The sequence below is a fragment of the Abramis brama genome, assembly GCF_963993115.1.
Source record: "Abramis brama genome assembly, chromosome: 19".
Lineage (NCBI taxonomy): Eukaryota > Metazoa > Chordata > Actinopteri > Cypriniformes > Leuciscidae > Abramis > Abramis brama.
The window spans coordinates 34,646,716-34,706,715 of NC_139981.1; the positions used below are offsets into that span (position 1 = coordinate 34,646,716).

A 60,000-nucleotide genomic window follows, 5' to 3' on the forward strand; every position below is an offset into this window, starting at 1 on the left:
GGTCAAAGTGACCGGCAGAGGTTTCGTTTTCCGGACATTTAGATGATATGCCGGTCAAATATCGCCTCTTAATTAGTCAAGTTGAGGAAAACTGGAGGAAGGCTATGTAACTTAAAAAATGACATAATCAGGCCGAATGCAACATGTTTATTAGCCTAACTTTCAAATAAAAAAACGGAAAAAAACATGAACGTCCGATTGGCGTCAATCAACAGTTTAACAAACCAATCCCCCTTCCCCACATAGAATATCTGAAGCCTATTGTTTTTACTCAAGCGAACTTCCCAGTGTCTCTCCACAACCTGCAATGCGCATAAGCCGCGTAACCTTGTTAGGCGACTTCGCTGCTTCGCCTTGATCCGATTCTGCAGCGAGAACCCCCTCTCTGCAGGAACACTCGAGACCCATTTTCTACTATGGTTTTGTACGTTTCTTCATTCGGATCTATTTGCGATCCATTTCATTCTAAACAAACAACGCAGTTTATATGGTTCGTCCTTGCTTCATTATTCATTAAGATAATAATTAATAAATGCGCGCATAATTATCAGTGAACTTGATAAATGTTGCAGATATGTTTTGCTATGCATGCACAAACTTTAAAAGGCATGCTATGTATGCCTTTCAACTTATGTGTGCAAAATTCTGAATAAAAAGAATGTGCAGCAATTTGTACAAATAGAGAGTCTAGGTCTACTATACGTGTTGTAGCCATTAAATAAGCTCATTTAGTTTAATATTTGTTAAAATATTATAATGTTATTTTTTATTTTATGTTGATTATGAAAAGTGAACCGCACGAGTAGGATAGGATGCGCAATATCGAGAGACATGGAGCGGGTCAGACATGATTTTGACCACTTAATTAAGTTTGGTTTTGTAGAAAGACTTTTTTGAAGTGAATTTCGTTTGGTATAAATTGTATCTTAATTTTAATAATTTTTTTATCAACCAATTGCCTGTATTTAATAAATAAGCAGCAAATATAGCAGACGATAGGCCTAATCATGCAGGCGCCCGCGCGGTCACTTGCATTGCTCGTGAACGGGAGAACATCTCATCCTAATTTAACGAAACTCAGTGTACACTCTCACCTCTGTGGACACCTTCTGGGAGGGGGCTGTACTGTCATATTTCAAGTTTGTTTTTGATCTGTTCAGTTCTTTTCTGTGTTTCTAAGTTAGCTCATTAGTTGTTATTTAGTTATGTCATCCTCTGTCCCCTGCCTGTTTGTTTCTATGGAGATTCTTGTTAATTATCTTGTTGTTTGTCGTAACCTAGTCTTACTTTACTTCATCATAGTTTTACTTTATTACATTTGCTTTATATTTTAATATAAGATAAATAATAAGATGTCTTGTTGTCTTGCTGTAGAGTTTTTAATGCCATTCATTTTTAATGAAAGTTTAAGTGTCACAAACACAGACTCCGTAACCTCCCTCTCCAGCCATCAGAGAGTCAACATTAAGTCAATTTTAATTTGCGCTTTCACAATTCACATTGTCTCAATAAGCTGTGCTATTGAGAATAGAATAGAATAGTTGGGCAACAAAATTCTATACTGATTATACTTACAGAACAATTAGTAAAAGTCTTAGAAACAATGTAAAAGCACAAGATGTAGCATAGGCTTACTTTTTTTAAAATATAAGATAAATAATGTCTTGCTGTATCATTTTAAAATGCCATTCATGTTTTTTTTATGAAAGTTAAAGTCAATTTTATTTAGTGCTTTCACAATTAACATTGGTTCATTTTGCCATGCTATTGAGAATAGAATAGAATAGAATAGAATAGAATAGAATAGAATAGAATAGAATAGAATAGAATAGAATAGAATAGAATAGAATAGAATGGTTGGGTAACAACTTATATACTGATAAAGTTAGTTTTACTGTGCTATTGAGAATAGAATAATTAGGCAACATCAATTTACCTATATTTACCTATATTATTTACCTCTTCACAATTCACATTTCTTCAATAAGCTGTGCAATTGACAATAGAATAGAATAGAATAGAATAGAATAGAATAGAATAGAATAATTGGGGAACATAAAAAGCATGTAAGAGATCAGGCTCTGCTGGACACGTAATCTCAGGACGTGACAGTCCTCTGGTGGCCTGGAAGCTGAACTGCTCTGACCCTTAGGGACGATATTTGTACATATATTCAGCACATGCTTATGCTTGTATGTCCACAGGAGCCCTGTATAATTCATGTAGTAGCATTGATGAAAGATGAATCCAGTGAATACGACAATGAAGGGTTCGTCTATGTTCTTGTCACAGGTATAAAGGATATTTGTGAGAAATACTTGTCATGTGATTGGTGAGAGGACAGAACATGGACCTCTGATGAGCTCCTATGATTATTCCCTTTTTCACATTAATTGTCTGCTATAGTTTCCACCTACATTTTACAATAAAAAGCCATGGTATTGTCAAAGGGTAAAGAGATTAATGTCCTGACATTACTCGCACTCAAAAACAAACGATTAACTCTTTCATGTTGAAAATTATTGGAATTTTTTTTTTTTCGGTTTCTCAGAAAGGTCTGTGCAGAAAGATAGTGAAGTTGAGGCAGAGTAGAATGAAGAAGGGCAAGATCACGATCCAGGTGAGAAAGTGAACAGAGAGCAGGTTTGGACAAAGTGTCTGTCAATGAATATATAAAAAGAAATGTAGTTAACTCTTCCCCTGCCAGCATTTTAAAATAAATGTTTCCAGCCACCACCAGCATTTTTGATCATTTTCACAGAACTTTCATGGCCCCCAGAATATTTTGTTGCATGAATATCTGAACATTCAATATATCAAAAGAAAGAAAGAGCGAAATTCTGTCAATGAGTTAAGATACCTGAAATAGCAGGGACATCTATAATATCTCAAGATATAGTTACCAATGGACCAACAAATATAGTTACCAAATGTCACTTGTGCAAGATGTTTGGAAATGCAGTATATGAAAGGAATTCTCACATTACTGTATACTGAGAAGTTTATTGTGCTGGGAAAACCGTTGTGTTTGCTGATTGTCATGAAGACAGAATAGATTTGCAGCCTTAGAAAAAGACAGACACAGATGAAGTACAGGCAACAGTTTGATTTGGGTGAAAAGATCCAAAAATAACCAAAATCACATCATCATCATCATCACCATCATCGTCATCCCCAGGATAATGGCTCAAATACTCACAGAAGAAAGATTCTGCATACTGCTTTGCATATCTTTGGTAATATGTGAAGCATGATGTATTTGTGAGTAGTGGATTCAAACACTGGAAAAAGGCACTAAACGAGTTTCACATAATACACAAACATGATCACACAAAGATTGAGTTTGTCTCCTGGAAAGGTGAAGGCTAGTGCATTAGAAGCTGACTGAAGCAACAAATCCTGATGAAATTAGACAAACAATGGAGTACATGTGATGTTTTTCGTATGGAATTAAAGAATCTCCCATCATCCCTAATCTCGTTTACACACGGTTTATAGCGCCCCCTGGTGGACAAAAGTTGTGTTACAATCCTGATGTTCTTGAAAGGGATAGTCATTGTAATTCATTGTTGTTCTAATGCTGTGGCTCTCTTTCTTTTTCTGACTTTTTAACTAAGTAGTTACATGTAAATATGTCATATATCATTGTATTTCTCTAAACGTCAGAAACAAACAAAAAACAAAAAACACATACAGGTTAATATTATTTCCTAGACTTCGTTAAAAAAATTAATTGCCAGTGTTTTCACAGCTTTTTATTTATGAACAATTATTACTAATTTTAATATATACTTTTATTAAAAAGTAAAATAATCATCATCATTCCCATGTGTATTATATGTGGCAAATTCAGTGTGTTTGGACCAAATATTTACACCAATGTAGCTGAAATCATTTGTACAGCAATAAGAAAGACAGCAGGGAAGGACAGAGAATGAGAATGAGAGAATTAATGCCATGTAATAAAACATTCTTCATTTCATTCTTACTTCTAAGATCTTAAAAGAATGCGACAAAGGTTTTAGAAGAACCGTATCCATGTCTTGAACGTTGAGGCGACCAAACCAATTCAAAATGTATTAAAATCACAAAATTTTACTTTCGAGCTGAAAATATCATTTATTTGTAAAACTAGTTGCAACTTTCCCACAAGCTACACTCATGATTTAAGCTATTTGCAAATAATATACATATTTTTTGTTGTCTAATATGCCGAAAACACAGAGAAACAAAAAGTTTCTTGTCTCGTTGTTACGGGTGAGGTGGCTGTAATCAAGCGCACGACCAAGGAGATAATATAGGAGACTTTTAATACAAAACCTAAACCAAGAAACATACAACCACATATCACGGATAACTAAAATAATGCAAGACAAGGAACAGGGGCAAAGCTGAGCCGGCAGTTCAGGAGGACCAGGGCGGAATTGGCAGTTCAGGGGCCCAGGGCGGAGCCGGCAGTTCAGGGGGCCCAGGGCGGAGCCGGCAGTTCAGGGGGCCCAGGGCGGAGCCGGCAGTTCAGGGGCCCAGGGCGGAGCCGGCAGTTCAGGGGGCCCAGGGCGGAGCCGGCAGTTCAGGGGCCCAGGGCGGAGCCGGCAGTTCAGGGGGCCCAGGGCGGAGCCGGCAGTTCAGGGGGCCCAGGGCGGAGCCGGCAGTTCAAGGGGTCCAGGGCAGAATTGGCAGTTCAGGGGCCCAGGGCGGAGCCGGCAGTTCAGGGGGCCCAGGGCGGAGCCGGCAGTTCAAGGGGGACCAGGGCGGAGCCGGCAGTTCAAGGGGGACCAGGGCGGCGCCGGAAGTTAAAGGGGGACCAGGGCGGAATTGGCAGTTCAGGGGTCCAGGGCGGAGCCGGCAGTTCAGGGGGCCCAGGGCGGAGCCGGCAGTTCAAGGGGGACCAGGGCGGAGCCGGCAGTTCAAGGGGGACCAGGGCGGAGCCGGCAGTTCAAGGGGGACCAGGGCGGAGCCGGAAGTTAAAGGGGGACCAGGGCGGAGCCGGCAGTTCAAGGGGGACCAGGGCGGTGCCGGCAGTTCAAGAGGGACCATGGCGGAGCCGGCAGTTCAAGGGGGACCAGGGCGGAGCCGGCAGTTCAAGGGGGCAGTTCAAGGGGGACCAGGGCGGAGCCGGCAGTTCAAGGGGGACCATGGCGAAGCCGGCAGTTCAAGGGGGACCAGGGCGGAGCCGGCAGTTCAAGGGGGCAGTTCAAGGGGGACCAGGGCGGAGCCGGCAGTTCAGGGGGGACCAGGGTAGAGTGTCTCAGGGATTGCCTTTGTGGATGGGTAGCCCCCGTCCCAAAATTTGTCTCTGGAGTGAGCTCGGGGACTGAAGGCCTCTCTGGACTCTCCTGGACTTATTAAAGACTTTTATTCAGATTTCTCTTTCTCCGTGCACTCACGTCACATGACAACAACTACAAATGATAATTTCACAAAACAACTTTAAAGCCTGGATCCCACGAATTAAGGACAAAGCTTTCTTCTCTTTAAATATGTTTAATTGTAATGAATTTTTATTTAAGTAATATATTAATTCAATAAGAGACTTAAAGATAAATATCAGTGTCTTATATAAATTAGGTGTTAAATATTTACAAATATTATAGTTCTTAAAGGGATAGTTCACCCAAAAATGAAAATTGTCATCATTTACTCATCATCATGTCATTGCAAACCTGTATGAATTTCTTTCTATTGTGGAACATAAAAGAATATAAATTGAAAAATATCTGTGTTTTTGTTTTGCTTTTTGTCCATACATTAGAAGTCAAGGTTAACCCAAATGGTTTGGTTACAACATTCTTTAAAATATAATCTTTTGTGTTTCACAGAAGTAAGTCATACAGGTTTGGAACGAATTTACTGCATTTACCGTGTACATGATTTTCCTTCAGCAGTATCACTTTGTATTTATTTTATTCATAGATATTTTATTTATTTGATATTGTAAGAGATTTTTATTCAAATAAAAATATTGGGGAATATAAATAAGTTTTATAGAGTTTTTATTTTATTTGATAGTTCCTACATGTTTGGATGACAATAAGAAGAAAAGAAAAAAGAGTCATATGTTTAAAAGTAGGCTACTTAAAATGCTGAATTTATATACATTTAAATGGGAAGTTGAGTATGATACATCTGGATCCGGTTAGTTTGTCATAGGAAGCAGCTGTTATCTTTTGGGAGCTGCTTTCGACACTCCATTCCCTTCTTTCTCAGGCTGACTTACAATCTCTCATTCTCTCTCCTCATGCTTCTTCTTTGCCAGACCATTTGTATAGTTTTATGTGTAGCTGAATGCCTTACTGCACTGAAATGTGTTCTTCTCTACTCTTCATGAAGTTGGCCATTGTTTCTGTTTTCTGAGCACAGATTTGACCTCTTTTCCCAAACATCCCGTAGTGACGCCCCGTCCTTCCCTCCCTCTGTTTTCTTCTCTTTTTTCTTTCTCTTCAGCTCTTGCACAACTTCCTTGTTTTCATCTTGGTGGTTCATTACAGACTCATGCAGGTAATTGACAAACTCTCTCTTTCACTGTTTGATTAGTTGCTTGTTTTTGATACTCACAACATGCTCATGAACTTCAGTTATAGTTTGCTGAAATGTACATTTCTTTGTGAATGAATGTCAAAAATAGGAGACTTGATACAAATTGACTGGCAGACAGAAAAAGAAAAGGCTTTAAGGTTGGTATACAGTCCACGAGGCAGTCCAGTGTAAAGTCTTGAAGTTTGAAGGTTTAAAGCATTAGGATACTTCAGTGCTTGCGCAGCATCAATGACAAGTTGTTATAGTTGCTTCATAATCGGTTGCTAGTGTGTTCAGGGAGGTTGTTAAAACATTGGCAGGCGGTCACTATGCAGACAATACTGTGGTAAGTTACTTTTAAAAGTGATGAGTTATAACATTGCATTACTCCCTAAAGAAACTAATTGTGTTAGTTACTTTTTATTGAAAGTAATGTGTTTTGTTACTTTTGCATTGCTTTTTCTCATCTTGGCAGGACTGGCTAGTATGTTTTTTAATAAAAAATTGATTTGGCAAATGTAAAGTCCCTTTCACACCAGAGGTGAACTGAATAAGGTGAAATGCAAATTCACTTTTGTACAGTAAAGGGCGCCACACAAACAAACCGTTCAGCGGTTCTGCCGTTCTGGACCGCAGAAGAACAGGACGCAGGAGAAGTTCAACACTCTTACTTCAGCAATAAACACAAAAATGTGACGTTTAAAAGTAATTTTTGCTAATTTGTATGGTTGAATTGGATCATCAAAGGTCAGCAGCAGAAACATCGGTTTATAAAGCTAGATTAAATAAACAAAGTACATTTGGGTTATTTAGCATATTTAATTATTGTAGGTTTCCGTAATATTCTGTTTGTATTTCACTGTTTTTATTCATTTTGAGGAATACTGAATCTGTTTTTGTGCAAGTGAGATGAGTAAATGCCTGCGCACAATTAGGGGCCCTATCTTACACCCGGCGCAATGCAGTGCCAAGCACGATGCAAGTGTTTTTTGCTAGTTTCAGTCCGACGCAATTATCATTTTCACGTCCTGCGCCAGGTTGTTTAAATAGCAAATGCATTTGCGCCCATTTGTGCGCCCATGGGCTGCTAGTCTGAGAATGAGTGTGTGTTCTGGCGCATTGTTGGAGCGTTGCTATTTTGAGGCAACAGAAATAGACTGAGCCATTGACCAACTGAACCCTGGTCTAAAGTCAATGGTGCAATATTTTTTTTTTGTTATTTAATTATAATTTAATTATCCACAACGCAGGTACACTCTGCTTATTAAACACACAGGGACGCACAGCAGCACACACACTCTGCTTATTAAACACACAGGGACGCACAGCAGCACACACACTCTGCTTATTAAACACACAGGGACGCACAGCAGCACACACACTCTGCTTATTAAACACACAGGGACGCACAGCAGCACACACACTCTGCTTATTAAACACACAGGGACGCACAGCAGCACACACACTCTGCTTATTAAACACAGGGACGCACAGCAGCACACACACTCTGCTTATTAAACACACAGGGACGCACAGCAGCACACACACTCTGCTTATTAAACACACAGGGACGCACAGCAGCACACACACTCTGCTTATTACACACACAGGGACGCACAGCAGCACACACACTCTGCTTATTAAACACACAGGGACGCACAGCAGCACACACACTCTGCTTATTAAACACACAGGGACGCACAGCAGCACACACACTCTGCTTATTAAACACACAGGGACGCACAGCAGCACACACACTCTGCTTATTAAACACACAGGGACGCACAGCAGCACACACACTCTGCTTATTAAACACACAGGGACGCACAGCAACACACACACTCTGCTTATTACACACACAGGGACGCACAGCAGCACACACACTCTGCTTATTAAACACACAGGGACGCACAGCAGCACACACACTCTGCTTATTACACACACAGGGACGCACAGCAGCACACACACTCTGCTTATTAAACACACAGGGACGCACAGCAGCACACAAACATGCCAAATATTTAAAATAAAAGGATTACAATGTAAAAGATTATTATTGTGTACATAAAGATATGGTGAATCCGGCTTGTCCCGTAGATGTTCTGCTTGCCCACTTTGACCTCGCGCACGAGCAGTTCCGTTTGAACTCTGGAGATGGCTTCGGTCTTTCCACTATCAAATTCCGTCATGTAAATAGTGAATCTGCCATGGTGTGAGCGCAACTGGCATTTAAAGGGAATTGGAGATGAGACTTTGATTGGTTTAACGCACGTAAATCCCCAAACACACCCATTACTCATTAAGAGAATAGGTACAACCCTTTTAGACCATGCGCCTGGCCTTGCCGTCGTTAAACTAGCAAAAGTGGACACGCCCTAAGTGAACTTGCACCATGCGCTTTAGACCATGCGCTTAGATCGTTAATATAGGGCCCTTAGTATAGAAGTAGAACTACCTTCACTTACCCGCACTGGCCCTGCGGTCAATACATGGGAAAACAAAGTAACTTGCATTACTTATTTGAAAATATTTGTGATGGTGGAGGGTCCAGTTGTGGAAAGGCCTTGAGTAAAGCTGTTGTTGTAACTGGTCTGCAGTGATGGTGGAGGGTCCAGTTGTGGAAAGGCCTTGAGTAAAGCTGTTGTTGTAACTGGTCTGCAGTGATGGTGGAGGGTCCAGTTGTGGAAAGGCTTGAGTAAAGCTGTTGTTGTAACTGTGCTGCAGTGATGGTGGAGGGTCCAGTTGTGGAAAGGCCTTGAGTAAAGCTGTTGTTGTAACTGTGTTGCAGTGATGGTGGAGGGTCCAGTTGTGGAAAGGCCTTGAGTAAAGCTGTTGTTGTAACTGTGTTGCAGTGATGGTGGAGGGTCCAGTTGTGGAAAGGCCTTGAGTAAAGCTGTTGTTGTAACTGTGCTGCAGTGATGGTGGAGGGTCCAGTTGTGGAAAGGCCTTGAGTAAAGCTGTTGTTGTAACTGTGCTGCAGTGATGGTGGAGGGTCCAGTTGTGGAAAGGCCTTGAGTAAAGCTGTTGTTGTAACTGTGTTGCAGTGATGGTGGAGGGTCCAGTTGTGGAAAGGCTTGAGTAAAGCTGTTGTTGTAACTGTGCTGCAGTGATGGTGGAGGGTCCAGTTGTGGAAAGGCCTTGAGTAAAGCTGTTGTTGTAACTGTGCTGCAGTGATGGTGGAGGGTCCAGTTGTGGAAAGGCTTGAGTAAAGCTGTTGTTGTAACTGGTCTGCAGTGATGGTGGAGGGTCCAGTTGTGGAAAGGCCTTGAGTAAAGCTGTTGTTGTAACTGGTCTGCAGTGATGGTGGAGGGTCCAGTTGTGGAAAGGCTTGAGTAAAGCTGTTGTTGTAACTGGTCTGCAGTGATGGTGGAGGGTCCAGTTGTGGAAAGGCTTGAGTAAAGCTGTTGTTGTAACTGGTCTGCAGTGATGGTGGAGGGTCCAGTTGTGGAAAGGCCTTGAGTAAAGCTGTTGTTGTAACTGGTCTGCAGTGATGGTGGAGGGTCCAGTTGTGGAAAGGCTTGAGTAAAGCTGTTGTTGTAACTGGTCTGCAGTGATGGTGGAGGGTCCAGTTGTGGAAAGGCCTTGAGTAAAGCTGTGTTGTAACTGTGCTGCAGTGATGGTGGAGGGTCCAGTTGTGGAAAGGCCTTGAGTAAAGCTGTTGTTGTAACTGTGCTGCAGTGATGGTGGAGGGTCCAGTTGTGGAAAGGCTTGAGTATAGCTGTTGTTGTAACTGGTCTGCAGTGATGGTGGAGGGTCCAGTTGTGGAAAGGCCTTGAGTAAAGCTGTTGTTGTAACTGTGCTGCAGTGATGGTGGAGGGTCCAGTTGTGGAAAGGCCTTGAGTAAAGCTGTTGTTGTAACTGTGCTGCAGTGATGGTGGAGGGTCCAGTTGTGGAAAGGCCTTGAGTAAAGCTGTTGTTGTAACTGTGCTGCAGTGATGGTGGAGGGTCCAGTTGTGGAAAGGCTTGAGTATAGCTGTTGTTGTAACTGGTCTGCAGTGATGGTGGAGGGTCCAGTTGTGGAAAGGCCTTGAGTAAAGCTGTTGTTGTAACTGTGCTGCAGTGATGGTGGAGGGTCCAGTTGTGGAAAGGCTTGAGTAAAGCTGTTGTTGTAACTGGTCTGCAGTGATGGTGGAGGGTCCAGTTGTGGAAAGGCCTTGAGTAAAGCTGTTGTTGTAACTGGTCTGCAGTGATGGTGGAGGGTCCAGTTGTGGAAAGGCTTGAGTAAAGCTGTTGTTGTAACTGGTCTGCAGTGATGGTGGAGGGTCCAGTTGTGGAAAGGCCTTGAGTAAAGCTGTGTTGTAACTGTGCTGCAGTGATGGTGGAGGGTCCAGTTGTGGAAAGGCCTTGAGTAAAGCTGTTGTTGTAACTGTGCTGCAGTGATGGTGGAGGGTCCAGTTGTGGAAAGGCCTTGAGTAAAGCTGTTGTTGTAACTGGTCTGCAGTGATGGTGGAGGGTCCAGTTGTGGAAAGGCCTTGAGTAAAGCTGTTGTTGTAACTGGTCTGCAGTGATGGTGGAGGGTCCAGTTGTGGAAAGGCCTTGAGTAAAGCTGTTGTTGTAACTGGTCTGCAGTGATGGTGGAGGGTCCAGTTGTGGAAAGGCCTTGAGTAAAGCTGTTGTTGTAACTGTGCTGCAGTGATGGTGGAGGGTCCAGTTGTGGAAAGGCTTGAGTAAAGCTGTTGTTGTAACTGGTCTGCAGTGATGGTGGAGGGTCCAGTTGTGGAAAGGCCTTGAGTAAAGCTGTTGTTGTAACTGGTCTGCAGTGATGGTGGAGGGTCCAGTTGTGGAAAGGCTTGAGTAAAGCTGTTGTTGTAACTGTGCTGCAGTGATGGTGGAGGGTCCAGTTGTGGAAAGGCTTGAGTAAAGCTGTTGTTGTAACTGGTCTGCAGTGATGGTGGAGGGTCCAGTTGTGGAAAGGCCTTGAGTAAAGCTGTTGTTGTAACTGTGCTGCAGTGATGGTGGAGGGTCCAGTTGTGGAAAGGCCTTGAGTAAAGCTGTTGTTGTAACTGTGCTGCAGTGATGGTGGAGGGTCCAGTTGTGGAAAGGCTTGAGTAAAGCTGTTGTTGTAACTGGTCTGCAGTGATGGTGGAGGGTCCAGTTGTGGAAAGGCCTTGAGTAAAGCTGTTGTTGTAACTGTGCTGCAGTGATGGTGGAGGGTCCAGTTGTGGAAAGGCCTTGAGTAAAGCTGTTGTTGTAACTGTGCTGCAGTGATGGTGGAGGGTCCAGTTGTGGAAAGGCTTGAGTAAAGCTGTTGTTGTAACTGGTCTGCAGTGATGGTGGAGGGTCCAGTTGTGGAAAGGCTTGAGTAAAGCTGTTGTTGTAACTGGTCTGCAGTGATGGTGGAGGGTCCAGTTGTGGAAAGGCCTTGAGTAAAGCTGTTGTTGTAACTGGTCTGCAGTGATGGTGGAGGGTCCAGTTGTGGAAAGGCCTTGAGTAAAGCTGTTGTTGTAACTGTGCTGCAGTGATGGTGGAGGGTCCAGTTGTGGAAAGGCTTGAGTAAAGCTGTTGTTGTAACTGGTCTGCAGTGATGGTGGAGGGTCCAGTTGTGGAAAGGCCTTGAGTAAAGCTGTTGTTGTAACTGGTCTGCAGTGATGGTGGAGGGTCCAGTTGTGGAAAGGCCTTGAGTAAAGCTGTTGTTGTAACTGTGCTGCAGTGATGGTGGAGGGTCCAGTTGTGGAAAGGCTTGAGTAAAGCTGTTGTTGTAACTGGTCTGCAGTGATGGTGGAGGGTCCAGTTGTGGAAAGGCTTGAGTAAAGCTGTTGTTGTAACTGGTCTGCAGTGATGGTGGAGGGTCCAGTTGTGGAAAGGCCTTGAGTAAAGCTGTTGTTGTAACTGGTCTGCAGTGATGGTGGAGGGTCCAGTTGTGGAAAGGCTTGAGTAAAGCTGTTGTTGTAACTGGTCTGCAGTGATGGTGGAGGGTCCAGTTGTGGAAAGGCTTGAGTAAAGCTGTTGTTGTAACTGTGCTGCAGTGATGGTGGAGGGTCCAGTTGTGGAAAGGCTTGAGTAAAGCTGTTGTTGTAACTGTGCTGCAGTGATGGTGGAGGGTCCAGTTGTGGAAAGGCTTGAGTAAAGCTGTTGTTGTAACTATGATGCAGTGATGGTGGAGGGTCCAGTTGTGGAAAGGCTTGAGTAAAGCTGTTGTTGTAACTATGTTGCAGTGATGGTGGAGGGTCCAGTTGTGGAAAGGCCTTGAGTAAAGCTGTTGTTGTAACTGGTCTGCAGTGATGGTGGAGGGTCCAGTTGTGGAAAGGCTTGAGTAAAGCTGTTGTTGTAACTATGATGCAGTGATGGTGGAGGGTCCAGTTGTGGAAAGGCTTGAGTAAAGCTGTTGTTGTAACTATGTTGCAGTGATGGTGGAGGGTCCAGTTGTGGAAAGGCTTGAGTAAAGCTGTTGTTATAACTGTGCTGCAGTGATGGTGGAGGGTCCAGTTGCCGCAGGAGCTCCGGAGCCGATCAGCATGGTGACGGGCGGCAGTAAACCTGTGCACCGCTTCCTCAAAGGACAACCCAAGTGTATCGGAGTGAGACACACAACACCATCCTTTCAGATGAAGAAAACTATTCAAGCACAGATCAATGAGGAATCATCCAAATAAATAAACCAAATTCAAAGGGGAAACAAGATTATTTTGTTTCCTTATTTTAAGCAAATACTCACTAAAATCATGGTTTCACTTTATTTTGATGGTCCCTTTAACACATTCTGTTGACTATAAGTAAAGTTGCACCTACATGTCTACTAACTGTCATTAGAGTGTTAGTAGACTGGGGATTTGTAGAATAAGTTGACATGTAGTTGCAAAGTTACTTATAGTCAGTAGAATGTCTGTAGGAGGAACATCACAATAAAGAGTTAGCAGATATTAAAGGATTAGTTCACTTCAGAATTAAAATCTCCTGATGATTTACTCTCCCCCTCGTCATCCAGGATGTCCATGTATTTCTTACTTCAGTCGAAAACAAATTAAGAAAATGAAATAAATAAAAATGATTAAAAAATTAATAAAATCACTAGCTGTGATGCGCCACACATTACGCAATCAGGTTGAAAGGTCACATGTGACGTAGGAAGAAGTACAGACCTAGTGTTACAAAGTGAATGTGCAAAGACTGAGTCAAACGCCATTTACAAAAAATAAATAAAATAAAAGGTAAAACAACGATGTCGGATGATTTTGCAGTTTTTCGCCCTACCCTACATTTTCCGTCTACGTCAGGTTTCCAACCTGATTATGTAATGTGTGTCGCATCACAGCTAGTGCAAGACCAGCATTCGTGGTTAAAAGTATATAAATGTTTATTTTGTTCTAAAATGTCGGCTGGTTTGTCTAGATAAGACTCTTATTCCTCGGCTGGATCGTGTCGAGACTTTGAAGCTGCACTGAAACTCACATCTGGACCTTCGACCCGTTGGACCCCATTGAAGACACTATATGGAGAAACATCCTGGAATGTTTTCCTCAAAAACCGTCATTTCTTTTCCACTGAAGAAAGAAAGACATGAACATCTTGGATGACGTGGGGGAGAGTAAATTATCAGGAGATATTAATTCTGAAGTGAACTACTCCTTTAAGCAGGTAGTCTACTAATTACTGCAAAGATGCAAAGTTACTTATAATCAACAGAATGTTCAAAGAGGACCATCAAAATAAAGTGTTACCAATTTCACTGATTCTCTAAACATTTTTTATGTAAGTACATAGTAGTTAAAGACACCTAATATAAAGTGTAATCAAACATATTAATTGAACTCACAGCAATACTGTTTTCAGCAATACTGAGTTCAACATATTAATTGAACTCACAGTGCTATTATAATAGCAGCAGGATGTGTGAGTCTTCACAATGGAAACCTGATTATTGGCACTTATAAGGATATCTTCTTCCACAATATATATCTGTTTAAAATTAATATTATCTGATTGCATTACACAAATGTGCAAAAGTAACATAGATTCATAACATTTATTAAACGCAAAACAACACATGAATTAGCAAACATGGCACAAGGTAGCATGACCTTGTCATAACATCTGCATGCAAAACCTTTTTTATTTTCAACTATTTGTCCACTGCTGTTTCCCTCCCATTACTGATGAAGATGAGCAATATTACTGATGAAGATGAGCAATATTACTGATGAAGATGAACAATATTACTGAGAAGCAGTCTTCTGAGAGACGTTTCACATGTGATTGTCCGTTTCCGTGTGTCCGGTGTAAGACTGTGCTGGTGATGATGGCCGTATCCATGATCATGTTTGGAATCACCATGACTATGCAGTCCGATGCGATGACCTCGGCAGACATGTACACCCCCTTCTGGCTCGGGACCCTGGTATGTTCTCTTCTGACTATATTAGCATGCTTTGCCTTGAAAGATCTTTCATTACTTCTAAGAAAACTTCTAAGGCCACAACCAACTACACTAATGAACTACACCTCTACAAAACTGGCCTCATGTTTCAAAACAAGATCATTGGATTGGATCCCCACATTTGAAAATCACTGGTCTACAGATTAAACATGAGATTATTCCACTCATAAAAGTCAAAAATGTTCCAATCGTAATATTACTTTTAGACTGACCAAATGCAGATCTGCTACATCAGGTACAACTTGCATTGAACCACTTTTTTTTTTTTTGTCCTTTAAGTTTAGTTGGCAAGTACCATGCCCTTTTGATTCATTTTAGTTCATTTTACAATTTAACTGAAATGGTATATCATTTCACTTTAGTAAAAAAACATTTCACTCAAATGCAATGTGCAAATGCAAAAACATGTCAGTCATTTAACACAAACGTTAACCAATTTAAAAAAAAAAATCTAAACATTAATTAAAATGGGTATGCATTGTACAAATTCAAATACAAAATGTGTAAACCTGAATATAAAATTATCTACATTTTATGTTACTGTTTTGAATTCATGCTTCATGCACTTTAAGTAATTCGTTCAAATTAAGAGATGAACTGAGTGAATCTGTGTGTATTATAATAGTATTTAGCAATAGTTGAACACTAAATGTCTTACTTTTTTGCAGTTCTTTATCTGTGGCATTTTGTATATACTGAGTGAACGCAACCCCTCCAAAAAGATCGTAAGTGTCCGTTTAACCTTTGTGTTTCACTGTTTGTACTCATGAATAATTTTGAGAATGCTTGGGTCCAAACTACACAATTTTCTCTATTTAAAGTGTAATATTAATATTCTTAAATGTGTTTGATATTTTGTTTACGACACGTTGATGTTTTCTGAACTGATTGCTCTCAGATCACAGCCAGCCTTGCTCTGAGCATCATCTCAACCATTGGAGTGTTCTGTGCTTGTGTGGAGTTCGTCAGAGCCATCGCTGGGATCGATCACATATATTGGAATCATTTGACTAAAAATCAAACAGCGGAGGAGAGCCGATATCTCGAACAACATTATGTGAGGGTCTTTATGGATTTAATACTGCTCTGTCATTAATGAATAACTACACAGGAACAAATGATTAACACCATATTAACATTCTAGTAACTGCGATTAACTAACAAGAAACTCTGATTAAAGAACTTGTAAGTAATAGCACTCAGTTAAAAAAAATCTATTTTTTTCATACCTCCCAGAGGATTACTAAGAAGTACTATGTACAGGTTCATAATTAATGAGAGTAAAGCACAACGTATAATTAATTCTAAAGTAAAGTCATGGTAACCTAAGAATAATTAGTCAAGGATAACCAAATCCTTCAGAAGGAATTACTAATTATTTGGAACACTATTCTAAAGTGAAGATCACGGTAACCCACTATTAATGACTCAAGTATTACCAAATCTGTCAGAAGCCATTACTATCCAAAACTTCACAAAAACCACTTGACTTTTTTTCTAGTGGGATGAAAGTTCAGGCCAGAGTCTGCTGAAGCAGGACGGCAGCTTTGATTGTGGGTTGCCGGTGGGCAGAGTAGAGGAAGATATTTATTATTTACAATTAAGTCCGCCGTCTCTGTTCACCACCTTGCGGCTCTTGGCAAGGCATATGTGGAGGCGAGACAGGCCTGTGTGTCCCTGCACACCATGAAACCCACTAGAGCTGTCACTTTTGTGAAAAAATCCTGTTCGATTTTTGAGACATAAGTGTTCATTGAATCGATTGTAAAATCGATTTTCCATGTCTAAAGACGTTTCCATTTTAAACGCCAAATATAGGCAAATCCACAGACAACTAACAGGCATTAGGACGAACGTAAAGAGGGCGCTTGAGACGCACACAAGTCAGTGTCAATATTCCTGATGATTTATTGGTGTGAAGTTTCGTGCACAATGACAAACAGGAGTGCAACATTTTCAAAAAACAATAAGCCATAACATAAATGAAAAACTTTACTACAGGCTTCAACATGCCTGTGTTTACAATTAGAAATGTCAAACAAATTTTGCCTACGTAGGCGATTGTAGCCCATAGCCCGAATCTGTATCTGTATGCATGAGACTGTCTGAAAACCGGCAGAATTCACAGTTTTGTAGTAAAAAAAGACACAGAAGTATAATCTGCTGTTATGTGTGTGTGTCAGAGCCTGCAGTCGCTGTGTGACGCTCGTTCGCTGCGGCGTATCGTGACGAGCTGGACGCGCTCCGAGAGAAGGCCGTTAAAATCGATTCCCTATTTTCGTTTCCGAAACTTGCGTTGGTTGGTCCGATCGATTGTGCAATCGGTTTTCGAACGTAAAGTGACAGCCCTAAAGCCCACCTCTGCTCTGCAGTGCTGCCGGAGGTTCTGTCGAGACAAACAGGCATGCCGGCGTGTTTCCAGTAAAGATACCTTCAGATTAGGTTATAGGATGGGCATATGTCTGAGGACCCCCTTCTCCTGGCCCCCAAGGTGAGTGGCGTTGGTCAGTGGCTATGAGCGGAGGTTTACGTCTCTCTTTCTCTGATCGGATATCCTGAAATTATCTTTTTCCAAGGTTGAGCTATATTCTCCCCATGTTAGGATTTAAAGTAGAATTGCAGGTATTGTATAGATTCCCTCCACTTAGTTTCCCTCCCCAACTACTGTTCTGTCTTGAAGTAGGGGTGCAAGCTCACCTTTGGATGGGTTCTTCTATAGGTCTCCTCAGTATGATCAGTGTTCAAAAATCGAGTAGAGATAGATTACCTAAGGTGTCCCTCGTTGTTATTGTTGCATTCTATAGTTTAGCCGTTAACAATAGTGGGTCCTGGAGAAGATCCTTTACTCTAGTCAGGGTATGAGCTGCTCTCCCCTAATTATACTAGGGTCTTCAAGTAGAGCAGAATCTTCCCCGTGGTTTCCTTATGGCTTTAAGTTTGGGTGACAAGAGTTTTGGCCAAACTATTATATGCCTTCTCTTGTTTGCCTCCTTCCTCAGAAGCGAACGGTTGTATGCTCCCCCTTGAATGAGTGGTAATACTGAAGATATGTAGTTGGGAATGTTCCCTAAGAGCCCTGTTGAAATACTGGTGAGATATACCGAGCGTAGCTGAGGCTATGTTGGGTATTTTTCCCTTAGAGATCTGCTCCTGGGGTCTAATAAGGCTGAGGTCTGTCCCACAACACTCTCAGAAAAAAAGGTACGAAAGCTGTCACTGGGGCTGTACCTTTTTAAAAGGTACATTTTTGTACCTAAAGGGTGCATATTGGTACCTTAATGGTATATATTAGTACCTAAAAGGAACAAAAGTGTACTTTTTGAAAAGGTACAGCCCCAGTGACAGCTTTCGTACCTTTTTTTCTGAGAGTGAAGGGTGGGAGGGAGGTACTGTATATCAGCTGGGAATTCCCTGACTATAGAGAATAGAAGCTTGGGGATTTTCTCCTAGTATCTGGGGATATTGGCTTAGGAAGTCGTGCCACTATACGAGATACATGGGATGCGCCCATGGGGTTGAAGCGCTTCTGACTCTGGATGAGTATCCGTAGGGTCAATTTATGCTATGGCCACTATGTGTGTGCATCACAGGCACTTCTTCAGCATGGCGTAGTGGGAATTGGTTTCCCATAGCATCAACTCTATGACACACCGTCGAAGTTCCACTTCGAAAGGGAACGTCTCCCTTGGGCTTGCCTGCGAGTCTCCTTTAGACAAAAGAGTTGATGACGTGTAACTAAGCCAGCCTTTTGTACTCGCGGGCTCTCCACATGTGACGTCACGGACTGCATACGCAAACCCAGTGATAGAGGGCTGTATGTTCAACCGCACTCTCACAAATAAAGGTGCTTTAATGGCATCGATGGTCACACTAAGAAGAACTGATCACTGAAACGTTCTTTGTGGACCAAAAATGGTTGTTTTATTGCATTGCTGTGAAAAGCCCCTTTATTTTTAAGAGTGCATTGAGTGAGTATACAGAATGAGGCAGATGTTATTAATTAAGTCCGCCGTCTCCGTCCGCCGAGGTTTTATTCTTCTATTGCATTGCTGTGAAAACTCCCTTTTGCAACCTTTATTTTTAAGAGTTTAATGAATGAGCGATTATGCATGTGCAGTTTTAATAAATTAAAAAAAGTTACTATATGAACAGAAACTCTGGTTTCTTTTTCATGGGTATATGTATTTGGATATGTGTTACATGTTCTATGTGTTCCTCATATGTGATATTTCTGTGCTATGGAAGAAGGAAAAAAGGATGTGTGGAAATGATTATCCCTATGGGACAATAAAGACTCTATCTATTTTCACAGATGGCCGTCGAAAAGATAGAGCAAGTGTTCTTCTGTCACAGCTTGATAGGAGGGAGTCTGCTTATAACCATGACGTTCTTCGCTCGGGCAGCGCTGCGATCCAGCAGGACTCAGGTAATCTCACTCACACTGCCTCGGGTAATCTCACTCACACTGCCTCGGGTAATCTCACTCACACTGCCTCGGGTAATCTCACTCACACTGCCTCGGGTAATCTCACTCACTGCCTCGGGTAATCTCACTCACACTGCCTCGGGTAATCTCACTCACACTGCCTCGGGTAATCTCACTCACTGCCTCGGGTAATCTCACTCACACTGCCTCGGGTAATCTCACTCACTGCCTCGGGTAATCTCACTCACTGCCTCGGGTAATCTCACTCACACTGCCTCGGGTAATCTCACTCACTGCCTCGGGTAATCTCACTCACACTGCCTCGGGTAATCTCACTCACTGCCTCGGGTAATCTCACACACTGCCTCGGGTAATCTCACTCACACTGCCTCGGGTAATCTCACTCGCACTGCCTCGGGTAATCTCACTCGCACTGCCTCGGGTAATCTCACTCACACTGCCTCGGGTAATAACACTCACACTGCCTCGGGTAATCTCACTCGCACTGCCTCGGGTAATCTCACTCACACTGCCTCGGGTAATCTCACTCACACTGCCTCTGGTAATCTCACTCACACTGCCTCGGGTAATCTCACTCACACTGCCTCGGGTAATCTCACTCACACTGCCTCGGGTAATCTCACTCACACTGCCTCGGGTAATCTCACTCACTGCCTCGGGTAATCTCACTCACTGCCTCGGGTAATCTCACACACTGCCTCGGGTAATCTCACTCACACTGCCTCGGGTAATCTCACTCACACTGCCTCGGGTAATCTCACTCACTGCCTCGGGTAATCTCACTCACTGCCTCGGGTAATCTCACTCACACTGCCTCGGGTAATCTCACTCACACTGCCTCGGGTAATCTCACTCACACTGCCTCGGGTAATCTCACTCACTGCCTCGGGTAATCTCACTCACACTGCCTCGGGTAATCTCACTCACACTGCCTCGGGTAATCTCACTCACACTGCCTCGGGTAATCTCACTCACTGCCTCGGGTAATCTCACTCACTGCCTCGGGTAATCTCACTCACACTGCCTCGGGTAATCTCACTCACACTGCCTCGGGTAATCTCAGTTCCTCTGTCAAACTCCACAGACTCAAACTCTCAGAAGAAACGCTTCTATATCGAGGGTTCTGTCAGGCGCTTCATATATATCATCTTTTAGGGATTCCCATAAAGGGATCACTTTATGGATTTAGTTTTAATTCATTAATTTTGTTTTAATTCAATTTTATTTTTTAATTACATTTTATGAACTAAACAGCTCGTAAACATACTTTATTTCTGGAAAAATTTAAATAACCTGTTAAACATTGCAATAATATGTAATAATATGCAAAAATTTAAGACATTTCTCTGTATATAGAATCTTTTTGACAAAGTTTTTCTTTAAAACTGAGTGCTCTTTTCTGATTGGGTCGTGGAAAGCTGGAGAAAGAAAGAAAGAAAGAAAGAAAGAAAGAAAGAAAGAAAGAAAGAAAGAAAGAAAGAAAGAAAGAAAGAAAGAATGCAAAGAAAGAAAGAATGCAAAGAAAGGCAAAAATGACAAAAGTACAATTACCAATGTTGTGCATTTAATAATCATGAAAAGGGTAACACTTTAAAGGAGAACTCCGGTCAATTTTAACATTGAGCTCATTTTTTTGTAAATTTGGAGTGCTGTCAGTACAGAGAACAACGACAAAAATCGGTGTTGCCTACACCGTGTTATCCTCTTTTTAAAATTTGCACCCTATTGACTTCAATGGGGCATATTTTAAACCTGCTTTTACCCTCTTAACATCCTTGATGTGTCATTACAAGTGCACAGGTCATGTGAGTGATTCCTTCAGAGTGAACACGAGTGAATCTGACTGCAGTAGATGTGAAAGATATGAATAAAAATGAAGTTAATTCGGCCAGCGCTCATACCTGTATTTACATCCTGTTTTCGGTTGAAGTCCAAAGTAGTCGATTGTCGAGTTCACGCGCGTGATCATAGGTAACTAAACATATGCGCGTGAACTCGACAATCGACTACTTTGGACTTCAACCGAAAACAGGATGTAAATACAGGTATGAGCGCTGGCCGAATCAAACGCGAAACACAAGTAACTTTGTGGGCGGGTCTCGGGCGCTGTTGCTATTATACCGGCGGGATAAATGACTCTTGTGCCCGACGCAAATCTAAAATGTGTTGGTCTGAAGTAGCTTCATTACTCATAGGTGTGGTTTGGGCGTAACGTGAAATAAACCAATCAGAGCGTCATCTCACATTCCCTTTAAGAGCAGGCGCGCTTGTTCTATAGCGGATTGCTGTTATAACGGCGGATTTGCCAGGAGCGTTCACAGCCGAGGAGACCGACGTTCTTGTCAGGGCCGTAAAACACAGAGAAGTGAAATTGGGGATGGAGAAACACACCCAAATTAGCTTCGGTTAAACAGGCGTATAATAATTTGGGTAAATGTGTAAGCCAGATTTATGCCTATTTTTTCACATCTTCATGGACACAACAATGATTTCCCTCGTGTGGAATATTTTTCCTTGTAATAATGTATGATTTGCAAAAATGAAAAGTGCTGCATCTGTGTAGAGTAGAGAAGCAAAGTGTGTGTGTGTTGTGCTCACGCTACATTGATTATGGCCAAGCATGCGCCCTTAAAACAGCATCTGAATAACATGCGCAACACTCCACTGACTTTAGACGAGGTTTCTCCTGGTCTGTGGCGGAATTGTTTTCTGGAACTGCAAAATAGCACCAGGGAACGTTTGCGCCGGAACACGCCTCCTCTTTCCCTGAGCCGCCCCCGGGAGCGCAAGTTCATTCCCTAATTTACCGACGTGCGTCTGTGGAGGGAAAAGTCCGCTGTGCGTCGGGTGCAAAATAGGAATGATACATGCGTCGGTGTACAAAGCATAGACTGTAAAAAATATGGACAAAGCATCTGTGACGTCACCCATAGACTTTCTGAAGAACGGGTTTGAAGCCGTTTATGGGGGGTATGGGCGGCGCCATCTTGGAAAATCTTGGGAAATCCTAACCCCGCCCACCTTCTGGCGCAGCGCGCGTCACTCAGCTCGCTCTGCTACTCCGGTTATCTCTGTGTATATTTTAGGCAACGAAATATGTTATAAAACACCACACTAACTCTTTTCGTTTTCATTTAAAGAAATCTTAAACATTATAGCCACACAAATGTGGTTCAGGCAACGCGTATTGATTATATTCACTGCATATAACGTTTGCCTATTTATAAAAAAAAACAAAATATAAAACACAAACCTGCCTCTTTTCGTTTTAAATATAATATAAAAATATTAAACATTTTATGGTCCAGGCAATATGTGCGTTTGTACTAAACAACAGATTTTGCAGTAAACAACATTACAGATCATCTTCGTTGTATTAAAATTTAAAATGACAAAACTCAAACCCTGTCTCTTTTTGTTAAATTTCAGTTTTATCAATATTAGCCATTATAAAAGTAAAAGGTAAAGTTACAAGAAGCTATACAAATAAAGCAAACAATTCAGTCAAACATACAAAGTCAGCGCTCTAGTCTAACCATACAACGGTAAAGTTAAATAGCTTATAAAGTTATGAAACTTCCCCTCAGCCAAAACGATTGGCCAAGGAACAAATTATAGATTCACGAGACCAAAAATCACCCGTTAGATATACACAAGACGAATTATATCTCATGTTTAACCACTACAGAGACGCCAGAGTCAGCGGCAAACGCCAGAACGACTAGCCGAGGAAAGGCTGCTCCAGGCGGGGTACATGAGCGCCGAGCGCCCGGTCATTGCTGGATCTCACAACTGGATACAATTTTCATAAATCTTTATAAATAAACCACAGATTTGAGCTTTAAACAACTACATTCTCGCCTGAAAAACTCTTAAAACTACATTTCATGATACAGAAACAGTAGTATTATATGTCAACTGTATTAAAAAATGGCGCTTCTTATGTTGTCATTCTCCGTGGCGCTGCCTTGTCAGCTGTCAATCAAGCTGTCAATCAAAGTTAACCACGCCCTTATTGTCATACATTTTATATCTAAATACGATCTAAACTAACGAGTTAGAAAAAAATTCACCCCCCTCATGGTTGTCAGGCACTCGGAACCTATCGAAAAATACAATAAAAGTCCATGGGACCAACCTGTAAAAACATGAATTTATGCTGTGAAAACGGACATTTTAACATGGGGTCTATGGACATTTGCTCCCTTTTGGGACCTTCCTCTAGCGGATCTTCGATGTATTGCAGTTTTTCGCACTTCCGGGTAGGCTTCATTTTTCAGATCAGAATGTTGCCGCTTGGTACAAAGTCAATTGCACTGGGTGCAAGATAGAGCCCAATGTATCATAATCACACTGTCCGGATTTATTTTGCCATAATGACCGGCTGGCTGTACTTTTTCATGACACTATTCATCATTTCATAATGTTTATGGATGATTTCCTGGTCTCCGCAGGCCGTTGTGGTCATGAGGAATCTGCCGTCAGCGGAGTGAACAAACGCAGATCATCTGAACATCACCTCATGTCCGTGAAGAAGGAGCCAGCATATTTCACTAATCAGCTGTGATCTTCAGAATTGCATAGAGTATATGGTAACGGGCATTAGAATGTAGTGTCTCTCTTTAGTGTTACTAATACCATTGTTTTGTACTGAGACTTACAATATAAAACAGCCATCAGTGTTCTTGTTTTCCAGCACAAATATCTAAACATTTTTAACTGGGGGGGGGGTGTTGGGCTCGAGGTCATGGTGCAAAGGAATGAACCATCCCTTTAATGTTTGAAGTCATTTTGCTTATCTTGATTTAAAATAATATAAACCTTTTTTTTTTTCTTTTTTTTTTGCAGTGTAAAAAAAGCAAAGCAATTTGCTATTTTTCAATTCACATGAACTCAAAAACACACACTGAATCTCGGCTATTTACTGTGAAGACATTTATCACTCGTTGAACTTATTATACTTATTATGCAACTTATTAAGGTCAACTGCTCATATACGGTCTCCTATACATCTTTATATTGGCAGATATACATGACTCAAATCATAAACATTTCCTAAACGTCTGACACACTTTTACAAATACATATTCCAAATGAAAACACCAATCTTACAGTGATAATGTATATTTAAACGTAACATCAGTCTCTGTGATCTGATCACAAGTGCTAAATACAGTTTTGTGATCCAGTCCATATTAATTCAGTTAAAGTATAGCGCTTTTCACAATACATACCGTTTCAAAGCAGCTTTACAGAAAATGCTTGTTTCAATGTTATAATCAAGTGTTGTGTTATCAGTCAGAGATGAGCGTGTCAATATAGCAGTGATGTGCAGATATGATATAATACATGTTATGTGGTTTGTTCATGTCATGTATTCAGTTAAACAGACACAGCGAATATGTTGCGATTACAACTTGTGCTTGTAATGATTACAAGATATATAAGATATGTGAATCTGCAGGTTCTGCTTTCTCTTGAAACATATCAATCTCCACATTATCATCATGTATATCTTCACACTTGTGATCTGATCACTATATTCTGTCCCATAAATCTTTGACTTTAATACACTTGTTTTTCACAGCAGGAATACTCCTTGTCCACATGTATATTTAAGGTGATTTTTATTTTCACATTTGTCATTTTGTATTAAGTTTGTGTACTTGATTAAATAATCAGGCATGGCAATCAGACATATTCTTTACTTCTGGACTCAACTGACACAAAGACTACAACGTAGTTCCCACAAAGACTGTTTCCCCAACAATGATCCCAGATGTAGGAAAGACTTAAAGGCCTCCTGAAATCAAAATGTAAGTTTTTTAGCTTTTAGTATGAATCTGTTAGCCTTAAAGCGTAACTCTCGCCAAAATGCAACCTAGGCTATTTTTGTTAATCTACTCGAGGCAAACTTTCGTTTAAAAGCATAATTAGAATGGAAACGCCACTTTCAAGTTTGACCGTATTTTCGTTTTAGGTTTAAATGCCTTGTGAATGGGAGTGAATGGGAGTGAATGGGGCACTTTTATGATAGTATCAAAAATCGCTATTTTTAAAACACTAAGAAGGCTCGACACAACATGAAACTGTGCTGGAAGTATCACCAGCGGCTCTACTCATGAACTCCAGCACTGAGAACACTGTTTGTGTACACAGAGTTTACTAAAGAGAAAGATTTTGAACAACTCCCTGTGCTGTGTCCGCCATTTTGACAGTCAAAAATAGTCGATTTCTGAATGCGAATGAACTGACTCTGAATTTTAGTATTGTTTCTTATATGAGGATCCTTTTTCAAATACAAGGTCAATATTGATTTTCACTAACGAGAAAACAACAAATTATCCGTGAATTTATATTGAACTAAGCTTTAGGAGCTTTCCATCTTTACTCTCCTCTCCGTTACGGAGATCGACTATTTTTGACTGACAAAATGCCGGCGGACGGAAACACAGTGAGTTGTTCAAAATCTTTCTCTTTAGTAAACTCTGTGTACACAAACAGTGTTCTCAGTGCTGGAGTTCATGAGTAGAGCCACTGGTGACACTTCCAGCACAGTTTCATGTTGTGTCGAGCCTTCTTAGTGTTTTAAAAATAGTGATTTTTGATACTATCATAGAAGTGCCCCATTCACTCCCATTCACAAGGCATTTAAACCTAAAACGAAAATACGGTCAAACTTGAAAATGGCGTTTCCATTCTAATTATGCTTTAAACGAAAGTTTGCGTCGAGTAGATTAACAAAAAGACCCTAGGTTGCATTTTGGCGAGAGTTACGCTTTAAGGTTATTAATAAACTGGTGTGCTCCAAAACAATGACAAAATTCGCATTAATGAGAATACAAGCATTCAAAACTTACAGTCCCACACTTCCACTAAAATGGATCAGGAATTTTTATGACATCACCGCGACTTCAGCTTCTCATCACATCTTCTGTCCAATCAGATGCTCTCTAGAATCTGAAGCTCCGCCCCCTCTGCTATAAACACCACCTGGCCAACGCCACCGTTGACACGGAGCATTATGGGTTGGAGTGAGATGTTATATATATATATGTGTGTTCGTAAGCTTTCAGACACACAGGACTATACTATACGGAAGTGTTTCTTGAGGAAAAACCTGACGCACATATAAATTCACATCTGTCACAGTCATATTAATCTTTGTTTTTCCCCTTGCAGTTTAAGCAGTTCACACAGAACGTGTTTTTCCATTACACTACTTTTCCATTTTTTTTCCAAAGTAAACACTCGCTGGACGGACGTCTTTAACCGCTTCGAGCAGGACGTGGCGTTCGGCCGATGGTTCACATGTGGAGCAGAAAAGCGAGTCCTCGTTTACTCACCTGTGCTGTTCTAATGTAGCCTGGTAATACCAAACTCTGCTACTTCGCTTTGCTTCGTAGACATGCAGTCTGGCATGGCATAATTGAAAAGCTTGTCTGAAGTTTAAAATCATTGGTTACCCGTAAGCCAATCACATAACGTTTGGTTAAAAATAACCCAACATAGTGACCCAATAGCTATGTGTAACCCAATGGTTGGGGTAAAAAATAACCAGTTTTTTATGTATGTATGTATATATATATATATATATAGGCCTACTGTATATACACACACAGGCACACACATAAGATTTTTATGAGATTGTATATAAGATATAAATCTTTCTATATAAGATTTTATTTTTCTATTTATTTTTTAGAAGTGTGCTGCAGCGGGTTGTGCTCTTAACAAATTAATTTCAAATGCAACGTTTGAGTTTTGACGCGTCTGGCGTTCCGTACAGCGTGGCACGGTTAAAGCCTCGCATTAAAACTCTAGACAAGAAATGAACATGCTAAATCTGCCGAGGGCGGGGCCTGTCACTAAGCCTCCTTCTGATAGGTCAAATACACCGCGGAAGTGTCTTCTGATTGGTCATCGCCTTTTTTCTAACGATCACCTCAGTCGTTTGCGGTTTTACTTTTAATAATTTTCATCAGCGGCTATTCTATTTTACTTCCATACACACATTTAATAAGTTCCTCTCATTACTAGGCATCACATGCTGTTCCCTGTAAACCCAGCCCCGCCTACTCGAGTTCCGCATGTCGATGCGCACGTCCTCTCTGCGCATGCGCGCGTGTCGCTTCCGGTTCCTTCTCTTTCGCGTGTGTGATTGAGTCCGGTCGCACATGTCCATCTGCGCCTCAACATCTGAGATGCCGTCGCAGACCCTGCCTGAAGCCGAGCCCTGCACACAGATGGAGGAGGTGGAGAACGGCCTGCTGCTGCTGAAGGTCAGTTAGACACGTGTAATCTCACACTCGCGCGCTTTAACTGAGAGACTCGCGCGGATGCTGATGACGCAAACAAACGCGCGTTCACATCACATCATCACCGGACTGACAACCTCTCGTTAGATCACAGCAGTCCTGTTACTGTTACTGTTTCTGTTTCTGCAGTGTTAAAGTGTGTTATTCCGAACCCAGACAGTGTACATGTGGGCTCACGTGTGTTAAAGTGCTGTGACGTGCGTCACTGATCACGTGTGAGCATCATGAACATGAATTACACGTGTGTGTTGTTTTGCTAGTGAGCCGACATGCTAACGACACATCTGGCGATTCCGAAAGAATCAAATATGAATTAGATCTACATTAAAATATCGTTCATGAAGAGATGGTTAAATAAATCCACGTGAATGGAGAGGTTTAATTCAAGTCTTAATTTAGGCTTTTATTCGCATATAAACATTGATCAGTGAATGTACATGAAGCACATCAGACACAGTACAGTGAAGATCAGACATGAGAGCCAATCAGGATCGTTCTCGCCCATCATGTGACGTGCACAATAGTATGCCAGTTACCATAAAAGAGTTTGTCTTATGGGAGCGATAAAAACAGAAATCTGTATGCTTTTTAAAAGTGCATTCACCCTTCTACTGCAACTACTACTCTTCCTGAACCAAGAGAAACTCTTTTCAGAAAACAAAGGTAGAAATAATAAAGTTAGACACCTTTTTCTTGAAGATATTATTTCTGTATCTCCTGCAATATTTTACTGGAATAATTTATGTTAAAAATTTACAAAAAATATTTTCTCACTAAGAAAGTAAAGGAAGTGTCTTTCATAATAATAAATACATTTTACCCTGTTAAATATTTTATGATTAAATATAAAATTAATATTGACACAAGATGCTCATTTTGCCAAGTTCACACAGAAACTGTTTAGCATTTATTTCGATCATGTTTCTATACTGAACAACTATGGAAAAATATTGACACATTTATTAAAGATAATATCCAGAAAGATATATCCATAACTTTTAAAGACATTATTTTTTGGATACTTTGATTTTGACCCCACTAAAAACAAAGCTTGCCTTGTGATAAATGTAATTTATTTTCTTAGCAAATTTTATATACATAAATGTAACTTCACCATCAAACCAGTTTTTCTTGTTGTTTTTAAAATAATTTAAAATGTACCGTAACTCTATTTCATCTTCAGTATAAAAGAAAGCAAGTAAAACAACCTCAATTTGTAATTTCTTTAATTTGTACACTAACTGATGAATAAAATAATATCTCGCTCTCATGGTCTTTTTTTTTTCTATCTTCTCCTATTTTTCCTTTGTTATTTTTCTTTTTTTAACAAATCATTGTTAACTTTTTCTTTTCTTCTCCTGTTTGACATTGAACATATTGTTCATAAATGTGTGTATTGTATACAAAGTTGTATATCATTAATGTCATCTCTGTACAGTTTGCAAGCGTAATGTATAAAAGGAAAGAAAGGTGTTTAGATGAGCCTTATCCTAAAGACGAGAGGAGCCTCGGGTGCGCTGCTCATCACTCTCTTTATCTCTCTCCAGAAGAAGAAGAAGAAGATGAAAGAAAAGGTGTTGGCAGAGGCAGAAGAGTGTGAGTCACCGGCTCCTAAAAAGAGGAAGTCTGAGAAGAGCGTCACGGAGACTCCGGATGAGAACGGGAACACGGACACACTCCACATCAAGGTAGCGTTCAGTTCATCCACATTCTCACTTTCCTCTCCTTTTGAGGTTTTCTCGTAATTCTGACTTTTTATTGTAATTCTGACTTTTTTTCATGCAATTATGACTTTTTTCATAAAAAAAGTCTCACTTTTAGTCTCACAGCAATTCTCACTTTTCCTCGCAATTCACACTTTTCCTCGCAATTCTCACTTTTCCTCGCAATTCTCACTTTTCCTCGCGATTCTCACTTTTTCTCGCAATTCTGACTTTTCCTCGCAATTCTGACTTTTCCTCGCGATTCTCACTTTTCCTCGCGATTCTCACTTTTCCTCGCGATTCTCACTTTTTCTCGCGATTCTCACTTTTTCTCGCAATTCTCACTTTTCCTCGCGATTCTCACTTTTCCTCGCGATTCTCACTTTTTCTCGCAATTCACTTTTCCTCGCAATTCTCACTTTTCCTCGCGATTCACACTTTTCCTCGCAATTCTCACTTTTCCTCGCAATTCTCACTTTTCCTCGCAATTCTCACTTTTTCTCGCAATTCACTTTTCCTCGCAGTTCTCACTTTTCCCCGCGATTCTCACTTTTTCTCGCAGTTCACCTTTCCTCGCGATTCTCACTTTTCCTCGCGATTCTCACTTTTCCTCGCGATTCTCACTTTTCCTCGCGATTCTCACTTTTTCTCGCAATTCACTTTTCCTCGCAATTCTCACTTTTCCTCGCGATTCTCACTTTTCCTCGCGATTCTCACTTTTCCTCGCGATTCTCACTTTTTCTCGCAATTCACTTTTCCTCGCAATTCTCACTTTTCCTCGCGATTCTCACTTTTTCTCGCAGTTCACCTTTCCTCGCGATTCTCACTTTTCCTCGCAATTCACACTTTTCCTCGCAATTCACACTTCCTCGCAATTCTCACTTTTCCTCGCGATTCTCACTTTTTCTCGCAATTCACAGTTTTGAGTTGCTTACAATTTTGAGGTTTTCTTGTAATTTTGACTTTTTATTGCTATTCTGACTTTTTTCTTGTAATTATGACTTTTTTCACGCAATTATGACTCTTTTCTGGTAATTCTCTCACAATTGTGATTTTTCCTCGCAATTCTCACTTTTTCTTGCAATTTTGATTCTCGCAGTTGTTTCTCACAATTCTGACCTTTTTTCTCGTAATTCTGAATTCTTGCAATTTATGAGTTTATATCTCACAATTCAGACTTTTTTTTTAATCTCAGAATTGTCAGATATAAACTCTCAGTTGTGAGTTATAACGTGTGAATTGTGAGAGAGTGGCGATGGTGTGTTTATACTGTGTAATAAATGTCTCTGGTGTACGTGTGTTAATCTCTACAGAAGAAGAAGAAGAAGAAGAAGACGAAAGCAGAGGCAGAGAACGGCAGCGCAGCGACTGAGACCCTGACGAACACACACACGCCCGAGACACCGGCCGATCCAGCACACACACACACACCGTCCAGCGAGGACTCGGACAGCGACCGCGAGACAGTGCGTTCATGGCTACTTCTCTGCTGCTCTCAGTGTGTGTGTGTGTGTGGTGATGTTCTGTGTGTGTGTGTGGTGATGTTCTGTGTGTGTGTGTGGTGATGTTCTGTGTGTGTGTGTATGTGGTGATGCTGTGTGTGTGTGTGTGTGTGTGGTGATGCTGTGTGTGTGTGTGTGTGTGGTGATGCTCAGTGTGTGTGTGTGTGGTGATGTTCAGTGTGTGTGTGGTGATGCTCAGTGTGTGTGTGTTGATGTTCAGTGTGTGTGTGTGTGGTGATGTTCAGTGTGTGTGTGTGTGTGTGTGTGGTGATGCTGTGTGTGTGTGTGTGGTGATGTTCTGTGTGTGTGTGTGGTGATGTTCAGTGTGTGGTGATGCTGTGTGTGTGTGTGTGGGGTGATGCTCAGTGTGTGTGTGGTGATGTTCTGTGTGTGTGTGTGGTGATGCTCTGTGTGTGTGTGTGTGGTGATGCTCAGTGTGTGTGTGGTGATGTTCAGTGTGTGTGTGTGTGTGTGTGGTGATGTTCTGTGTGTGTGTGTGGTGATGTTCTGTGTGTGTGTGTATGTGGTGATGCTGTGTGTGTGTGTGTGTGTGTGGTGATGCTGTGTGTGTGTGTGTGTGTGGTGATGCTCAGTGTGTGTGTGTGTGGTGATGTTCAGTGTGTGTGTGGTGATGCTCAGTGTGTGTGTGTTGATGTTCAGTGTGTGTGTGTGTGGTGATGTTCAGTGTGTGTGTGTGTGTGTGTGTGGTGATGCTGTGTGTGTGTGTGTGGTGATGTTCTGTGTGTGTGTGTGTGTGTGGTGATGCTCAGTGTGTGTGTGTGGTGATGTTCAGTGTGTGGTGATGCTGTGTGTGTGTGTGTGGGGTGATGCTCAGTGTGTGTGTGGTGATGTTCTGTGTGTGTGTGTGGTGATGCTCTGTGTGTGTGTGTGTGGTGATGCTCAGTGTGTGTGTGGTGATGTTCAGTGTGTGTGTGTGTGTGTGTGGTGATGCTCTGTGTGTGTGTGTGTGTGGTGATGCTCAGTGTGTGTGTGGTGATGCTCAGTGTGTGTGTGGTGATGCTCAGTGTGTGTGTGGTGATGCTCAGTGTGTGTGTGGTGATGCTCAGTGTGTGTGTGGTGATGCTCAGTGTGTGTGTGGTGATGCTCAGTGTGTGTGTGGTGATGCTCAGTGTGTGTGTGGTGATGCTCAGTGTGTGTGTGGTGATGCTCAGTGTGTGTGTGGTGATGCTCTGTGTGTGTGTGTGTGGTGATGCTCTGTGTGTGTGTGTGTGTGTTTGCTGACAGATGTGCTTGTTTCCACAGGAAACCCCAGAGCAGAAAGAAGGAGCTTTTTCCAACTTCAGGATCTCTCCAAACACCATCAAACTGCTGCAGGGTAACGCTAATGCTAATCACACACTCACTGCGTAATGCTAATCAGCTAATGCTAATCACACACTCACTGCGCAGTCACAGCACACACCAGCGTATATTTAATTTTTCCCCTATTAAAGTCAGGATGTTTCTGTGAAAGGTAAATAAATGTACACTTGCATCTCAAGCTCAAGCCGCTTCTAAGAGGCAAGCGTGTGATATTAGCATTAATGCTGAGTGATGAGTCTTTCTGAAGTGAGCTTGAGCTCATTATGATCCGCTTCATCTTCCAGAAGCTGCTGATTTCACTCACACTTAATCAACGATGTAACACTGAAGATGTGTTGATTTATATGTGTGTGTGTGTGTGTCCTTCAGCGCGTGGCGTCTCATACCTGTTCGACATCCAGGTGAAGACCTTCAACTCAGTGTATGATGGGAAAGATCTGATCGGCCAGGCCAGGACCGGCACCGGGAAGACCTTCTCGTTCGCGGTTCCTCTGGTGGAGAAGCTGCAGTCTGACATGGAGGACCGCCGGAGAGGCCGAGCGCCCAAGGTCTCGCTCGCACACCACACACAGCAGTGCATTATGGGTCCTGCTGCACACGAGGGCTGCACATGCCATGAAATACACTGTGCCGGACACATACTGGCTGATTATCTCAGCCTGATTACAGAAACCAATACTGTGGACAACCGCTTTATTTTACAACTTTAACTGCCGAAAACAAGGATACGGCTTTTCCCAAAATCATTTACTAATGATCACATGATCACACTTATTTACTTTTGATTAGTCACATAAAGTGCAGAGTCACAGATTTCTTAGTGTCATTGCTCAAGTCAAACTGTTTGATTTATTGACATGTTTAGATTTTTCTTTCCATCTTTAAATTGCCAGTCAAAACCTTGGTCGCATTCGGACCTCATGTGGTGCATTCTGGGATTTTCAAATGCTGTTTGCACTTATCTTTCCCTGCCTGTTTAAAACGTTCCTTCAGATGTTTGTTAGGTGTAGAAGCTTGTTTACGCCACAGAATAAAACATTTTAAAAGATAATTGCAACTTTTTATCTCACAATTCTGACTTTAAATCTCCCAATTGCATATTATAAAGTCAGAATTGCTTGATATAAACATGCGATTCTGAGGAAAAAGTCAGAATTTCGAGTTTATTTCTCTCAATTCTGACTTAACTCGCAATTGTGAGAAAAGTTGCAATTACGTTTTTTATTTTTCACTGTGTGGCGGAAACAAGCTTCCATATTTTGGTGCGGTTTGTTTTTCTACTAAACGATTGCTCGCGCGTTTAAGCCGAAGCCTTCGGATCAGAAGTTCTGATTCTGCTTCGAGAGAAGAGTTGTGACCGGATGAGTGTGTCCCGGCAGGTTCTGGTTCTCGCCCCGACTCGAGAGCTCGCGATTCAAGTGTCCAAAGACTTCAAGGACGTCACGAGGAAACTGTCTGTTACGTGTTTCTACGGAGGAAGCTCATACAACCCGCAAGGTAGGAGTTTGATCATCATAATGATGTTTTTGACACGATAGTGACTGAATGATCAATGAAGGAAACATTTATAGTTGAGGTGTAAATGGCTGAATTGATGCTCATTTAATAACTGAATTGTGGTGCATCAGTGGAAGCGATCCGCAACGGCATCGACATTCTGGTGGGAACGCCGGGCCGGATCAAAGACCATCTGCAGAACAACAAGCTGGACCTGTCTCAGCTCAGACACGTGGTTCTGGACGAGGTGGACCAGATGCTGGACATGGGCTTCGCTGAGCAGGTCGAGGAGATCCTGTCTGCCTCCTATAACAAAGGTAATCGTGTTCACGTCGAGTCCCGGGAGAACTGCAGACGGATTTATAGGAGCTTTCGCACCGGAGGAACCTTTTCACCGTTCCTAGAACTATTGGCGGAAGTTCCCGGATGTGTTCGCACCGCAGGAACTAGGAACGATTTTAGTTCGAGGAACCCCTTTAGGAGAAACTAATTCACTCCTACTCCAGAGTCGGTCTAAACCAGCGCTATAGGAACTATCCGTGACGTTAGTGTTCACTGATTGGCCGAACGCACGCGAAACACCAGCACACGCCATTTTAAAAACATGTAAACACAGATTATAGCCTATATATTTACTCCAGAAACTAACTCTACGAACATGGAAAACAGTGATAGATGGACCTCTTAATCTTTACGCTGAGGAGAAAATCCAACGCAACTTTGAGGAGACCAAGAGAAACATGATTATGTATTTCTGCTCATCAACACTGGACATCAACCACACGGCATACGCTAATAACTCTTCATTACTGTCTACTTTTATGTATAACAGCGTGTCAAAATAAGTCACAACAAGAAGCGTGTCTTGCGTCACTTCAGAGTTCCTACTGGCGGTGCGAATGCAACAGGAAAACATTCCTTAGGGAACCTTTAGTTCTCGGGGAAACACCCTGGAGGCTCGTTCCTATAACTGAGTTCCTAGAGCTACCCGGTGCCAAAGCCTCTTATGACTGAACTTTTCAGAAAGTGGCTTTGCATTTGTAAACAGTATTTCTGGACTTTTCCTCTCAGATGCGGCGGAGAAACCGCAGACGCTGCTGTTCTCAGCCACGTGTCCCTCGTGGGTTTACGACGTGGCCAAGAAATACATGCGCTCTCAGTTCATCCATGTGGATCTCATCGGGAAGAGGACCCAGAAAGCCGCCACCACAGTCGAGGTAACCGTGAACACACGATCTCCGCTCATCGTGAGCTGTTTGGTCAGAATGTAGGAGTTTCTCGGGATGATTTTAAAGGAAAATCTGGGACATATTTTGTCAAAACAGCCTTTGACAATGATCTGACCAAATGTCAGTGTTTATTAGGTAAACCACGTCAGATACAAAGATAATTCTGAAATCAAAACCTATATAGACAGAAAACATGGAGCTGCTGTAAAAAAACTTAATTTTATTAATGCCTAAAAACACTGATGCTGTAAATCTGCCGCAGTGTTTCTACAACATTTGTAATGAGATTTGAAGAGTGTAAACCCTGAAGACTTTGTAAAGTCAGTGCAGGTTTTCTCCTCTAGGTGGCGTTACACACACACACACACACACACACACACACACACACACACTGATGGGACGGTGTGAAACTGCAACAGTCATTCTTTCAGTCTGGTCTGATGTTTTTCCAGCATTAAAAGGGTGCAGTGCTCACAGGACGAATTAAGCTGTTGCCAAAATGATAATTAACACTTGGTGTTGCAATAATGTCTGTCTCACTGTGAGATTGAGCATGAAGAACATTGTGATCTTTTATTTTTCTGCACATTTAAATTCAATATCTACCTAGACCGGATTTTAAAAGATGCACCAGTGTTTTTAAGAGGAGAATAAGTGAAAGTGAAAATTATATATATCTCAACCTTTGTCTTATGCACCTACTTGTAAATTTTTAGGTGTGAGAAGGTCATTGGTTTTTACGGAGCCCCTAAAGGGACAGTTGCAAAAATAAAAATATACAGACTTTCACGTGCTTAAGAGAAACTTTAGCGTGCGCACGAGAAACTAGAAAACTAGAAAACTATTGCATGCGCACAAGATGTGTTTCTCGTGAACACGTGAAAGTCTGTATATTTTTATTTTTGCAAAGGTCCCTTTAGGGGCTCCGTAGGTTTTAAAGTAATGTTTGGAAAATAACAAAAGTTTCAATTTGTAACTGAGACGAAGTAACCTCTTTGTCATAACCTCTATCAGCCAATCAATACTATAGGCTGGCTTTATGCAAATTAGTTACAAACATACACGGGTTCAGCAGGAAGTTAGACTGAATTACTGACTACTCGTTTCAGTTCAGAATCGATTCTTTCACTCCGTTTATCTGCACTTTGACCTCTGAAACTTTGCAGACCATACTTTTTACATTCACAAACAGCTTTATATTACACACTACACAGAAGGAAATATCTGAAAAAGGATATTCTAAAAGAAGAATCTAAAAGAAAAGTCCCCCATATCTGCTGTTTAAAGCACTTGTTGTGTGTCGCGCAGCACCTGGCGATCGCGTGTCACTGGTCTCAGCGGGCGTCGGTCATCGGTGATGTCATCCAGGTGTACAGCGGCAGCCACGGCCGAACCATCGTCTTCTGTGAGACCAAGAGAGAGGCCACCGAGCTCTCCATGAGCACGTCCATCAAACAGGTGCGCCCGCAGCACAGAACTAACACACCTGTGACGCACTAATGACAAATCTGTAACACGTCTGACAAACCTGTAACACACTTGTGACACGCCTGTAACAACATGCATGTAACGACACCTTTAACACACTTATAACACACACCTGTGAGACGCATGTAACACACCAGTGAAACACCTGACACACACTTGTAACAGCACACCTATAACAGCACACCTCACACACCTGTAACAACATACCTGACCTGACCCGACACACACTTGTAACAGCACACCTGTAACAACACATCTGTAACAGCACACCTCACACACCTGTAACAGCACACCTCACACACCTGTAACAACATACCTGACCTGACACACACTTGTAACAGCACACCTGATGCACACCTGTAACAGCACACCTGACCTGACACACACTTGTAACAGCACACCTGTAACAACACATCTGTAACAGCACACCTCACACACCTGTAACAGCACACCTGATGCACTGTTAACGACACACCTGTAACAGCACACCTGACACACACCTGTAACAGCACACCTGACACACACCTGTAACAACATACCTGACCTGACACACACTTGTAACAGCACACCTGTAACAACACATCTGTAACAGCACACCTGACACACATCTGTAACAGCTCACCTGACACACACCTGTAACAGCACACCTGACACACACCTGTAACAACATACCTGACCTGACACACACTTGTAACAGCACACCTGTAACAACACACCTGTAACAGCACACCTGACACACACCTGTAACAGCACACCTGACACACACCTGTAACAGCACACCTGACACACACCTGTAACAGCACACCTGACACACACCTGTAACAACATACCTGACCTGACACACACTTGTAACAGCACACCTGTAACAACACATCTGTAACAGCACACCTGACACACACCTGTAACAGCACACCTCACACACCTGTAACAGCACACCTGACACACACCTGTAACAGCACACCTGACACACACCTGTAACAGCACACCTGACACACACCTGTAACAGCACACCTGACACACACCTGTAACAGCACACCTGATGCACACTTAACAACACACCTGTAACAGCACACCTCACACACCTGTAACAACACACCTGACCTGACACACACCTGTAACAACACACCTGACCTGACACACACCTGTAACAGCACACCTGATGCACACTTAACAACACACCTGTAACAGCACACCTCACACACCTGTAACAGCACACCTGACACACACCTGTTACAGCACACCTCACACACACCTGTGCGTCTGCTGGTGTGTGACTCTGGGTTGTGTGTTTCAGAGTGCGCAGACGCTGCACGGAGACATCGCCCAGAAGCAGAGGGAGATCACGCTGAAGGGCTTCAGGAACGGCACGTTCGAGGTGCTGGTGGCCACCAATGTGGCGGCGCGTGGCCTGGACATCCCCGAGGTGGACCTGGTCATCCAGTGCTCGCCGCCAAACGTACGCAGCCGTTCTGTTCAACATCACCTCAGTTTATAGTGCAGAAATATACTCCATATCTTTAAGGCCCGATCATACTATAAATGATCATTCTAAAAATAATAGTTACAGTGTTTTTTTAATCAGTCCACACCTCAACGATAACGACACAGAGGAGTGATGTCCTTGGAATCTTTAAGGATGTTTTTTTTTTTTTAGCTGATGAATAATAGAATCAGAATCCATCCTGCTTTAAAGAGCTTTTAATGAGACGGATGACAAAACTGAAAACTAAACTTATAATACACAGAGCAATATTGTATATAGTTTTAGTTGTCTTTATAGTTGTTGTTGTTGTCTAGAACGGGCCTCTAAGCTGCGGTGGATCTTTTAATGCTTTTGGATGTTTTTTTTCTTCCGTATTTTAGCGCATGTTTACTTGTTTCGTTACCCGCTGCCACCAGGAGACCCTGTTGATGGATGCTTTGCTCTGTAGTTTGTAATGATGTGTTTAGTGTGTAATTCTCCTGTTGTAACGAGCGTGATCTGCACACGCAGGACGTGGAGTCGTATATCCACCGGTCGGGCCGCACGGGCAGAGCCGGGAGAACAGGCGTGTGCATCTGCTTCTACCAGCGCAAGGAGGAGAACCAGCTCCTGTACGTGGAGCAGAAAGCGGTGAGACATGACCCTATTAGAGGCGCTAATCCTCTAACTGGTTAATGTGGGTTAACCAACAAACAATAAATTCATGTACATAACCAGCCAGTGTTCAAAACTCTCTGCTTGCCGTAGCTCGATTCAAAACGGTGAGCTTGTAGTAATGTCTTTAACTCCAGTTGTACTGGTGGATTTCCACGGGAAATTCGAGTCTTTGCAAGAAATGTCTTTGCGTCATTCCGTCACATCTGTACCCGTAAAGAAGAGTCTCGGCTAGTCGGCGATGAGTGTGAGGATGCTGGAGATTTATAGCCTTTTCTCACAGCACTTGATATAATTAAACTTATCAATTTGTGGATCTAGAAAGGTTCAAACGACGATCACCAGTGACAGCTGGACATTCACCCGTTGTAAAACGCAAAAGACTTCGGAGCGGCTACAGAAAATAAATGCAACCGGCCCGTGTGAAAACAAGGATAATATCGGAAGGGCATTAAATGTCACGCAATGCTGATGTTGGTAACATTAACAATTTGAGAACAAAGTATAATTTGCACGGTTTGACGTGATATGATAAGCGATCATTAGATTTAATCAGCGCGATTTACTGCAATGCTTTATCCCTTAGTTGGTCAGAACAAAAGTGGATGTTACTAATTTGTTCAGACGATTAGACGAAATTTCTTATGTTGGTCAAACTTCCCAAAAGCAGAATCTGTGATTGTGAATGCCAGTTTCCACACCGGCGGCGACTGACAGCCACACATTCTCCTCAAAACATCGGCTTCATCCGCGCTGTGCCGTGCCGAGGCACAACCCACGTACAGCTGATCATTCCGCAAATAACTGCAGTTGCAGATTGCGGACAGAGATGGCGACAGAGAGGGAAAACTACAGACTGCAGCTTTAACTTTCTGAATTTTAAAAACAGTGACAAAATAATTCTAAATGCTTAATTTCCCACAGACCCTCAAGTTTTAAATCTAATTATTTTGTTTGTTTGAATATAACAGTGTTTATGACAAGCCTTCCTAAAATTGTGAGGTGTAAATAAATGGTCTCACTTTATATTAGGTGTCTTTAACCTCTGTGTACTTGCATCAGAGTTAGTTATGCACAATGTTCTTATTGTGTTGATGATCACAGTTTAAGTATTTAAAAAAAAAAATGTAAGTACAATGTAAAAACATGAATGTACACAATAAATGCACTGGATCAAATTATTAATTTAAGTGTTAGTACATAGTAGTCAAAGACTGGTGTCAGTCTAACATATTATGTTTTTTTTAATGGTTAAATCTTGTTCACCTCCTTCAGGGAATCACCTTTAAACGGGTCGGGGTCCCGACAGCCAACGAGATCGTCCAGTCCTCCAGTAAAGACGCCGTCAGGTCAGAGACCAAACAAATGATGCACATTAGTCTTCGCTGTTCTGACACTTGCTTTGAACGGCAATGCTGACGCTAACTCAAAATATATCACGTTAAATGCTATGAAATAGTCAAACCAAAATTGATTCAGACTCCTTCAACATTTCTCACATCATCACAGTTTATTCAATATAGTTTAGAAAATGGTGATAAAATATGAGCAGAACTCAGTTGATGTTTGACTGGTTTTGTCCGTCCTTCTGTTAGACTGTCTCACACATGAATTATGTTGAATATCTGTCAGCTGTTAAATTTAACTACACAATTAGATAATACCAGTTTAGCTCAACCAATCACCAAGCAATGCTTCATTGTGTTCAGTCTGTGTGTAAAAAGAGCATTAGCAATTAAAGAAAACACACTTCAGCAGAACATGATCAGCTCAAAGTGTCAATTATTTTTGCTCCCAAATTTGTATAAATGTCTGTGTGTTTATCGCTCGGATGAGCCGCCTCATGTACGCTTGTGTGTGTGTGTGTGTGTGTGTGTGTGTGTGTGTGTGTTTATCGCTCGGATGAGCCGCCTCATGTACGCTTGTGTGTGTGTGTGTGTGTGTGTGTGTGTGTGTGTGTGTGTGTGTGTTTATCGTTCGGATGAGCCGCCTCATGTACGCTTGTGTGTGTGTGTGTGTGTGTGTTTATCGCTCGGATGAGCCGCCTCATGTACGCTTGTGTGTGTGTGTGTGTGTGTGTGTGTGTGTTTATCGTTCGGATGAGCCGCCTCATGTACACGTGTGTGTGTGTGTGTTTATCGCTCGGATGAGCCGCCTCATGTACGCTGGTGTGTGTTTATCGCTCAGGTTCCTGGACTCGGTTCCGGCGTCTGCGGTGGAGCATTTCCGCGCTGCGGCTAATGAGCTAATCGAGACGCGCGGGGCGGTGGAGGCGCTAGCAGCAGCGCTAGCTCACATCTCAGGAGCCACGAGTCTCGAGCAGAGATCACTCATCAGCTCCGACGCTGTAAGTCTCTCACACACACACACACACACACTATCCCAACACTATATCTGTGTGTTCTCTGAGTGGTTGTGAACGGTCTGCTGTTCTCTCAGGGATTCGCCACCATGACTCTGAGCTGCTCTCAGGAGATGCACAACATCGGCTTCGCCTGGCGAGGTCTGAAGGAGCAGCTCGGAGAAGAGATCGACGAACACATCCGGCGGATGACCTTCCTCAAGGGCAAGAAGGTGCTCACGCTCTTCACACACTCTTCTCTTTACACACACTCTTCTCATGCTTTACACACACTCTTCACACACTCTTCTTGTGCTTTAGTCAGCTTTGTGCACCTTTTTCCTCCTTGCACAGACCTGACTAATCAATCATCTATGATCGGTTTATCAAGGACTTGTTGCAGACCTATGTTATTGTTAATATATATTACATTATTTTCATATATAAAGTATAAAAATGTCACTTAACACCCACGATACACTGAAGATCACTGTGAAATACTTCTACATCACGCTAGAATGTAAACTAACTAAATGAACAACGAGAATCAACGTTCTGCTCCTGTTCTGAAGAGTTTGGGTGGAAATGGTCTTGATGGGAAAGATGCAGTTTGTAACGTGTCGTGTGTTTGTGTTTCTCTCAGGGTGTGTGTTTCGACGTCCCAGCTGCTAAACTGAAAGAGATCCAGGTACGTGTGTTTGGAGTCGTTTGTAAAGCGAGACTCGAGGGACGTGTCCGTACAAACGTCCAGCTGATTCCCGTTCCCCACGCCACTCGCTCTCGGGTTTCACCAGCGCAGGCTTGTCAACAGACAGGCGTGTGTGTGTGTGTGTGTGTGTGTTCGCTGACTCGGCTTGTTTCTGTCAGTGTTCATTTTGACAGCAAATTCTGATTTAGTTTTAGTCATAGTCTTTTGACTAAAATGCCATTTTCTCACAATTCTGACTTTTTATTTAAGAATTGCATGTTATAAAGTCAGAATTGAGATGTAAACTCGCAATTGTGAGTTAAAAAGTCGCAATTATCTTTTAAAATTGTTTTATTCTGTGGCGGAAACAATTAAGCTTCCATAGAATACAGGCATTGAAAAGTTGTCATAAACTTCAATAGTGATGAACCGAAACTACAACGAATACAGGACCTCGTTTATAAAATGTTCTGTAGAAACCGTCCTAGAAATGATCTTGACATTGACAGCTGAATGGCTTTAGATCTTCCCCTTGTAATTAATATCATTAACATATAAAAGAGAACCAAATCAACATCCAAATCCTTTAGAAAACCTGCAGTTCTCCTACTTTCCACTTCAAATACAGTTTTTATCAATATGGACGTTTTATAAATGAGGCCCATTATTTTTGCTTTTCCATTTGTTCCAATAGCAAAATTAAAAACAGTTTCATGACTTTCCAAAAGAGGAAAATATATAGAGATTGATTACGTTGGTCAGAAGAGAGAAAGATGACACATTTAATACCAAGCTAAAAAAACACAAAGTATATTGTTTTAAATGTACTTATAAAAGTTTGTCATATTTTAGTCATCTGAATTGTTTTAGTCTAGTTTTAGTCGATGAAATCATTTTGACCAAATGTGCGGATCCAATTGCACCAAATGCACATCCGGTATTAATCTCACAACGGTGTACGTTCTGTAAAGACATGACCGACTGTTTACGCGAAGACTCTCCAAAACGGACATTTAGAGACAAGTGTGTGTATTTGTCCATTCAGACGCGAAAGAGCTCAATTCAGGACTCGCACGCTGTGTGTAGTTTTCTATGTGCATGGCTGCACGCTTCGTGTGTGTGTGTGTGTGTGTGCGCGCGCGCACAGAAAACCGCACCGAATAGTTCGTTTGCGTCACGTTTATTCAGACCTAGCGATACGTCTGCTCTTCTCTTTCTCCCAGACGTTTACATGTTTGAACGTTTGGAACGAGTCATGCATCAAGCGCATGCTAACTCCTGTCCCGCATCAAGCGCATGCTAACTCCTGTCCCGCATCAAGCGCATGCTAACTCCTGTCCCGCATCAAGCGCATGCTAACTCCTGTCCCGCATCAAGCGCATGCTAACTCCTGTCCCGCATCAAGCGCATGCTAACTCCTGTCCCGCATCAAGCGCATGCTAACTCGTGTCCCGCCGGCACGTTATTCAAACATGCGCATCATCCACACACACATCAGTTCTGACTCGATCTCCTAATCCTCCCTACCGAACATTTTCATCTAGTTTTTATCTGTTGACGAAAATCGGTCCTCCTGTCGGTCACGTAACTTCTGTTGGGTGCTGTTCGCAACCTCACCACTAGATGCTGCTAAAACTTAAGCCCTATTCGCACGGGATTAGTATTACCTAGGGACCTCCAGTAATTTGTAATAATCGCAGAGGTCGTCTGTGATTTTTATCCCGAGCGAATCTGCCATGTCTGTAAAAATGTCTGTAAAAATTCCCCCGAAAATTACCTACCGTATTTCGGCCAACACAGGGGTCCTCCGATAATACCAGTCCCGTGCGAATCCCCATGTCTGTGATTTGGGCTGTTTTTCTGTGAGCCTATCGTTTACTAAAGAACGTAATAACCATTATGGGCCGTTTAACAGTCCATTTTACGTCTGTATTAAAACTATATTAACAATAAAATCTCTCGATATGCTCTACTCCAATCCGATTATAGTTTTTCTCCAATAAAAACTATGAAGTGCTGCAAAAGAGAAAACAGACTACTACTACGGACGTGATCCGGAAGCTCAACTCGGACCGTTGTCATGGAAACGTCAAATTAAGTATTTTGGCGCAACATGGAAGCTCTTTTGGAAAGTTTGGACGCTTTTTGTGGTAGTGTAACTTCTGTATCGTGGAGCATTTCTTTGTCTCACACGGCCTCTAAAGACGTCCATCCTGTAAGTATCTCAAGAAATCAAAGTGTGAAAGAGTAAAAATGATATAAAATGAAATAAACCAAATAAAATGAATAGAAAAACAAGCCTATCGCGACGTTTCGGTATTTATAATACCTTCTTCAGGCAGGCTTGTTGTAAATATGGACAAAGAATAAAAGAAAAAGAAGATATATATTTATACAATAATATGATATTCTATAATATATATATAATATATTTCTCTAATAAATTGGTTTTAAATAAGTTCTTTTTTTGAATTGCAATACTGCAGCGCGATCTTCGTTTCAGCACGTTCAGCTAGTGAAGTGTGAATGGGTGGGCGCACGCTGTAAAGTCCGTAAACTCGAGGGAATTACGAACATTTATTTGCCCGTGTGAATGAGCCACCAAAAATACAGACGTCAGGGGGTAATTTCTTAATTACAGAGGTCCAGGGGTAATACTAATCCCGTGCGAATAGGGCTTTACACACTGCACCTTTAACATCAGTTCTGACTGAATCTATTCCCAAATCGTCCCTACTGAACATTTTCTTCTAGTTTTTATTCGTTGACGAAAATGTCAACAGATTTTGGTCATAGTTATTGTCATTCAAAACTGTTTTTTTAGTTTGGTTTTCATCTGTGAAAAAAAATTTGTTGACAAAAATAATGGCGAAAATGATTGGTCAAGGAAATGAATGCTGTTTTGTGTGTGTCTGCAGGAGAAATGGCAGGACGGCCGGCGCTGGCAGCTCTCCGTCGCCACAGAGCTCCCCGAGCTGGAGCAGAACCCACGTCTCACCGGCGAGCGCACACCTGGAGGCTTCGGGGGATTCGGTGGACGAGGAGGAGGACGAGGAAGAGGAGGAGGAGGAAGAGGACGATCCTTCGGCTTCAAGGGCAACAATGGCTTCGGTGGGAAACGGGGAAGAGGAGGCGCTCAGAAACGAAGCTTCAGTCAGGCGTTTGATTACTGATGGAGGACTGTGATGGTCTGATGGACTGTCGTGTTTTTATTACCGTTTCATTCATATTCACTCTTTACTGGAGTGTTACGACACATTAAATAGGCTGATTGCTTTTACTTGCAGTTGTGCTATTTATATGATGAACTCCACTGATATTAAAGTGGTTGAAACTACACCGCGACTGTTGCTTTTTCTTTGTTTTGCTCACAAGGTGGTCAGATTCACTGGCTCGTATTCTTACATGGGCTTGAATGAAGTGTGACATTGCAAACCATTTTTTCTTTCATTTTACTAGAAAATAATCAAATTATACTGTAACATGAATCATGAATCATAATAGAAAAAGAGAAAAGCCTTATTTTACAGTCAAACCAATGGAAGCTTGTTTCCACCGTGGGAATACAATTAAAAATCCTTTTTTTTTTCTTGCTATTCTGAGTTTCATAACTTCTAATTCTAACCTTTTTTCTCACAATTATGAGTTTGTCACAAACTAAAAAAACAGAGGAAAGAGTCAGAATTGTCTCAATCCTGAGGAATAAAAAGTCAGCATTTTGAGATTAAAGGTCAGTTTTTGTCCCCTTTGTCAATTGTATCCCTTAAAACTCATCTTTAATCACCAAAATTACATATTTAAATGTTTTTTCCTTGAAAATAATGTCTTCATGCCTTAAAATATCTTGAATGTAACTCGACACCCTTGCCTCATTTAGTATGCACAGTTCTATGAATATGCGAATGAGCCCCGCCTCCACTCACTCACTCAGCTCAGAGATCCACTGGTTGACGATCACACGTTGATCTGATTGGTTACAAGGTAGTTTGTGACGTCAGAAACACCAGCGATTTCAAAGCGTGTTTTTGAGACTGTCTTTGGTTCACTGCAGTTTTAAGGAGAAAATACTCAGCAATGGAGTCGACTTATGAATTTACACATGGTTTGTCTTAAAGCAGATTAAAAACACCACATTTAAAGTTCATAATGGAAACAAGCTTTCATACAGTTTCGCTTAACCAGCTAATCAAGGTCTTCAGGATTGGCTGCCAGACGCTGCAGGGCAGGATCGAGCGTTCCTGCGGTTCTTAACTTTTCATCACATTTTTGTCCTTCGTGCTCATTTGGGAATGAGGGCGACACGCAAATTAATCCACAAAATGAACTTTATTTAAAGACTTGGAAAATAAAATGGCTAATATCTTCTCTGGGAACCTCGTGTCACTATGATCAGTGACCCAACTGTAAACTCAGTATCATTCAGGAAGCATCTCGTGTCCATTAATGAATGTGCGTTTCCTTCAGTTGATAAAGCAAGTGGTAAATATGAAGCTGGTGTTGATCAGTCGTACTGGCCGGACGAGGTGTTGTGAATGTTGCAGTCTGTCTGGAAGGAGTAGCCGGAAAACTCCGCCTCACCTGAAAGCAGAGGCGTTCACAGATTTCAGTGGCACATCTCCTACATTAGCTAATGAGAATGAGCAAATGGTTTGATTGGTGTGATCATTGAGTTCTCCAGTACACAAGTTTAGGATGTGCAGAAGTTTTCTTACACAGGCATCCCATCCACATGGAGTTGGGTCTCCAGCCTCTGTCGCTCTCGTACGGCGGACTCCAGTGATCCAAGTTCTTCAGGTGATCCACAATCTGCAGGAGAAAAGCACATGGTCTTGAGCTTTTCTGACTCGAACACTGAGCTAATGAGGTCTACGATCAACCAGACCCAAGAAGAAATACAAAACCTGTGCATGTTGACAGAAAACGAGCTGACAAAAAGATTATATCTAATATTTGGTGATGATACAGCATTATGAGAGATTTATTGGCTATGTAAAAAGCTGGTTGTTTTTGACCTGGAACACCAAATTAAGTAAAAGATTTTCAGCACAACACTAAAGAACAGTTTAAACCAGTTTGTGAAGACTATTAAAGTCTTGTGTGTTTGTTGAAGTGTTTTGGGTGGTTGATCGATGCAGATGCAGGAAAACCTTGACCGGGGAGGGATTCCAGAAAGCAGGTTAAGCAACTTAACCAGGGTACGTTTACTCAGAGTAAACCGATAAACTCAACTTTTGGTATGCAAGTAGCCGTTGCAACTAAACGTTAGAAAACATAGCCAGAAGGTTTGAAAATCTTGGTGGTGTTCGGAAAATCTTGCAGTCTCTCGGGCAGACAGATCCACTGTGGTTTGGTCGTTAGGATATTTGAGTGTAATATCTGTTATTGATATATGTTCATGTTTATCAGACAGAAGCAAAGCTTCACCCTTTAAAGCTTCAGCAAGAGATCCTTAATCTTTGACGTCTTAAGGTCTCTTTGTTCAACCATCAGCTGATGTTAAATCCATACTGTTATATTATGATTATTTTAAATTTGACTCCTGAGTTACCAATGAATGCTATGGACGCTTGTTTCTGCCACAGAATAAAAAATAAAAAAGGTAATTGCGATTTTTTTATCTCACAATTCTGATTTTATCTCAGAATTGCGTATTATAAAGTCAAAATTGAGATATTAACTCGCAATCGCGAGAAATAAACAAGAAATTCTGACTTTTTTTTTCAGAATTGCATGTTTATATCTCGCAGTTCTGACTTAACACGAAATTGAAAATAAAAAAAGTCAGAATTGCGAGATATAAACTCGCAATTGTGAGATAAAAAGTCGCAATTATCTTTTAAAATTGTTTTATTCTGTGCCGGAAACAATTAAGCTTCCATAGAATACAGGCATTGAAAAGTTGTCATAAACTTCAATAGTGATGAACCGAAACTACAACGAATACAGGACCTCGTTTATAAAATGTTCTGTAGAAACCGTCCTAGAAATGATCTTGACATTGACAGCTGAATGGCTTTAGATTTTCCCCTTGTAATTAATATCATTAACATATAAAAGAGCACCAAATCAACATCCAAATCCTTTAGAAAACCTGCAGTTCTCCTACTTTCCACTTCAAATACAGTTTTTATAAATATGGACATTTTATAAATGAGGCCCATTATTTTTGCTTTTTATTATTATTATTATTTTTTAGCAAAATTAAAAACAGAGTTTCATATGGAAGCTTGTTTCCGGCACAGTATAAAAAATAAAAAAGGCAATTGCGACTTAATATCTCTCAATTTCTGAGATGAAAATTCACAAAATCTTTTAAAATGTTTTATTCTGTGGCGGAAACAAGCTTCCCCAGTTTCATGACTTTACAAAAGAGGAAAAAGTATTTGAGAGATTGATTACATTGGTCAGAAGAGAGACAGATGACAAATTTAATGCCAGGCTAATATAACACAAAGTATATTAAATGTACATAAGATTGTTTTGTTTTTTGTTTTTTAATGAAAGTGCAAATGTTTTTACTGTTGAAACATCTCATCACTGCCTGTGAAAATGGCCCATGAAGACATTAAAAGATACTTTTGTTTGTTTGTGTTTATTATAGTCCATCTTACCTTCAGCACTGCTTCTGTCTGCTCGTGCTCCTCTGTTCTGTTCATCTGCAGTCCTGTGGAGGTAATCAGTCATTTTAACCCTTTACTGTCCTGTCCTCGACTGTGGACAAGAGTTTAGATCAGTACTGTACCCTGTGAGCAGTAGATGGCCGGTCTCTCCTCCTCAAAACCCTTGGGAAGATCCTCTTTTCTCAGCGCCTCTGCTGTGGAACAGCCTCGATCGTCTGAGAACTTCCAGAAGGCCTCTGAAGACACGGGAAAGATGTGTTCAGATTACTGTGGACGGAGGTTGGCGTTTGAGTTTGCCAGCTGTCATTGGTAAGTACCTGTAAATCTCTCCAGCGGTAAGCTCCTTTGTGTCGGTGGTGGAGGCGACGCTGCTTTACGATCGGTTTCCAAACACCGTAATGCTGGAGAGAAACACGTTACATCACGAGTCTTACTTATGCATTAGTAAAACTGATCCAAATCACATTTAGGAACATTTCATGCAAATCAATATTGGTAGTAAATGCATTGTTGGCTATATTTGACAAATTGCTTTTGAAAGTCACTTTGTAGAAAAGCTTGTTTCCAACATGTAATAAAAATTATTTTCGACTTTTTTTTTTCGAAATTGTGAGTTTTTTTCTGGCAATTGCAAGTTCATATCTCGCAATTCTGACTTTTTAGATCTCGCAATTCTGACCTTTTTATCGCAATTGAATTCAGACTTTATCGAATTTACAAGTTTATATCAATTCGCAATTCTGACTATTTCCTTGCAATTGCAACTTTATATCTCGCAATTCTGACTTTTTCCTCGCAATTGCAAGTTTATCTCACAATTTTGACTTTAACAATTGCAAGTTTATATCTCGCAATTCCGAATTTTTCCTTGCAATTGCAAGTTCATATCTCGCAATTCTGACTTTCTCAGAATTTCAAGTTTATATTTCGCAATTCTAACTATTTCCTCACAATTGCGAGTTTATATCTCGCAATTCTGACTTTTTCCTCGCAATTGCAAGTTTATATCACAATTCTGACTTTCTCACAATTGCAAGTTTATATCTCGCAATTCTAACTATTTCCTCACAATTGCAAGTTTATATCTCGCAATTCTGACTTTTTCCTCGCAATTGCAAGTTTATTTCACAATTCTGACTTTCTCACAATTGCAAGTTTATATCTCGCAATTCTCACTTTTTCCTCGCAATTGCAAATTTATCTTGCAATTCTGACTTTAACAATTGCAAGTTTATATCTCACAATTCTAACTTTCTCAGAATTTCAAGTTTATATCTCGCAATTCTAACTATTTCCTCGCAATTGCAAGTTTATATCTCGCAATTCTGACTTTTTCCTCGCAATTGCAAGTTTATATCTCACAATTCTAACTTTCTCAGAATTTCAAGTTTATATCTCGCAATTCTAACTATTTCCTTGCAATTGCAAGTTTATATCTCGCAATTCTATCTATTTCCTTGCAATTGCAAGTTTATATCTCGCAATTCTGACTTTTTCCTCGCAATTGCAAGTTTATATCGCAATTCTGACTTTCTCACAATTGCAAGTTTATATCTCGCAATTCTCACTTTTTCCTCGCAATTGCAAATTTATCTCACAATTCTGACTTTAACAATTGCAAGTTTATATCTCGCAATTCTGAATTTTTCCTCGCAATTGCAAGTTCATATCTCGCAATTCTGACTTTCTCAGAATTGCAAGTTTATATCTCGCAATTCTCACTTTTTCCTCGCAATTGCAAATTTATCTCACAATTCTGACTTTAACAATTGCAAGTTTATATCTCGCAATTCTGAATTTTTCCTTGCAATTGCAAGTTTATATCTCGCAATTCTGACTTTCCTAGAATTTCAAGTTTATATCTCGCAATTCTAACTTTTTCCTCACAATTGCAAGTTTATATCTCGCAATTCTGACTTTTTCCTCGCAATTGCAAGTTTATATCGCAATTCTGACTTTAACAATTGTAAGTTTATATCTCGCAATTCTGACTTTTTATCGCAATTGAATTCAGACTTTATCGCATTTGCAAGTTTATATCTCGCAATTCTGACCTTTTTATCGCAATTGAATTCAGACTTTATCGCATTTGCAAGTTTCTAACTTTCTCAGATTCGAACTTTCTAGCAATTCTAACTTTCTCAGAATTGCAAGTTTATATCGCAATTCTGACTTTCTCACAATTGCAAGTTTATATCTCGCAATTCTCACTTTTTCCTCGCAATTGCAAATTTATCTCGCAATTCTGACTTTAACAATTGCAAGTTTATATCTCGCAATTCTGACTTTTTATCGCAATTGAATTCAGACTTTATCGCATTTGCAAGTTTATATCTCGCAATTCTGACCTTTTTATCGCAATTGAATTCAGACCTTATTGCATTTGCAAGTTTCTAACTTTCTCAGATTCTAACTTTCTAGCAATTCTAACTTTCTCAGAATTTCAAGTTTATATTGCAATTCTGACTTTCTCACAATTAATTTATATCTCGCAATTCTCACTTTTTCCTAGCAATTGCAAATTTATCTCGCAATTCTCACTTTTTCCTAGCAATTGCAAATTTATCTCGCAATTCTGACTTTTTCCTCGCAATTGCAAGTTTATATCGCAATTCTGACTTTAACAATTGTAAGTTTATATCTCGCAATTCTGACTTTTTATCGCAATTGAATTCAGACTTTATCGCATTTGCAAGTTTATATCTCGCAATTCTGACCTTTTTATCGCAATTGAATTCAGACTTTATCGCATTTGCAAGTTTCTAACTTTCTCAGATTCTAACTTTCTAGCAATTCTAACTTTCTCAGAATTGCAAGTTTATATCGCAATTCTGACTTTCTCACAATTGCAAGTTTATATCTCGCAATTTTCACTTTTTCCTCGCAATTGCAAATTTATCTCGCAATTCTGACTTTAACAATTGCAAGTTTATATCTCGCAATTCTGACTTTTTATCGCAATTGAATTCAGACTTTATCGCATTTGCAAGTTTATATCTCGCAATTCTGACCTTTTTATCGCAATTGAATTCAGACCTTATTGCATTTGCAAGTTTCTAACTTTCTCAGATTCTAACTTTCTAGCAATTCTAACTTTCTCAGAATTTCAAGTTTATATTGCAATTCTGACTTTCTCACAATTAATTTATATCTCGCAATTCTCACTTTTTCCTAGCAATTGCAAATTTATCTCGCAATTCTCACTTTTTCCTAGCAATTGCAAATTTATCTCGCAATTCTGACTTTAACAGTTGCAAGTTCATATCTCGCAATTCTGACTTTTTATATCTCGCAATTCTGACTTTTTTATCGCATTTGCAAGTTTTTATCTCACAATTCTGACTTTTTCCTGACAATTGCAAGCTTATATCTCGCAATTGCTCAGAATTGCTTGTTAAAAAAGTCAGAATTGCGACTTTCTGACTTTTTCCTCGCAATTGCAAGTTTATCTCGCAGTTCTGACTTTCTTACAACTGCAAGTTTATAACTCGCAATTCTGACTTTTTCCTCCTTTTTATTCCGTGGCGGAAACAAGCTTCTATAATATTTGGATAAATCAATAAATGTAAATACGTATACAGATGCATTTTTTCTGTCACTATATGTTTGTTTAAACTAGAAATATTAAATAGTTGTCCAGAAAGTTTATATTAGCATATACCTTTGCGTCTCTTTATTGTTTTGCTGTGTGGAAGGAGAATATAAACTCTGAATGCATTGTGGCCTTTCTTGATGCTTTTGTCTTGAAGCTCTTTGACGTCCGTCAGGGAATTGAGAGCGCATCGGAAGTTTGCTTTCCATGTCTTGGGATCGGGTTTGTCTATGCCAGGTTTGTATCTCCCTAAAATCCATGAAAGGAGAGCTGTTTGCATGACTGGCATCAGGACCTACAGTACTAGTTTCTGAACAATTCACTTGTATTCCTGGCCAAGTTGATTATTGCTTGCATTATTTAATTTCTCTAAGAATATTTTGAGAAAAGAACCAATATTTGCAGAGTGTTTGGTGAAAATGCATGCAGTTTACATTGTTGCAGACGTTGGCATTAAATGAGCTGATCTTGAAGGTTCACCTGTTCTCATCTCAGTGTTAACAGTCTGAGAAGCTGATGAGAGTTACAGTGACCACAGAAAGTATTCAGACATGTATTGCAATTAAAAATGTAAACATATTGTTGCATTATATATATATATATGTTAAATACAGCACCTTTCTAGTCAAGCATTTCACTACATAAAGTGTGTTAGCTTATTAAAACATCAAGCAATAGATATATTGGTCAATAAAAAGAGGACAAAAAGTATTTGATAACATGTTGAACATGATGATAGTTATTATGATTCTCTTCACATCGAGATCAGTCGGTTAAAAGTGACTCGGAAAAGTGAAGTTAATTATGAGAAAAGCTCTGGTGCCACTTGGTTGGATATTTTGTATCTAATGAAAAGACACTTTTTAGTGCCACTTTAGTGTCCAACTGCTTTTTGGGGCCGCTGTGTCTGGAATCAGATATTGTGGATGAGTTTCTAGAAGACTCGAAACTTTAAGTGAGAAATGACCCTACAGCAAATCTGCAGTCACTCGGTTAAAACCTGGACAATTTTAACACAGCTGGTGTCATTTGTTTACTGATGTTCAATGAATATGCTAATATGCATGTAAATAGCAGATTGTTAACAGAAAGCATTATTATTATTCAAAATGTGTAACTATTATTCAGAATTTTTTTTTTTTTTTTTTGCCAATTTGCAAGTACACTCTTAAAAATAAAGTTTCCAAAAAAGGGTTTTTGTAGCAACGCAATAGAATAATATTTTTGATTCCCCAAAGAACCTTTCAGTGGTCAGATCTTTAAAGAACCATGTTTTTCTCAGTGTGCAGAACATTTAAAAAAATCTAAAGAACTTTTGGTTAGACTTTATTTTGATGGTCCACTTTAGACATTATACTAATTAACCATACTTAAGTGGACCATCGAAAAAAAAACTGTGTCCACTGTACACTTCTAAAAATAAAGGTTCTTTCTTGGCATTGATGGTTCCATGAAGAACCTTTAACATCCATGTAATCTTTCCATTCCACAAAAGGTTCTTTAGATTAATAAACTTTCTTCATACAAATAAAGTTCTCAAGTTATTTTAGGAACTGATCACTGAAATGATTTTTGGGGAACCAAAAATGGTTCTTCTATTGCACTGCAAATGAAAACCATCTTCTGGAACCTTAAAAGTGTAAAGAAAGGTTCTATTGATATTAAAGGATCTCAATGGAACCACCAAATATCCAATAAAAGAGTGTATGTCACAACTGAACTAAAATGTAAACAACAAAAAAAGGATATTTGAAGAAGAAAATCTTGTTGATGAAAGATTAGGCTGAGTTTTTCACAGATATCAACATGATATGAAACATTTGTTTTAATGAAGCTACAGAGTCAGACTGTTGATTATTTTAACATGTGCTGTAATCGGAGACGTCCGTCACTTTACCCGTGTGCATCGCCCAGTTTCGGAACAGAGTCGCGTCCTTCTCGATGTTCCAGCCGTGCCGGGCCGCATGTTTCCAGGGAATCTGGAAAACTCTGGCCGACTGCAGTGTAAAGAGAGCACATAAATATCCACACTCTTAGAAAAACAAAGAGATTATAGAGCCCTATAGAACTTTATCGAGCCTTTTCTTCAGATCTGTATAGTAGGGTATGTGATTTGGTTCAAATCTTTCCATTTAATGTACGGTAAAAAACATCAGCTGTGGTTGCCAGAAATTTACCGTAAAAAATACGGTAGCAACATTTTAGGTTTTACAGAGTTAACTTAAATTTGCAGTAAACTGTATTTAATTATCTGATATAATGTTAATTTACCAACCTATTGAAGTATTAATATCTGTTTTGTACCAACACACAACAATTGTAATACACTAACAGCCACAATCACCAATCACAGCGGTGATGAGAGTCACATTATGAATCAAAGCTCATCAAACTGCTTTTCCACAAGAGAGTTAATGCTGATACACAGAAGCTGCACAGTGTCATTCACACACACACACACACACACTAAACACACACACACACACACACTAAACACCATCACGGTAACACACATTGACATTTAAAAAATGCAATAAACATTCATTTGACAACATTAAATATAATGTAAAACCCTAATGTACATAACTGATTAGAAAAAACTTATTTCAACAGAAAATACATCAAATGTGAAGTGTCACGCAGGGAATTTTGGGAATGTCAATTTACATTCTTTTCACTGTACATTAATCACTGACTCGTTCTTTTTCACTTCCACTTCCCGGTATTTTACTGTAAAATTACTTTAAATGTACGTTTTGATCTATCACAGTTATTCACCGTATATTATATAAATCACGATAATTTTTTACAGTGATATGAATCAAACCCTGTCAGTGTCAAGCATCAGATCTGACCTCGTCCAGCCACACGACTCCAGGATATCTGCCCGAGTCGATCTGTTCCTCCAGCCACGGCCGCAAGCGCAGGCGTCCCTGATGCATCTTCAGTTCTGGTGTCAGCGTGCTTCACTCCTGAGTCCCCCAGATGTCCACTCAGTGCAGTCATGAGCAGCACACAGCTCACTGAAACACATCACTGACAGTCACACTAGCAACAGGAAACATCACACCTGACTCGCTCTGCTGGAGTCAAGTGAAATCTCAGCGTCCTCATACCTGCACAAACTGGTTTGGAGGGTTTCCTTCCAACCGCAGGATGATTTCTGTGGTATTGAGGGGCCAAACACAGTCACGCCTCGTCGATCCGACGCCTCTGATGTCAGTTACTCCACTGAAACCTGCTATACACCAGTGTTAGTCACAGTTATTACTGCAGGGACAAACAACTTCACAAAAGCACTGCAGAAGAACTAACCTAGCATCTTTGTGCAGCTCAATACTCTGAGATTTCTTATATAATGGCATAATTTGCATAAGAGTTGCACGTTAGATGTTTATCAGTCAGTCTCATTAATGTTGGTGAGTCATTCTTTCCTTTGCTCTCATTTCCTGTGAACTTCATCTCAGGTATTTTCCAAGGAAACAATCATTGGTCTCGCTCTTGTCATGTGCAAAGATTTTTGTTCATCCAAACTTCCAGAAAACAAACAAACAGCTTTTCTTCAACCAATCAGAAGGCTGTAGTTTTGTAGCAGATTAAAGGTAAAAACATTGTGAATCTGGACCAGCTCTGATTAGCCGTTTGATAATACAGGTCAATGATGAGATTAGCTCACATATTCTCTCACCGGCCACTTTATTAGGTACACCTGTTCAACTGCTGGTTAATGCAACTGTCTAATCAGCCAATCACAGGGCATCAACTCAATACATTTAGGTATGTAGACATAATCAACTGAGCATCAGAATGAGGAAGAAATGTGATATAAGTGACCGAACGTGGCATATGGAATGTGGCACATTCTGAAGTGTTTCAGAAACTAATAGAAAGATCTACTGGGACTTTCAGGCACAACCGTCTCTAGTGTTTAGAATGGTCTGAGAGAAAGAGGAAATATCTAGTGGGAGAAAATGCCTTGTTGATGCCAGAGGTCAGAGGAGAATGACCAGACTGGTTCAGCTGATAGAAAGACAACAGTAACTCAAACTAGAACGTTCATTTCCTGAAGAAAATGTAAGTTGTGCTTGGAGTGGCAAAACTCGGAACTCGGTTGCTAGGGTGTTTCTAGGCTGTTGCTAGGGTATACTGGATGGTTGTTAGGGTGTTGTGAGTTGGTTGCTAGGGTATTCTGAGTGGTTGTTAGGGTGTTGCTAAGGTGTTGCTATGCGGTTGATACAGTACTTGGCGTGGTTGCTAGCCAGTTACTATGGTATTCTGGGTGGTTGCTATGGTCTTGCTTAGTGGTTGCTAGGATATCCTGGGTGGTTCCTAGGGTGTTGCTAGGTGGTTTGCTATGGTAACATGGGTGGTTGCTAGGGTGTTGTTAAGCAGTTGCTAAGATGTTCTAGGTGGTTGCTAGGGTGTTGCTTGGTGGTTTCAAAGGTGTTCTGGGAGGTTGTTTGGCGGTTGCTAAGGTATTTTGGGTGGTTGTTGGGGCCTTGCAAGGCAGTTGCTATGGTGTTGCTAAGTGGTTGCTAGGATATCCTGGGTGGTTGCTAGGTGGTTGCTATGGTAACCTGGTGGTTGCTAGGGTGTTGCTAAGATGTTCTAGGTGGTTGCTAGGGTGTTGTTTGGTGGTTTCTAAGGTGTTCTGGGTGGTTGTTTGGCCATTGCTAAGGTATTCTGGGTGGTTGCTGGGGCATTGCTAAGCAGTTGCTAGGGTGTTCTGGGTGGTTGCAATGGTGTTGCTAGGCAGTTGGTAGTTGTCACAGATGGTTACTATGGAGTTTTTATAGAGTTTTTAGCATGTTCTTAGCCTGATTTAACACTTAGCTAATCACTGCTAGCATGTGTAGCATGTTGGAAGTCCAGTTTGCTAGAACGAGTCAAAAGAGCCAGCCTCCATCTCTATACGATGTTCTGATGCAGAGATATAGGTCTTCCTGAACAGTTGCTAGGGTACTCGGTTTAGTTGCTAGGTAGTGGCTTGGTAACTGACAGTGATTATGTTATTCCAAAGTCTGCTTGTCAGTATGAATGATATAAATCAACCGCAACTCCTCTATGACGTTCAGATTTGAAGATATTCCCTTTTGGTTTTGGGTTGCTAGGGTGCTCGACAGTGGTTGCTAGGGTGCTTGATAGTGGTTGGAATTTGAAATATCAAGCGAACACCTGAATGCATATCTGCAATGAAATGGCCTAATAATAACAGAAACAGATATGAGTCTGATCCAAGGGTTTATATGCCAACACATACACACATTTGACCATATTTCCCAACATTGAACATTATAATATCAGCTTTTGGAACATTTTCAGTGTTCAAAAACAGAAACGTTTGAGTCTTTTCTGCAGCTCGGGTAGAATATCTCAACCTTTAGCCTTTGCCTCCATTACTTCAGTGTAAATCTGGTTTGGAATGACATCATTCATCCGTGTCAGCTTATGCTTACTCAGACCTGCATCATTAAACACAAGGCATCATCCCTACTAAACGAGTGATAAACATGTAATCCTATAGGGAAACAGCAGCAGGACATGCCAGGACAATAACTGAGAAGGAACTAAAGAAATCACAGATTATATACACACAAGATGACAAACAAATGAAACCAGACACAGGTGAAACTAATGGGTAACCAAGGAAACAAACACAGAAAGTAAACACAACAATTGGAACAAAATAAACTAAAAGTCCCAGAAGACATAGCCTAATGTGACAGTAATTCAGTGATTGCTTCATTTAACCGAGTTTATTTTTATCCATTTATCCCCGTTTATAAATGATTGCTCAGTTGATTGATTGATTTATCAAATGATATTTTCATGGCACATTTGAGCCCCCATTAACTTCACTTCACACTGACCAAAATTACCAAAAACTGAACAGCCCCAGCAAGAGCTTTTTAACATGATTTTCTGTATTACACTGATCTCAGTGGTTCGCTGATCTGATGTTTCCTCAGCGTTAAAACGAGGCTGAGCCACAGAATCTTTACGGAAATGTTGTGTGATTTTTCTTCTTGTGGCTCGCCATCCCACTTCCCAGATAACAAACTTTAAATTATGAAACAAGCAGTAACATTTAAAAAAACATTACATGGACGTCCAGCTAAAAGTTTTCAGAAAAAAAGAAGAAGAAAAAAACATTGCATGAATGATTTATAAGTAATATTTGTGTGCTAAATGTTATGCTGGGTTAATATGCTCTGCCACTAGGAGTGGCTCCCAGAACTAGAGAGTAGTGATAGTCTGCAATTACTTTACGGACTGGTCTAAAGTGGCATAATACTGAAATAATATTTATTATTATTATTATTATTATTGTCAGTATTAGTATTGTTAATATTACTGCTGCTATACTACCACTGCCACTTCTGTCAGAACCACTATCATCATATAACGTATTCCTACATGTAGAGGATCAGATGAGAGTCACTGATGAGAGCTTGACTAACGTGACCTGCCAGAACTGACGCTACGCTTGATTATTATTATTATTACTACTGTTACTACAAATATTATTATTATTATGATTGTTTCAAATTGTCTAGATATTTATTAATCACACACACACAAAAAAAATCAAAAATGTTGTTATATCACACTGGAATAACCTATTCATTAAAAGTATTACTGTACCTGTATACACTATCTATACATCTATATATTTAGCTGGGGTTTTTTTCCTTCTTTTTTGTGTACTATGTGTACTTGTGTGTATATGTCATTTGTCTATTACTTTGTATTATGCAACTATGTCTTGTTAATAGAAAGAAAGAAATGCTCTGCCACTAGGGGTCGCTATTATCCTGGAGTGTTGAGCTACAGCACACGTTACTTTTATTAGTACTAATGTAAGATACAACACTTTCCCTGTCCGCGCTCTGCTGGTGTAGTTCCCCTGTCGGCCACCAGAGGCCCTCAGTTTAACTCTCTCTGTTTAACTCTCTCTCTGTTTAACTCTCTCTCTGTTTAACTCTCTCAGTTTAACTCTCTCTCTGTTTAACTCTCTCTGTTTAACTCTCTCTCTGTTTAACTCTCTCTCTGTTTAACTCTCTCTGTTTAACTCTCTCTCTGTTTAACTCTCTCAGTTTAACTCTCTCTGTTTAACTCTCTCTGTTTAACTCTCTCAGTTTAACTCTCTCTGTTTAACTCTCTCTCTGTTTAACTCTCTCAGTTTAACTCTCTCTCTGTTTAACTCTCTCTGTTTAACTCTCTCTCTGTTTAACTCTCTCTCTGTTTAACTCTCTCTGTTTAACTCTCTCTGTTTAACTCTCTCTCAGTTTAACTCTCTCTGTTTAACTCTCTCTGTTTAACTCTCTCTCTGTTTAACTCTCTGTTTAACTCTCTCTGTTTAACTCTCTCTGTGTTTAACTCTCTCTGTTTAACTCTCTCAGTTTAACTCTCTCTCTGTTTAACTCTCTCTCAGTTTAACTCTCTCTGTTTAACTCTCTCTGTGTTTAACTCTCTCTGTTTAACTCTCTCTCTGTTTAACTCTCTCTGTTTAACTCTCTCTCTCTGTTTAACTCTCTCTGTTTAACTCTCTCTCTGTTTAACTCTCTCTGTTTAACTCTCTGTTTAACTCTCTGTTTAACTCTCTCTCTGTTTAACTCTCTCTCAGTTTAACTCTCTCTGTTTAACTCTCTCTCAGTTTAACTCTCTCAGTTTAACTCTCTCTGTGTTTAACTCTCTCTGTTTAACTCTCTCTGTTTAACTCTCTCTCTGTTTAACTCTCTCTGTTTAACTCTCTCTGTGTTTAACTCTCTCTCTGTTTAACTCTCTCTCAGTTTAACTCTCTCTGTTTAACTCTCTCTGTTTAACTCTCTCTGTGTTTAACTCTCTCTCTGTTTAACTCTCTCTCTGTTTAACTCTCTCTCTGTTTAACTCTCTCAGTTTAACTCTCTCTGTTTAACTGTCTCTCTGTTTAACTCTCTCTCAGTTTAACTCTCTCTGTTTAACTCTCTCTCTGTTTAACTCTCTCTGTTTAACTCTCTCTGTGTTTAACTCTCTCAGTTTAACTCTCTCTCTGTTTAACTCTCTCTCTGTTTAACTCTCTCTGTGTTTAACTCTCTCTCTGTTTAACTCTCTCTCTGTTTAACTCTCTCTGTGTTTAACTCTCTCAGTTTAACTCTCTCTCTGTTTAACTCTCTCTCTGTTTAACTCTCTCTGTTTAACTCTCTCTCTGTTTAACTCTCTCTGTTTAACTCTCTCTGTGTTTA

At 40.7% G+C, this 60,000-nt stretch overlaps 3 protein-coding genes across 7 annotated transcripts; 2 read left to right on the forward strand and 1 right to left on the reverse strand.

Moving 5' to 3' along the window:
* The first annotated feature begins 6,146 nt into the window (after positions 1 to 6,146).
* Positions 6,147 to 25,028, forward strand: LOC311069893 (membrane-spanning 4-domains subfamily A member 15). 2 transcript variants are annotated; one of them, XM_084093450.1, is made up of 7 exons: positions 6,147 to 6,498; positions 12,925 to 13,034; positions 14,738 to 14,851; positions 15,559 to 15,615; positions 15,789 to 15,947; positions 19,203 to 19,316; positions 23,792 to 25,028. In XM_084093450.1, the coding sequence occupies exons 2-7, from the start codon at positions 12,927 to 12,929 to the stop codon at positions 23,828 to 23,830; spliced, it is 591 nt and encodes a 196-aa protein (XP_083949576.1). In that variant the 5' UTR covers positions 6,147 to 6,498; positions 12,925 to 12,926; the 3' UTR covers positions 23,831 to 25,028. The 2 variants fall into 2 exon arrangements, with proteins under 2 accessions (XP_083949576.1, XP_083949577.1); XM_084093451.1 differs by having other exon boundaries at positions 6,450 to 6,498; positions 12,862 to 13,034.
* Positions 25,029 to 27,453: 2,425 nt separating this feature from the next.
* ddx21 (DEAD (Asp-Glu-Ala-Asp) box helicase 21) lies at positions 27,454 to 44,902 on the forward strand. 3 transcript variants are annotated; one of them, XM_084093311.1, is made up of 16 exons: positions 27,454 to 27,619; positions 29,203 to 29,343; positions 30,672 to 30,824; positions 32,124 to 32,196; positions 32,553 to 32,731; positions 33,563 to 33,680; positions 33,812 to 33,997; positions 34,752 to 34,897; positions 36,218 to 36,367; positions 37,692 to 37,853; positions 38,391 to 38,510; positions 39,810 to 39,883; positions 40,722 to 40,881; positions 40,974 to 41,108; positions 41,519 to 41,563; positions 44,482 to 44,902. In XM_084093311.1, exons 1-16 carry the CDS (start codon positions 27,515 to 27,517, stop codon positions 44,734 to 44,736), a joined length of 2,202 nt encoding a protein of 733 aa, XP_083949437.1. In that variant the 5' UTR covers positions 27,454 to 27,514; the 3' UTR covers positions 44,737 to 44,902. The 3 variants fall into 3 exon arrangements, with proteins under 3 accessions (XP_083949437.1, XP_083949438.1, XP_083949439.1); XM_084093312.1 differs by having other exon boundaries at positions 27,465 to 27,619; positions 30,675 to 30,824; XM_084093313.1 differs by having other exon boundaries at positions 27,474 to 27,619; positions 29,206 to 29,343.
* Positions 44,903 to 45,017: 115 nt separating this feature from the next.
* Positions 45,018 to 55,019, reverse strand: irf1a (interferon regulatory factor 1a). 2 transcript variants are annotated; one of them, XM_084093315.1, is made up of 9 exons: positions 54,892 to 55,019; positions 54,631 to 54,798; positions 53,673 to 53,772; positions 51,845 to 52,024; positions 48,501 to 48,584; positions 48,306 to 48,419; positions 48,175 to 48,227; positions 46,276 to 46,369; positions 45,018 to 46,141 (listed from the first exon to the last, which is right to left on the reverse strand). In XM_084093315.1, the coding sequence occupies exons 2-9, from the start codon at positions 54,715 to 54,717 to the stop codon at positions 46,065 to 46,067; spliced, it is 789 nt and encodes a 262-aa protein (XP_083949441.1). In that variant the 5' UTR covers positions 54,718 to 54,798; positions 54,892 to 55,019; the 3' UTR covers positions 45,018 to 46,064. The 2 variants fall into 2 exon arrangements, with proteins under 2 accessions (XP_083949441.1, XP_083949440.1); XM_084093314.1 differs by lacking the exon at positions 54,892 to 55,019 and having other exon boundaries at positions 54,631 to 54,866.
* Between the last annotated feature and the right edge of the window lie 4,981 nt (positions 55,020 to 60,000).

Coding starts and splice junctions, on each gene's coding strand:
- LOC311069893 (XM_084093450.1), top strand. CDS start 12,927: ATGGTGGAGGGTCCAGTTGCCGCAGGAGCTCCGGAGCCGATCAGCATG. Junction 13,035..14,737: donor GACAACCCAAGTGTATCGGA/GTGAGACACACA, acceptor GTCCGGTGTAAG/ACTGTGCTGGTGATGATGGC. Junction 15,616..15,788: donor GCAACCCCTCCAAAAAGATC/GTAAGTGTCCGT, acceptor GATTGCTCTCAG/ATCACAGCCAGCCTTGCTCT.
- ddx21 (XM_084093311.1), top strand. CDS start 27,515: ATGTCCATCTGCGCCTCAACATCTGAGATGCCGTCGCAGACCCTGCCT. Junction 30,825..32,123: donor CGGACAGCGACCGCGAGACA/GTGCGTTCATGG, acceptor TTGTTTCCACAG/GAAACCCCAGAGCAGAAAGA. Junction 40,882..40,973: donor CACTCATCAGCTCCGACGCT/GTAAGTCTCTCA, acceptor CTGTTCTCTCAG/GGATTCGCCACCATGACTCT.
- irf1a (XM_084093315.1), bottom strand. CDS start 54,717: ATGCATCAGGGACGCCTGCGCTTGCGGCCGTGGCTGGAGGAACAGATC. Junction 53,773..54,630: donor GAGTCGTGTGGCTGGACGAG/GTCAGATCTGAT, acceptor TTTACACTGCAG/TCGGCCAGAGTTTTCCAGAT. Junction 48,585..51,844: donor AACAATAAAGAGACGCAAAG/GTATATGCTAAT, acceptor GTTTCTCTCCAG/CATTACGGTGTTTGGAAACC.